At 38.4% G+C, this 72,089-nt stretch overlaps 1 protein-coding gene across 2 annotated transcripts; it reads right to left on the reverse strand.

Annotated features, from left to right (window-relative positions):
* Positions 1-8,099: 8,099 nt before the first annotated feature.
* Positions 8,100-60,511, reverse strand: STX2 (syntaxin 2). Of its 2 annotated transcripts, none has more exons than XM_007489617.3 (11): positions 60,354-60,511; positions 36,231-36,305; positions 32,690-32,789; positions 22,878-22,952; positions 21,761-21,834; positions 21,349-21,457; positions 21,013-21,086; positions 20,766-20,903; positions 18,508-18,618; positions 13,789-13,916; positions 8,100-10,379 (listed from the first exon to the last, which is right to left on the reverse strand). In XM_007489617.3, the coding sequence occupies exons 1-10, from the start codon at positions 60,381-60,383 to the stop codon at positions 13,836-13,838; spliced, it is 867 nt and encodes a 288-aa protein (XP_007489679.1). In that variant the 5' UTR covers positions 60,384-60,511; the 3' UTR covers positions 8,100-10,379; positions 13,789-13,835. The 2 variants fall into 2 exon arrangements, with proteins under 2 accessions (XP_007489679.1, XP_007489680.1); XM_007489618.3 differs by lacking the exon at positions 60,354-60,511 and adding an exon at positions 59,838-60,149.
* Positions 60,512-72,089: the final 11,578 nt, after the last annotated feature.

Below are 72,089 nucleotides of genomic sequence, written 5' to 3' on the forward strand. Positions count from 1 at the left end.
CATAATATAATATGATGTAATATAGGATAGGATGTGATGTAATATGATGTAATGTAATGTAAATGTGACAATATAACAATATACTATAACATAATATAATATAATATGATGTAATATAGGATAGGATGTGATGTAATATGATGTAATGTAATGTAAATGTGACAATATAACAATATACTATAACATAATGTAATATAATATGATGTAATATGGGATAGGATGTGATGTAATATGATGTAATGTAATGTAAAGTGACAATATAACAATATACTATAACATAATGTAATATAATATGATGTAATATAGGATAGGATGTGATGTAATATGATGTAATGTAATGTAAATGTGACAATATAACAATATACTATAACATAATGTAATATATAATATGGTGTAATATAGGATAGGATGTGATGTAATATGATGTAATGTAATGTAAATGTTACAATATGACAGTATACTATAACATAATGTAATATAATATGATGTAATATAGGATAGGATGTGATGTAATATGATGTAATGTAATGTAAATGTTACAATATAACAATATACTATAACATAATGTAATATAACACGATGTAATATAGGATAGGATGTGATGTAATATGATGTAATATAATGTAAATGTGACAATATAACAATATACTATAACATAATATAATGTAATGTAATGTGATGTAATTAGGATAGGATAGGATAGGATAGGATAGGATAGGATAGGATAAGATAGGATGTGACATAATATGATGTAATGTAAATGTGACAATATAACAATATACTATGACATAATATAATGTAATGTGACATAACATAATATAGCATAACATGTAACAATATATCATAGCATAATATGATATATTGTAATATAATGTAAATGTAACAAAATATAACAATATAATGACATAATGTAATGTAACATTAAGAATATAATATAATGTAACATAATATAGCATAACACAATATAATAAAACACCTTATCATCTCATATCACATAAATTTGTATGGATTTTTCTAAGTCAATATGAGGCCTGCAGGGAAGGAGAGTTAGTAACCCCTATTTTCACTTGAGTTTGACCCCCTTGTCCTTTACTACCAAATAATTGTCCAAATCTTTGCTTGGGGTAGACTAAATTTTGCTCTTTCATTCATTCAGGTTTAGAAGTAAGAACTTGGTGAATAGAGATAATTTCACTGATTGTCTCCGTATCCTCCGGCACACCTGGCACAGCTCCTGGCCCATAGGATCTGTTTAATAAATGCTTGTTGACTTGACACAATTGGCTGACATTGTACCACATATTTGGTATGTTTAAAGATGTGTGTTGAATTGAATGAACTTCAGTCAATCAATGAGTCACTTGGACAAGTTACTTGCCTCAAGTTGCACAAGTAGGATTTGAACCCAGATTTTAAGACTCAAGATCTAGTGTACATCCTCTTCCAAGAACATATCTGTACACATCAGGGAAACCTGTGGTAGTGTTTAGACACTTGTTGAAACTGCTTATTTGTACCAATTTCAGATTATAGATTTGGATTCTAGATTGGAAGGCAGTGCTACATTACAGAAAAGGCACAGAATCCCTCCTCTGACTTTTCAAATCCATCACCACCTCAAAATTAAATTAGAAAATGTTATTCCCTGGACAAAAGAATGAGTCATTTTATGAAAGGATCATCATAAGGATTCTTTCAGATGATTTTCCTTGGACAACAAATAATCAAATTAAAACACCGCTTTCTCAGAACTGACTCATTCTTATGGAATGGAATACATCTGTACTTTGATCAGATCAAATTAAATCCGGTCAGATCTTCCACCAATTTTGCTTTCTTTCAAGGAAAAGACTCATGTAATGAGACTGAGGGGAAGGAGAGGTTAAAGTACATCAAGTATTATTCTTTTGGGATTTATAAATCTTTACTTTCTGACTTATATTTGAAACTAAGTATCAGTTCTAAGGCAAAAGAGAGGTAAGGGCTAGGCAAATGAGATTTAAGTGACTTGCCCAGAGTCACACAACTAGGAAGTGTTTGAAATCATATTTGAACCCAAGATCTCCCACCTCCAAGTCTGGCTCTTAATCCACTGAACCACCAAACAGCCCCTATGTCGAGCACCATTCTAAATTTCATCTCCCTTTAAGCCAAAGTAACAGAACTCTGGTATGTCACATAAATTAAATTCCCTGCCAGTCTTTCTTCCTGGCCACTCCAAAAATGTCAAATCCATTTCTACAACCCCTCCTAACAGCCATGGGACAATTAGTCACCAAGTTCAGTTCAGCACCCCACTGCAAATCAACCCTTTGCTGACTGCAGAACGTGGCCCAACATATTTTTTTTTAAAAACGAGCATTTAACAAGAAGAAAACAGCTCTCTATCGAGGCCCGCTAGTACTCACCATGTCCATTTTTGTCCCTTGGAAAACCTGATCCTCTTCCCCAAAAACAAAACTAAGAATCCAAGTAGTAGCACTTGTGCTTCCCAACACGGTAGTTGAGGGCTGCCTTTTGTTTTCAGGAACTGTTATTTTTTTTCCTGCTATTTTTTTTCCTTACGTATACTTGGCTTTGGGGAGTCCAGTTTCTTCTTAGTTAAGACTCTTCTGCAGGCTCAGACTTCGCATGCTTTCCTGTGTTCTCTAAAATAGAGCCGGTGACTTCGTAGCAAAGGAACCAATCATCGTACATAGGGAAAAGAGAAAAAAAAGACCTGAGCTGCTTCCCAGGTGCAAGGATTGGCCCACTGACCCAAGTCAGAAGAACCCCCTGCATGTTTATATTTAGCCTGGCACATGAGTCACATAGAAGAATATCAGAGCACATTTAATACCAGCTCATCGCTGTTTCTGAAGCTTTTCCAGAAGTCCAAACCTTATTAAATATCCTGTGGCTATTCTTTTTATCACTCACCAGAATGATTTTCTAAAATAAGTCTGCTGAGTATATTTTTGCCCCAACGCCTTACAAAATTCCTCCCTCCCGAAACTCTCACTCCTTCTCCCCACCCCATATCATAAGATTTTTAAGCTTTAAGGAACCTTAAGAGATCAGCTCAGCCAACCCCCTCACTGTCTAGATGAGGAAAGCAAAGGCCCACACTGTGTAGTGTGTAGCCTTTTTAAATCTGCAGTTTTTAAAATTCTATAAAAGATTTGGGTTTGTAATTAATGAACATGGATTAGAAAAATAGGGATCTAAGTGATCATGGGCAAGTTGCCTAAATCTCATAGTATTGCAGGAATCTCTCTAAAGAGGGTAAGTTGGAGAAGAGTGATTGACCTGGATTGATGGAGGGGGTTTCTGCATGGGGAGTCCCCTACATGCTGCCAAGACAAACACTCCTGATTAAAATCTAATTGGGAAATATTCAACAAAATGAATAAAAAACAATAAGTTATGTTAAAATGATATTTTCCAAGTCAATATCTAGCCCGAACAATTCAGTTTTGAGTTTGATGCCACTATCCTAAACCAACAAAATTAAAGAGCCAAATTCTACCTTCCCTCACTCAAAAAAAATATATACATATAAATAAAATGTAAGAGCCATACATATATATAAATACCATATATATATATATATATATACATATATATATAACATATATAAACATAAAAGCCAGGACTAGGGATGGGTTCAAAACTAAAAAAAGATAGAGATAGAGATGGATAGATGGATGGATATAGAGAGAGAGAAAGAGAGAGAGAGGGGGATGGATAGATAGATAGATAGATAGATAGATAGATAGATAGATAGATGGATGGATAGATAGATAGATAGATAGATAGATAGAAGAAGCCAGGACCATGAACTGGCTCTGGTCCTGGATTCAAAGTTAAAATAAGATATATATATATATATATATATAAACATAAAAGCCATATACATATATAAACATAAAAGCCAGGACCAGAGATGGGAGATCCTGGGTTCAAAATTAAAATAAGAGATATAGAAACATATTATATATACATATATATAATTTTAATTTTTAAAAAAAACATGGGAACAAGAAACCTGATGATTGGGAAGTCCATATTACATTTCATACTGGAAATATTATTTCTGAGATGTTCAAAATTTTTATCCATGTAAATCACAACACTTGGCCCCGAATGGCTTTGTATCAAGATTGTTTTATTTTTCCTTCTCTTTAATATTAGTTTTGACAAAACACTCCCCATTGATGGAATTTTTTTTAATGCTTTAAAAGTATAAGGAAGAAATGTTTGAGGTGGCCATGGGACACTAAAATGACAATTGGTAACTGAGGATAAATGATCTTTTAAATTCAATATTTAATAGCTGAGTGGGTGAAATGGAGAGAGGAGAGTCAGAGCAGGCAGACCCACCATCTGGCTATCCATGTAGTTCAGGAAGGAGGCAATGAGGGCCTTCACCAGAAGGATGTAAATTCCCTGCTAAGGAGGATGGTCTTTGGACTGGAAAGGACTGAACAAAATTGCTAACAGTGGGGGCATCTAGGTGGTCAGTCAATGGATAGAGTCAGGTCTAAAGAGGGGTGGTCCTGGGTTCCAATCTGGCCTCAGACACTTCCTAGCTTCATGGCTCTGGACAAGTCACTTCACCCCCATTGTCTATCCCTTACCACTTGGAACCAATACAGAACTGATTCTAAGATAGAAGGTGAGGGTTTTAAATGGCTAACAGTGGACAGATATTCAAGCTCTGCTGAGACACAGGAGTTAGTGACCAAAACATCAAGTTGCCCTTGATAAGCTGGAGTCACCAGGCTTAGGTAAACTACATCTTTGGGTACGATGACCTCTTAGTTGCCAAATCCAATGGCCTTTTCTCCATCCTCCTTGTTGTTGACCTCCCTGTGCCTTTGATGTTGGTGATTACCCGCTCCTGGTCTTCCCCCTAATTATCTGGCTGCTCCCACTCTGTCTCCTTTGGTGAATCTCCATCCAGATCATCCCTACTCATTTTGGGTGTCCCACAGGGACCATTCCAGCCATATTCTCTTCTCCCTCTCTTCTATTTCACTTGGTGATCTCATCAGTTCCCAGGGATTCAATGATCATCTTTATTCTGTTAATTCTCCGATGTTCTCATCTAGCCCTCACCTCTCTTCTGACTTCTGCCTATTAGACATCTCAAGTTGGATTTGCCATTGACATCTCAAAGCCAATGTGTCAAAAACCGAATTTCCTAATTTCTGTGGAGGGGATCTTCATCCTCCCTGTCCCAGGCACCATTCTTTAGTCTTCTTTCCCTCTGACCCTCTCCAACCCCACATCCAAACAGAGGCCAAGCATACTGATTCCACTTTTATAACATCACCTATGTAATACCCCTTTCTGGCCAAGGTCTTTGTCATCTCCTGCCTGAGCTACACAGATGGCCAGACAGGGGGGAAGGGGGAGAAGGGGTCAGCCTGGGTGAAAGTGGAGGAGGGGTAAGCCTGCTCTGACCCTCTCTTCTCTTCAGTTCATACTCTCAGCTATTAAGGAGATTGGTGATCTTCCTAAAGCACCTATCACCCTCTCCTCTCAATAAACTCCAGTGGCTCCCTTTTACCTCCAGGATCAGGTAGAAAGCCCTATGTTTACCTTTTAAAACCCTTCAAAAGCTGGTCTTCTTTTACCTTCCCAGTCTTCTTAGATCTTTTTCTCCAATGCATTCAACAACTCAATGGCCCTGGCCCCCTGGCTGTCCCTCACATGGGATACTTCATCTCCTCGTTCCAGGCATTTTCTCTGGCTGTCCCCTTTGTCTGGAATATTCTCCCTCCTCATCTCTGGATCCTAGATTCCTTCAAGTCTCAGCTAAAATCCATCCCACCTTCTGTAAAAAGCCTTTCCCAATCCCCCTTACTATTAATGCCTTCTAAGAACAACTTGAATTTATTCTGAATGTCTCATTTGTACAGATTTTTTGTTTATTTTTTTTTGCATGATGCCTTCCACATTAGACTAAATTCTTTGAGAGCAAGGACTGTGTGACTGCTTTTCTTTGTAGTCTCAGCACTTAGGACTGTGAAGGTGCTTAATAAATGCTTGTTGAAGGACTTGGCTTGATTAAAAGAACTGGCACTTTCAATGACCAAAGCACAGGAACTTTTGAAAGATTATGGAAAATGAAGTTCTATGATATAAGAAGAAGGCAACTGTTGTCCTGATTTTTCCAAATTGGAAAGAGATCAGGATAGCTAGGTGAATCAATAGTAAAAAAACAGATAATAGCTAACAAACCAGAAAGCTAAAAGGAGAACTCCAAGTGGCGAAATGGAGTTTCCACTTAGAGAAGTCCTTAAATACCTAGCCATGGTCTCAGGGTATTCTAGCCTCCATTACTGAGAGTAAAGCGGAATCACTTTCTCTCACTGGGCCAGTCATGCAAAACACCTTGCAGACAATGTTATATAAAATCAGTATCTCTATTTATTCATAGAGAGAGTACAAACTGAGGATCGGAACAAGGTGTCCCTGACTAAAGGATCTAGCTATCCAACCCACCACAAATTATGCCCCTCACAAGAGGGAGTCTTCAGGTCTTCAAGCTAACCTACCAGCTCCCTATTTCTACCTAGGTGTCCCCCCATAAGAGCTGGCTAACCAGCATATCTATGACCCTCAGTAGTTGGTTTGGTTGAATTCAAAAGCTGTCTCCAAAGCCCATTATGACTGCTCTCAAAATGGCCAAGTCCACCCCCAGTGGGTCTGACCCCTGAGGTAAAACCTCAAAGCCAAACTGACAGGATTTTAGACAAAAACCTTCTGGAAAGTTGATAAAAAACATGGTAGATACAGTCAGATCCTTTGCTAGATGTTCTCCAGTCAAATAGAGAACCTCCAAAGAGGATTTTAGGGTTTTTCCTTCTCCACAGACAGGCTGAGGTAGCCAAGTTCTGGCAAGCCCCCCTTTCCTCCTCCCTTCAGGACAGGAAGAGAGACTTCGCTATCACAGGAAGTCACTCACTCTAACAGCTGTCCCTTCCAAAATGCCCCGTCTGCAAAAATCCTTTCACTAGAGTTACTAGCATGTGCCTTAAAGGCAATCTTCCGCTTCTCTGAAATCTTATCTGTATCTCTACCCTTTTCCCGTTACAGTAGACTGAGAACCAGGCCTCGACTGGGGAGATCCTGGGTTCAAATATGGGTTCAAATCTGGCCTCAGATAGTTCCTACCTGTGTGACCCTGCTCAAGTCACTTAGTCCCTATTGCCTATCCCTTACCACTCTTTTGCATTGGAATCGATACTCTATATTGATTTTAAATGGAAGGTGAGTCCTTTTTCTTAAAACAGGGAAGAGAACTGAATTCTAGGGAAGATTTTAGAATGGATTGTTAGCGAATACATTGAAAGAGAAGTGATATATCACAGAAAGCCCCACGTAGGTTTATCTAGAATAAGTCATGAAAAGCCAACTTTCATTTCCTTTCTTTGATAGGATTTTGAAAGTATCTTTCATACTATTTTCTGGAAAAGATGGGAGGAACTGACCTATATGACTATATGTTATGTTCATTTTGGGGGGACACATTTTGGAAAGATGCTGAAAAGCTGAGTACATCCAAAGAGGACAAGGAAGAACCTCAAGACCATAATATCATGAGCAGTGATTGGAGAGAGTTTAGCCTAGAGAAGATTTAGGAAGGGACTACACTCAAGAATGTAGAGATATATCATGTGGTCTTAAGGAGGATGAGATTATTCTGCTCCATCCTGGACAGTGCAAGATTATGTATAATCACTACTTGGGTATATGGTCGACAGGAGGCTTTTTCAGGCATGGACTGGGCTAGAGGCTAAAGACTCTAACATGGTGATTCTAGAGCAAAACCAAGAACCATAGAAGATACTTCAGTGCAATAATGATTGATGTGACCAGTGAGATTTTCAAGAACTCAAAACACAGCTAGAAGGGTCCAAAGATGCAACTAGGTCCAAATCCTTCACTGTACAACTAAGGAAACCGAGGATGAAGAAGCAACTTGCCCGTGTTGGTGCAAGTCGTCAGGAGCATCCTAGATTCAAATCCAGCTCCTGTTTCCAAACCCACAGCTCTGTCTCAGATGTTATTAACTCCCAGATATGGAATAATGGCCACAGACAAATGTATTTCTCTTTAACAGAACCATTTATTAATGCAGATGCGATAACATATTTCTCCCATATATCTTTCCAGAAATAAGAATACAAGCATAAATTTCTTGTGTGGCCCTGTGAATTTTTTTTTAACAGAAACATGCAACATTTAGGGAACAATGGAGACTACAAAAAGTCACAAAGAAATCTACAAATAAATTCTAAAATTCTAATATCAAATAAGTAAAAGTGATTTGTGTACATTAGTGTGCCATCTATGGAATGATTTATATTATCTAAAAAGAAAACAAGATTATTTCTATCAATTCAAACATAAAAACACAAAAAATCCAATACTTCAAATGTGGTCTGAGTTTATATGCCAAAACAAGAATTATTCTGAATGCAAAGTTCAAATGTGACCAGGCCCAAAGAATCAGGACTCAAAGGCACAGACAGCAGGTTGGTCAATATCACAAAGCTCTAGCATTGTACATAATTCGGACAAAGGAATGTACAAAAGCCCATATAAAACAATTTCACTCACAAGGATTCTGGTTAGAGAACCTTAGTATCAAAATATCTGAAAGGCAAAATATGTGTTAGATTACTAAACATATTCTACTTGATGCATCTGTTTAAAGATACTCATTAATTCCAAAATGTACAATCAAGTATAAAAAGCAAACAAAATGCAGTACTCCAGAATGAGGATACATTCGAGTATATATTCAGGGATGTGAATGAAATTCATAATTGTATTAAAGAAAGAAGTCTGTCTTTAGCCATTTAATGGTAACCTATTGTATACCTGTACTTTCATCTTACAGTTTGTATACAAATGCAACTAATGGCATGTTCATTGGAGCAAGCATATGGTAAAATACCCTTATCCACCATCAGACACAAGGTGCGCTCACCCATATGCAAGCTGACTCTACTACGGACATGCTTGAAACATTTACTTTGAACAGGAAACTAGTGTTAGAGATGTATAGTCAGTAGGAACACTTCACCCAGATGAAGTGGGCCCACTTCATGACACACCAGTGGTCCTTCATACTAAGAAATTCAAAAGAAACTAAGGAATAAGACTCTGGGCCTTGAAATCATCATTGAGACATGTAAACTTCAAGAAATTCAAAAAAGAAGTGGTCCACAGATCATCAGGAACACGCATACCCAGAATGAGCATTTTAAAAATGAAAATAATCAGGAAATGATCTCATTTGGAAAGTATGACTTAATAAAATGATCATTTCTTAGATTTTCATTTGTTGGGTTGTTTCACTGTACTTCCATTTCAATATGAGCACTGCAAACCAGGGAAACATGTAAACAATGAGCAAATAAAATAAAATATTATTATTACAGGGTAGTAGTAACTAATTTATTATATTGGGTAACAAAACAGGAGAGAGTTAAATACAAAAATCTAGACTTTTCTAGAGGGCACTTAAATCAGCTTTAATTTGTAAATTACTAATAACAAGATTTGCTATTAGTCAATAACAGAAGGCACTTAAATTATTATTTGGATATTTCATGTCATTGTTTTGATGCTGATGGCAACTTTTCTTTATTAACAAATTTAATTAAGGAGACTATACAAAGATAGAATAAAAATTAAATGGAGTTTTCATACAAAGGCAATATTTAACATATAAAAATAGGATAAAGAAAGGTATATTAATGTATTAAGTTAATATATTAAAATTGTCGACATTTTACAAAATAGCTGTTTAGATAATTAGAATTATTTTGCCAACAAGAAATAAACATGAATAAACATAGTAGAAAAACTTCTCTTAATAAGCACACACAAGCTGGGGGGGAAAGGGGAGAAGGAAGTCACAGAGCTGAAACCCAACTGCTTCAAAACAGCATGGACTCCTAATTAACCTTCATATTCATTTAACACTGCAATGTCAACAATTGAAGTCTTCGATCATTCCTTATTTTAAGGTCACTAAGGCAAGTTTTCCATTGTCAAATTCTTGGTGTCTGTTATTTACAATCAAAGGATATTTTTGATTAACTCACGACATCCCCTCCCGTCTCCTCTGGTCGATTTTGTGCACATCCTTTTCTGGAGTTTTCCCCCTGAAGTCACTAATCATGAATCGGCACCATGAATACCACTCATCTCAACACATGTGGTTCATTCGTGAAAAGATGGGTTTCACTGCAGATGTGCTCTGAAGCTCCAAAGATAATTAGCTCCTGCGATGCGTGCTATGACAATGTTGTTGCTAGGCTAATTCCAAGGATCACAAGCAAAACAATTACACAAATAATTATGAACATCATTTTCTGTAAGATAAAGAAAAACCTCAGTTAATTTATCAAATTGTATCAAAAATGTATTACATCAACAGGAAATAAATTACAAGCGTCATTCCCTCTGATAACATCTAGCTAGAACAGTTTGGAATACAGGCTCAGTACCAAGAGCAACAGAAAAGTAATTAAGTCAAAACAAGAGCAATCTACAAGGATATATATATTGAAAGCAGATCTTTAAAATGCTTTACTTCAGGAATATAGAAAATTGTCAGTCTGAATACTCCACCTTAGGAGATCTGAATTCATGTATTATAATACAAAATGACCATTCATATCTGAGAAGTATCTGAGTGTGTGTATCTGAGAAAAATTTGCCTATCCTAGGCTTTAATACTTAAAAACTGCCTGGCATTGATTTTATCCTATTTTGTTTATGATTCTTATTTTATTTGGAGCAACATTCTCTTAAGGTTTGCTTAGTAAATGTTTTCAATTGAGCATGACAAAGCTATCTGGAAAATGCTACTACTTAGATAAACAATGTCATTTTTTAGTGTTTTCAGAAGGTTTATATTTAATTTGGCTAAAAAAAACATTGCTAAATTTGGTTGCAAATGGGCCTGTCTGATCAGGTTTCTGGGTTAAAATCTTTTTCCTTTAAACAAAACGTGTCAAGCATGGGACCATTGATTTCCTTTCTACAGAAACATACAGCTCACAGGATGAATCCCATTCACCTCTAGATAAAGGCCTCTGAACTTCCCAAAGGATGGAGTGAAGGGGTTTTCGTGGAGCAAAACTATGGTATATTGTAGGATATTTAGCCTTAATCTTTGTACCTAGAGATTTACATCTCACTTTGTATCAAGTCTAAATAATTTTGTGAAAAAAATATATTCCTACTGTTCTTCACATACATATGTGAGAAGGCATGCAGTTGGTGTTTTTACAGTATTTTTGCTAAAATTATACTGATTCATCCATGTTTTCTTGCACGAGTAAAACATCTGGTCAGGGTTAAGAGTTTAATCTGTGAAACCTTTTTAACACAAAATGCTTAACCAACTGTGGATCATTTCATTCAAATGTGGCTCTGGAAATTTTATGCTGGTTATGTAATGCCATCTTAGTCTTCAAAATATAACACTATTCAAATAACTATTTTATGGATATAGGCCAGTGCTTATCAACTTTACAATTTTAGAAATTACTGAGGACCCCTCCCAGAGCTTTTGTTTATATGAAGTATACCTATAAATATTTAAAATATTAGAAAGTAAAATATCTTGACATTATTATAAAAATAATTTTGGCCTCTTAGACCCACAGTCTGTGACTAGAGACCACACTTTGAGAACTGCTGGTACAGACAACAATATGAGAAACTCTTTTGTGATATCACATTTTAGGAAGATTTCTCGAAAAATAACAGAACATGAATATTCATTTATTAACATGGAACTGTTTGCCCAGAGTGCTCATTGTTCATAGGGCTCACTAAAGGGACAAAAGATTAGTGGCCATCAAGCTGAACCCACTTTCACTGAATTAAGGAAACATCTGGGACCCCAAGAGATAAAGGGACGTGTCCAAGGTGACACCAGAAGCAGTCAAATGGGAGAGCTCTAATTCAAACACAGATTCTGTGGACTCCACACCTGTGCTTGGTGCCAGGAGGCCTTGAAACTGTATTGCTGAAGTGTTAAGAAATTCTGGATAATAATTGTGCTAAAAGTGTCCTTCCAAATTCCACCAAAGCTAGAAATGGGAACTGCTGACAGCATTGCATCAGCCTATTGCTGAAACAATGAGGCGGAGAGTTTTGTCACTAGAATATATGACTAAGGGCCCATCTTAAGAAAGGAAAATTACCCATTTCAGAGGTAAACCCTATGAGTAAGAGAATTCATTTTCCCTCTCACAAGAAAGTCCATTCTAATACTAAGGTTAATCTAGAAATACTGCCCTAAAACAAAAGAATGAGGTAAGATTTCCCTTGGATTCCATCATATTCTTTTTTAGTTATGAGGAAGTTGGTAAAATCTTATTAAAAACTGGTTTAAAACTGTTAAATTTGGATTTCTAAAAGAATTAAGTTGGTGAAATAGTACTATTAGAATGTCTTAGATATGTTACCTCCATTTGCCCCATTAAGCAAAATTTCATACTAACATATATATTGATATTTGTTTTATCTATATTGTTTGTATATTTGTGTGTGTATGTATGTATCCCAAGTACTTGTAATAATGGTTCCATTCCCACTAAAATTCCCTCCCAAGCAGGTGCCTTAATAAAATAGTCCTTTTAGGCCAGGTTTTACTTGCCAAAATATAACCCAAGTTCCAGTTATCAATTTTTTTTATGTTTTTATCTCAAAAATGACGACATTCAAGATGTGACCCACTGTTTGAGACTGAAGGGCCAATGTAGGGAGTTAAGAAAGCACATGTCCATGCCCATACTCACAAAGCCAGAATTAAAACATCAATAATCATTCTAAGGTGGGAGAGGGGCATTGCAAAAGGGGACATGCAAGCAAGGTGGGCAGATAGTAAAAGAGTGCTTCCAGGGGCTGATAACACAACAGAAGCTCAACAACTGCTTACTGAATATAAAGAAATTAAATTGAATTGACTAGATATAATTCCGCAAAGGTAAATTAATAGGTATAAAAGCTAAATAAAGTAATATAGTTTCTTATGACTAGGCAGATTTTTCCAGACAAACTGCCTAACTGAAATTGATTATACCCTTCTCAAAAGTTTCCCTTGGATTCCATTATGTTCCTTTTTAGCTGTAATGAAGTTAGTCAAATCTTATTTAAAGACTAGTTTGGAACTGTTACATTTGGTCTAAAAGAGTTAAAATACTGAAATAGCATTATTAGAATATCTTGGATGGATAATCTCCATTTGCCCCTATTACACAAAATTTTACATTTTTTCCTAAATATTTTTAAATAATGATTTTCTCCCAAATAGCAATGACACACATTCAGAGGTAAATGGAAGTGTTCTAGATTAAAAAGAACCTAAATATAGTTCTCAGCAAAAATGCCATTATTATCACATTGAAATGTGATAATACACACTTGGGAGCAAAACTCCAGGAAAAAATTTAAATTTAAAAAAAATGTTATATAACAAAGTGACGTTCATTAGCAAATGAATTACTGAAACCAAATTACTGAAAACCAAATACTAAAACCAAACCAAATACTCTGGGGTGGGGCACAGATTGCAGAATGATAGGTAAAACTACTACCATCAGGTGGCAGCATTGGTACTGGCTATTAGAAAAAAATAAGCAAGGTGGCAGCCAACAGCCAGGCTTTCATTACTTTTAAAGGGAAACTAAAATTGGATCATCACTGTTGTAGCAAATTAAGAAAGTTAAAAAGCAACAAAAACAAAGTTTGTTGATAGTTACTTACTGCCACAATGGCAGACAGGCAAGCAAGCTGCAGTTATCCACACGTCATCATTTGCCAACTGATAAACCAATAATTAGGGCAAGTATGGCAGCCAGCACCAGCAATACAGCAACAATTATCCACTTTTTCTGTCAAAGAAAAGTAAGCTGATTATATTATAATTAATTTCCAGCCTCAGGGTTAAAACCCCTTCTGCATTATAACAAAACCTGAAGACCTAACATAAATCAGTTCAAATTCTAGATGGTGACTCCCTTTCCCCTGTCTGACCTAGTTCTCAGTTTGGAAAAAAGTTAGCATTAATTTGGTACAGTGGACTATCTGGCACAAAAATTATCCTGCAATTAGGAATACATTGGCTCCTTTATAGTGAGCAAACGTATTAGTTTTTATTTTGTTTTGCTAAGTCTCTATTGTCCTGAGTTTTAGACTATACATCTTATAAATAATGTGAAAGTCCTCTAATATCTCATGATGTTGAGCCTTGATGGTGATCCTAGTTTTCTTAACGGCTGCATCAGTGAAATGGAAACCCAGATGGGTAGGATGGGCCCAAGCAGGAAAAGCATGGAGTCCAAGTCCAGAGCTGACACTAGGTAGGATAGGCCTGAGGTGGGAAGGCTTTGAGAGCAAGACCAGCCCTGGAATGGTCCTCCTGCCCCCAGGCACAGCAGGGCTAAGTCCACAGAGGATCCTCATCAGATGTGCCTCAGTGATACATTCTTCAGCCACAGTAATTCTTGGAGACCCTTCTAATAAGGTAGAGGGCAGCGATTCTCAAAGGGCATGTATGACACAATTGTGGGGGAGGAGGGGATGCGCCAACCTTCTTGGTGTTCTATTATTGCTAATAAAATGAAAAGTATAAATAATTGATGTGCTGATGGCTTAACCTGTATGTGCAATATGGTAAGTACAGCATCCACAAAATCCACAAAATTTGACTAATACAAAGATTCGTTGTCCTCAAAACACATCAGACCTTGGGCTTTAAAGGGGTACATGCCCTTTGATCCAACAATAGCACTATTAGGTTTGTATCCCAAAGAGATTAAAAAAAACAATGTGGATGGACCTGTTTGTACAAAAATATTCATAGCTGCACTCTTTGTGGTGGCAAAAAAAATGGAAAATGAAGGGATGTCCCTCAACTGGGGAAGGGCTGAACAAATTGTGGTATCTGATGGTGATGGAATACTATTGTGCTATAAGGAATGATGAACTGGAGGATTTCAGAGAGCTGGAAGGAGGAACTGATGTGGAGTGAGAGGAGCAGAACCAGGAGAACCTTATACACAGAGACTGATACACTGTGGCACAATCGAATATAATGGACTTCTCTACTAGCAGCAATGCAATGACCCAGGACAGTTCTGAGGGACTTATGAGAAAGATGCTATCCACATCCAGAGGAAGAACTGTGGGAGCAGAAACACAGAAAAAGAAAAAGTCATGTGATTTATCACTTGTTTATATGGGTATCAGATTTGGGTCTGGGTTTGAAAAGATGACTCTCTTACAAAAATGAATAATATGGAAATAAGTATCAAGTGATAAAACATGTATAACCCAGTGGAATTGCTTATCAACTCCAGGAGGGGGGAGGGAAGAGGGGAGGAAGATAACAAGACTCATGGAACCATGGGGGGGGGGGTTAAATAAAAATTTTAAAAAACACATCAGACCTTGTTTACAAAGAATTCAACCAATAAGAATGCTCTGGTTGAAGGGACCCTGTAGCTGCAAGCCAGAGCCTCCTGCCCCGCCCCCCCCCCCCCCACACACACACACACTGTGGCGACTCTCACGCTCAGGGTGCTGAGGATCCTCGCTAGGAGCCAGATCATGAGGGAGTTTCCACCCTGACTAAATCTCGATGGAGCAATCTAGAGCTTGATGAGAACAACATACTTATCCTTTTCATCTCTCTTCTAAACCCTAAGATTGCAGATCACCTACTCTCCATACATGGGCTAAATGCTTCAGCACCACCTGCCGTGTCACCAGGTTGAGCCAATGACACCCCTCCTGATGTGGAGCATATCAGGGGCCACCCAACACTCCATTTCAGCAATAATGTGAGCAGGACACCTGGGACAGCGAGGCTAAGGAGCTCATGGGAAAGCTGTCAGTAGCTCTAAGGCTGAGTTCTTAGGTCTGCCTGTCTCAGCTGTCAGAATCAATGCATCAGAACAGGCATCACCAGCCTGTCCCTTTTACATCCTAAGTGGTCAAGGATTCCAGTGAACTTAATGAGGTTTTGTTTACCTAACCAATTAAAAAAATGAAAATGCAGTCAATGTGCTCTTCTTCCTTGTTCTTCTTTAGTCTTTTTAGTCATGTTTGATTCTTCACAACTCCATCTGGGGGTTTCTCGGCAGATACTGGAGAGCTCTGTCATTTCCTTCTCCAATTCATTTCACAGATGAGGAAATTGAGGCAGACAGGGTGAAATGACTTCCCCAAGGCCACAAAACCAATAAGTGTTTGAAGCTGGATTTCAACTCAGGAAGTTGAATCTTCCTGACTCCAGGTATGGCACTACGCCACCTAGCCAAATAACTTTGGACTGTCTTTACTACTAATTTGCTGTTCTCCTGTGAAACATCATTTGTTAAAATCCTCATCTTGTGCTGAGTTAGCATTAGCAACAAAGCAGGGTTATACAGAAAACTTCAAATCCCTTCATTACAGAGGTTCATTGACATTTAGGGGGAAGAGAGAGAATCAAAAATAACCTGGAAAAAATTATACTAATATACTTATGCTTAATTAAAGAACCTCTAAGATTCTCCTCCTCCCAACCCAGAGGGAAAAGAGAAGATAAACCAGGGTAAAGCTGATGGATTTAGATGTTATTTTTAAAATAAGTACAAAATTGGGGCAGCTAGGTAGGTCAGTAGATAGAAAGTTAGACTTAAGAGATGGGAGATCCAGGATTCAAATCTGTCCTCAGCTACTTCCTAGCTGTGTGACTCTGGGCAAGTTACTTAAGCCCAATTGCCTAACTCTTATCACTCTTTTACCTTGGAATCAATACTTAGCATCTATTTTTAAGACAGAAGATAATGTTTTTTTTTTTTTAATCACTACAAAATCGGGGGCAGCTAGGTAGCTCAGTGGATTGAGATCTAGGCCTAAAGATGGGAGGTCCTAGGTTCAACTATGGCCTCAGACACTTCCTAGCTGTGTGACCCTAGGTAAGTCATTTCACCCCCATTGCCTAGCTCTTACTACTCTTCTGCCTTGGAAGGTAAGGGTTTTTTTTTTTTAATCAATAATCAATTAAGAACATTTCTTGCTTTTAACCTCTTTCTGTTACTATAGACTTCTCTGCTTAAATATCTGGTGACTATATCATTATTTCTATCTGTTTTCACTATGATATTACCTTTGAACTAACAGGAAAGACATTTCACATTTAAAGTTAGCTCCCCCACCCCAAGGCACAGTCTTGTGACAATGTCCTGAGATGGTAGTCTGAGAACCAGATTCATTAGGATGGTGTTTTGCACTAGTCTAAAAGGTGATGTGGTCTATCTCCAACATCATTTGGGAGAAGAGAGCTGAACAGAGGAGTAGGATGGAGAATATGACTGGCTTTCCAACTTCTTAGTCAGTTCTTTACTATTTAGTGCCAATGATTTTCTTGAAGTGTTTTGATTTCCCAAACATATCTATATTCATATATGTATATAAACATGCATTCCATAGCCAAATGCAATTTTTGCATTATCTTCAAATACTTTAGATTATTGGTACTACTGCACTCTTCTGTTACACAAATTCAATTTCCCATAATGGGTGTCCAATTATAAATTCAAAGCCAGCAAAGAAAAAATACCTTAGCTAGTGATACATTAGGGGCAGCTAGGTGGCACAATAGATAAAGCACTGGGTCTAGAGTCAGGAAGATTCTTCTGAGTTTGAATCTGGCCTCAGACAATAATTGTATGACCTTGGGAAAGTCATTTAACTCTGTTTGCTTCCATTTCCTCATCTGTAAAATGAACTGGAGAAGGATATGGAAAACCACTCTAGTATCTGCCAAGAAAACCCCTAATGGGGTCATGAAGTAAAATGACTGAACCACTGAAATATGGTATATTTGTCATAATGATCTTTTAAGCAAAGAAATTCTAAAGGGCCCTGAAGCTGTTGTTAATGGTAAAATAAGTAGATTTCAAACAGTGCAGAAACTTCTTAGGTAGAGTCTGTTCAAAATGCTTAAGTCTACTACGGTCAAATAACCCAAAAATCAAGGGAACAGCCACCAAGTAAAGTATAAAATATACTGTATAAATAAAAAAATTAGGGAGAAAATATTTTATTCCAATCTGATACTGTATTATTTTGCATCAATTCTTACAAAAAGTGGCATAATAAAAGGAAAAACTTCTTTCTACTTTAAAATAGCTGCTTCAGTCTATAATGTGAGAAGGGAAATGTTACTTATGTTTATTTATATAGGGTCTACACTTATTTTGGGTACAAAAAAATTGTGTAGATTCAGAAGAATTTATTCAATAAACTTCTTTACTTCTTAATAAAAATAATAATATCAATGCATCCAATATATGCATTATAGTTTAACCTAGAGAGGAAACGGCATGCAGCTTTATTTCTTCAATAAATTTTGTAACAAGATGGCATTAGTGTGCTATAAGTACAAACCAATATCCATAATGTATTATTAAATGTTACTTTTTAGCAGCTTACCCTTCTTGCTTTGCTCTGGTATTTAACAGCTTTTTTAGTTTCTTCTTTAGCATGTTCTACATAGTCTGAAGCATTCATTACATTCTTTTCTATGTTGTTGATCATTTCACCCTAAAAATAAAATGTTTAATTTTAGAAGAATGAACTTCCAGATGCATACCCAAAAGCAGTCACACATAACATCAATAATGATTCTGAGATGAGGATGCATTTTATGGAAGGGAAGCCTGAAGGTTCTCATTTACTTTGGAAGGAAGAAGGCAAAATCAATTCTAATCTTTGCCAAAAAGATGATTTAAAATCCCATTCCAATTTTTAAAATTAAAGACAAGTTAGATAAGGTTTCAATGTTGATAAATTAAAGACAGATGAGTTTTCCTAAACATGTAAAAAGATAAATTTTTTTAAGGATGAGCATAAAGATGTAAAGGAAGCCAGTCTTGGGTTAAATATTTTACTACATGCACAAACATATTCTAAAAGCATACATATATATATATACATACACAGACAGGGAATGTCATTTTTTTAAATGGGTTGAAAATATTCATTATTTACTCTTTAAAATATAACTATGCTAAACATAACTTACACATTGACACTAAATCAGCTGAATTAATGAGAGAACAATTGGTGAAATGTTAGAGGAAAAAATATATTACCTGGTTTCTGTCCATTCACAGACATAATCTGCAGCAGTGAATAGTAAAGTATTGGAGAATAATGCACAAGTAACTCATTCATTCACAGATAAGATTTAAATTTCCCATCACAGTTTGAACTAGATTAGGTTAATACAATACTATCCCCAAATGTGTCTGTATAAGAAAAATTATTCTAATGATTTCTAAAAGTAACTGACAAAACAAATCCCTAAGGTGCTAAGATTTTTCTAAGGGAGCCCAAGGAAAGGATTACTTTCTTTCTCATCAAAGAGTAACTCAACAAATACAAGTGTATTCTAATAATTCCCACTTGGATAACTTGTTCCCTTTGGGATAATTCAGGAATTGGGAAAGGAGTAGTATTGTCTGCTAGCCCATCCATTTCCTGTATCATTAATGGAAATAGACACTGAACAAAACAAGGAGGAAAGGAAGTAAAATTATCTCTCCCCAAAACAAACAAACACACACACACATACATACATACATACATACACACACACACATACATACATACATACATACATACACACACACACACACACACAGAGTAGTTGTTAACTTCTTCAGGCAAAAATGCTGCTAGCATATGCCAACTTCTCTCAATGAGTTTTATGGTCTGTTATTTAATATAAAAATGTCATATTGAAAAGGTCACTGAAGTGAACACAAAGTGAGCCCTTGTCATGAACCTCCTCCCCCACAACTTTCTATAAACATCAAGGAACCTAAAGGCATTGACTTTGGTAAAGTTTAGAGGAGACCCTTCTCCAGATGAGGGGAATTGTTATGAAGGTCTCTCTGCTTACCTATCTTTAATCTTAAAGAACTATGCAGGTAGGAATATAAGAACAAACAACTTACTCAAATTTTTGCCAAAAGAAAAAGTACAGATTAGAAAAGGATTGTGGTAAGAATTTATTTATTGGAGAAGAGCCCATTATATTTTGGGAGGAACATCTTGAATGGGCCCAATGGATCCACATTATGTTATATCGAGAATCTCCAATGGTCCTCAAAAATCAAAAGTAGTATTTCTTCAGGGCCACTATTATAGTCTGTCCTCTGGGGTCAGAAGCACACCCAGCCTTATATTTTGTATTTTAATAAATCATTTAGAGAACCTGAAATCCTAGTAACAAAATCTCCAAACTAGAAGAGACCTCAGAAACTACCTGGTCCCACCCACACCAGAATGAGGGGCCCCTCCTTCAACATTTCTAGACAGCCTCTGCTTGACCAAGAGAGTCAACTGAAGGGAAGCTTCCTCTTGTTCTAAAAGAATAAGAAATATAGACATAAGGGGCAACTAGATGGCTCAGTGGATTGAGAGCCAGGCCTGGAGACAATTCAAAGCTGGCTTCAAACACTTCTTAGTTGTATGACCCAAGGTAAGTCACTTAACCCCCATTGCCTAACCCTTACTGCTCTACTGCCTTGGAACCAACACACTATTGATTTTAAGACAGAAGAAATGGGATTTTTACAATGCAAGTATGCCAGAAGTCATTATTCAACCAAACATAAAATCACAAGTATGAACGATAGATTTCCTTTTAAAGAAATTGAAGTCATTCAAATCAGTTTAGTTACCTGAGTCTCAACAAACATAGCCATATCCATAAACATTTCGTGCAGCTCTCGTATACTTGACTCCAATTTCATAATATCTTTGTGACGTGACTCAATTTCATTGAGAGCTTGCCTAGTAATTTGAGAATCTGATATAATCTTTGGAATGGAGAAACAAGAAAGAAATGCTAATGAACATATGGTTGGTTTGCAATATTTTTAAAAGAACAAAATGAATATCCTATCCTAGTGACATTTGTATGCTTACATCTGAAGTGAAAATAGAAGGATTCCCACTTTCCAACATCTCTTCCAGTTCATCATCAGTGGTAGTTTTTCCAGCTAGAAAGAGATTATCATAATTTAAAATACTTCAATTAGAGGGTTGTACTTCATAAATGTCATATGCATAACAACAATAATAATGATTCATGTTTATAAAGCACTTTCTTCCAACAATCTTGTGAGGTTTGTAGTGTAAATATTATTATTCCCATTTTACAGATAAGCAAACTGAAGCTCAAAGAGGTTAAGGTTAAGGACACATTTTCATGGTCATATAGCTGATGTGATTTCAAACAAGATAACAACATTATTTACTCACTTATTTCTAGCTGACGCTGTATCCGTCCTTTGCTTCGTTCCCGAAACAAAGTCTGTGTTTCATTATACTCTGTCATAACTTCCACAAATTTCCGAGACAGTACAGAATGCTATAACAGGGATAAAATTGATCAAAATATTAATTTATTTTTTCATTTCCAAAAAGAAAATGAATTTCAGCTAGTCAGGCTATTATACTATTCCTTCAAATAGAGAAACTGATATTTTAAGTTTATGCTCCAACCCTTACCAGGCATACTCCAGTACTCTGAATAGAGTGCTAGATACTTAATAAGTGGCTAATTTAATTCTTCTAACATATTACAGCCCCTACTTTGAAAACAGAAATTCTGACATGAGAGAAGAATGGTCTCTGAGCTTTTATTTCAGTCAAATTCAGTTGATGCTCAAACCTGTGTTTTTCGTATCCGAAGATCCACTGAAGTTCGATTGGCGTTCTCATCTTGATCAAAACTTTGTTCAATAGCTGAGGACAAACAGAATCACTTTAACTTTTTTTGTTTCAAATGAAGGAATGAATGCTGAACTCAAAGTGCTCTCTTTCTTGAAGGGGATACATTTCTTTCTGCTCTCCTCTCCCAAATAAAACTAAGTTGATAAGTTTCTAGAGAAAGATTTATAAATAATTGGCTAAGAGATTACTCTAGATTAAGGAAAATTTTGGTAAAAAGAAACTTTGATTTTAAAAAGAACTATGTTCTTCCATGATCAAAAGAGAAAAAAATCTCTATTTTAACTCACCCACAAAAATCAAACACCTCAAAAACCACTGCTACCAAAGTTAAAAAGTTAAGCAATAAACACATCCCAAGTACGATCATGCTTTAATCATTTTAAAATGTCCAGCCTAGGTGGGTAGCTGGGTAGTTCAACAAATTGAGAGTCAGGTCTAGGGACAAGAAGTCTTGAATTCAAATAAGACCCCAGACACTTCCTAGATGTGTGACCCTGGGCAAGTCACTTAACCCCCATGGTCTAGCCCCTACCACTCTTCTGCCTTGGAACCAACACACTGTATTGATTTTAGAAGGTAATGGCTTAAAACAATTTTTTTAATAAAATAAAATGCCCATTCTAGGTTTATCTTTTTTTCTCTAACAAAAAGCTCCATTATCATTAATTATAATACAAATATACACGTGTGTATATACGTATTTATATGTACATATAGTAAATTATGCTGTGCCTAAAATAACAAATTTAGTGAAAATAGTTTCAAATTTTATTATGTTTTTGATTGAGAAAATAAAATATGAGCCTGAAAGATTAGTACATAGTCAAGTGCTCAAAGTAATTGGAGAGTCATAACTCAGGGATTGATATTTGTAAACAAGAGGTGGTGACTGGCCTAAATGATAAGAATACTAACATTTAGCTCCTCTCCTCCAGTACTTCACAGCTGGTACCTTAAAATACACAATAGAAAAGGACTGATAACTAAAGCAAAGATTTTCCCAAGTCAATACAAAACATTTAACTAAAAAAAAGCAGTTTAATGCTCAAACTTACTCTTTAATTTGGCTCTAATTTTATTAGCAATTTTCTTGATTTCTTTGTTCAGATCTTCTAGCTCTTCTTTTGTCCCTTTAAAAAGAAAGCTTCATCTGAGTTATAAAATTTAGAGAGACCAAAAGTGAAAATAAAAGAAATACCAACACTCCTACTTATTATTTCATAGGCTACATTTCCAGTACTCTATTGGCATTCACCCACTTAGGATAAAGGTCCTAATGATCCAAGTCAAGACCTATTCCAAAAACTAAGTAAGAGCACCATGCTTTCTTGGAGCTATTCAATTTCTACCAAATTCACTACCCACCACCCACTAAAGACATCGCCACACCTTGCTGTCATACAAAGTTATTCTGTGGGACTGGACCAACCAGTTCGTACAAGGACACTTTCCAAATAACAACCATTACTAAGTTGCTAATACATTATGATGTTTACATTTAGGTAGGTTTTTACATATATTTATTTACTCATTTAATGTTCATGACACCCCTCTGAGGTAGGTCATGAAAGCACCATTCCTCTGTAAAGATGAGGACACTGAGGGGCAAAGAGGTTAATGGCCTTGTCCAGAGCCATCCAAGACAGCACAGGTCTAGAACTCAAGAGCCCAAGACCACAAGAGTCATACTCTTCCCATTACATCAAGCTATCAATCCCTTGATTAAAATAAATCCCACTGTTTCTACCCATTCCTACATTGATTCATTCTACAAATATTTCAAGAGAACCTATTATGCTCAAAGCACTAGATTAATGATGTTGCTGCTGGCCTTTCCCTTCAGCCAACAAACCATTTCATTAGTTTCTGCCTTGCCCTTCCTTCAAACTGTTTCCTGGAAGTACTTGGTGGCTAACTTGTGTTAAAAGTAGATGACTACTTACTACACAGGTTTCTGTCTTGAATGAATCCTAAGTTAATGAAGATCACATATCCTACCTAATATAGACTCCATTATCAGTTATTTGTTGTAGACCCACTAATGAGGTAGAGTAGTCATGAACCAAGAAATATAGATAAAAAGAAAGAATATTGGTAATAAGCATATCTAAAGGATGAAACACTATAAAAATAGAATTTCAAAAGAAAATAGTTCACCTTAGAGAAAAGGGAACAAAAATTTACATTTTTAATTTTCCCTTTCCAAAATTTGAATTTTTAAAATACCAAGTAAGTAAGGCCATTAGCTGCTCTGGGCAAGATTCTGAGAGAGATTATTTTACAGAAAAGAAAAAAATCATCTAAACAATGATATCAGAATTTATTTAAATTTTATATAATGTACTATATTATATTCTATATATTCTAAACTAAAACTTAAAGAACTATTTGGTTTAGAGGTTTGAGGTTCTTTACTGATAACAGTGGATAATAAGAAGAATGTCTAATATTTATTTTATAAAATAATACTGAACATCTAGAGACTGGCTAAAGAATAGCTAAACAAACTGTGGAATATGAATATAATGAAATATTACTGTATTGTAAAAGATGATAAATATAAAGAATTCAGAGAAGCATGGAAAGACTTTTAATTGCTGCTGTACAATAACATAAACAGATCCAGGAAAACAGTAAATATAATGACTGCAAGAACATAAGTATAAAAATGGAAAATAAATAAAACAGAATGCTATGTAATTATAATGACCAAATCTGTCCCCAAGAAGAGAAAGGAAAAAGTCCTTGCACTGGAGAGATGAGGGGCTACAGGACTATAACACTGCCAGTATCTCATAATCAGTGTGTTTAGTAGTTAGTTTTAATAAAAATGATTTTATTTTTTGTTTTAAGAGATGACTTGCTGGATAGAGGTGGAGGGGAGGGAGATATCTGGAAATAAAAGTAATATAAAGACAAAAGGTATCATTAAACTTGGAATTTAAGCTAAGACATCTAAGAAATAAAACATTATTCAACAAAAATAAATGCACGTTAAAATGTGAAGTCTCATAGAATTCAGAGAAACACTGAATCTCAAAAGAAGTACAAAAGACATAAGAGACCATCAAGTTCAACCCACATCTGAAGCACAACTAAAAGAATCTCTACAACATATAAAACAGTGGGCCTCCAGACTTTGCTTCTGGTCTTCCTATGAGGAGGAACTCAATACCTCCCAAGGCAGCTCAGTCCACTTTGGGCTAGCTTTTTCATTGCTGAATTTTCCCTTAAATCAAGTTTAAATTTGCTTCTTTGCAAGTTCTACCCCTTGCTCCTAGCTTGCCCATACAAGGGCATACAGTACAAGCCCAATATCTCTGCATTAAATTACAAACTCTGGAAATACTTGTAGACAATCACATGTCCACTCATGATCTTTTCTCTTCCAAGCTAAACACTTCTGACCAATCCTAATATGATGTGATCTCAAAACCCCTTTAATAAGTCTGTGTGCCACAGATCAAAGCAGGCCACCTTTCATTTTCTTTCCTTCATGAGATTTTTAATTGTATGTGTGATATATCTTCTGTCATGGCATAAGGAATATGAAAACATATATTACATGAAAGCACTGGTATAAACTGTATTAGACTATTTACTGCCTTGGGAAGGGGAAAAGGAGGGAGGGAGAGAGAGACGCTGAATCACAAAATGTCAGAAAACAACTGATAAAAATTGTTTCTATGTGTAATTTTTTTTAATGTTTAAGTTTGTTTATTTTTTTTAAGCCCACATGCCACCTTCTACATACTGTCCAGCTCTCCTGCTTACCAATGTCCTTGCGGAAATGTAGAAGCCAGAACTAAGCACAAGACTTCAGATATGTTTTGAGCAGAGCACAGTGAGATGAATAACTCCTCTGGTCCGTGTATCTCCAAGCAGAATAAGGTCACGTGATAGCTTGAGCTTTTTTTTGGCTTCTCCACCATGGGGCTACCTCACAATGAGACCACAGTCCACTAACAGGCCCAGATCTTTTTGCATGAACAGATGTCAAGCCTCCTCCATCTTATACTTGTGAAGTTTATTTCTGGTACACCAGACTAAGAATACATTTATCCATATTAAATTTAAATTTCATCGTACTAGATTTCCCTCAATGCTTTTTTCAGTTCCTTATGCTATGATCCAAGGTGTTAGCTCTCCTTCCCAGAATTGTGCAGTCTGCAAATCTGATAAGCATACTATCTAAGCTGCCATCTAGCTCATTGATAGAAACATGTCAAACAAAGAATTCTGAGATGCTCTTAGTCAACTGACAAGCATTTACTAATATCCTACTCTGTGCCAGGCAGTGAGCTAGCAGTACAGATACCAGTAAGGAAAGCACAGTGTTTGCCCTCCAAGAGTTCACAGGCTAGAGGACAAGAAGCAGCTATAAACAAGATACAGATGAGAAAAAGTGGATCTTATCTCAGAGGGAAGGTACTGGAATCTAGAAGGGTTAAAAAAAAGGCCTTCCACAGAAGATGAATCTGACTACACCTGGAAAAAAGGAAGGGAAGCCAGGAGACAGAGGTGAGGAATGTGAATATTCTAGGCATAGGCAAGAGTTAATAAGAAGGCACAGAGTTGACAGAGAGAATATGTTATGTGACAAAGAAGCAAAATGGTCAATGTGGATCATAACAGAATTGGCCACATGGAAAAAAGAGGTACAAAACCTTACTGAAGAAATAATTTCATAAAAGGCAGAATTGGGCAAATAGACGCTAATGACTCCATGGAACATTAAGAAACAATAACACAAAGTAAAAAGTATTTTTAAAATTGATGAATATATAGAATATCACATTAGAAAAATAACTGACCTAAAAAATAGATTGAGAAGAGATAATTTAAGAGTCATTGAACTAAATTAAAACCATAACCAAAGAAGAACCTAAACATCCTACTTCAAAACACTGTCAAGGAAAATTGTCAAGACACCCTCAAAATCAGAAGGTAAAAAATAAACTAAAATAATCCACTGACCACCACCCGAAAGAAATTCCAAAAGGAAAACTCCCAGTAAAATTTTAGCCAGATTTCAAAGCTCCCAAGTCAAATAGAAAATACTTAAAGCAGACAGAAAGAAACCATTCAAATACTATGAAGCCATAGTCAGGATCACATAAGATTTAGCAGTTATAACATTAAAGGTGTATAGATCTTAGAATATCATATTCTGGGAGGCAAAAGAGCTATGATCACAACCAAAAATAAATCCAGCAAAACTATGCATAATCTTTCAAGGGGAAAAATGGATTTTTTTTGTGGGGGGCAACATTTTATTTTTTCCTTTATTTTATTCCAGTGTGATATTTACACATTTTCCAAGATTATATTATTCATGTTGTCTCTTTCCCTTCTTCCCTATCCCGTCCTGGAGTTGACAAGCAGTTCCATTGGGTTACACATGTATTATCACTCAAAAGCTGTTTCTATATTATTCATTTTTGTAATAGAGTAGTATTATAAGCCCCAAACCTCAAATCCTATACCCAAACAAACAAGTGATAAATCATGTTTTCTTCTGCATTTCTACTACAACAGTTCTTTCTCTAGACATGGATAGCATTCCTTTTCATAAGTCCCTCAGAATTTTCCTGGATCATTGTATTGCTGTTAGTAGCAAAGTCTATTACATTTGATCATCCCACAATGTTTCAGTTACTATGTGTAATGTCCTCCTGGTCCTGCTTATTCCATTCCACATCATTTCATGTAGGTCTTTCAAGTTCTTAAAGAAATCAAGCAGTTCATCATTCCTTATAGCACAATAATATTCCATCACCATCATATACCACAATTTGTTCAGCCATTTCCTAATCGAAGAACAACCCCTCAGTTTCCAATTTTTCACCACACAAAAATAGTAGCTATAAATATTTTTGTACAAACAGGCTCATCCCATTTTTTTTATCTCTCTGGGATACAAACCTAGTAGTGTTTTAAAGCCCTTTGTGCATAATTCCAAATTGCCTTCCAGAATGGTTGGATCAATTCACAACTCCACTAGCAATGCATTAGTGTCCCAATTGTTCCACATCCCCTCCAACATTTATTATTTTCTTTTACTGTCATATTGGCCAATCTGTTGTGTGTTAGATTATTTTGATTTTGATTTCCCTAATCAGGAGAGATTTAGAACATTTTTTCATATGATTATTGATAGCTTTGATTTCTTCCTCTGAAAACTGCCTATTCATATCCCTTGCCCATTTGTCAACTGGGGAATGACTTGGTTTCTTATAAATTTGACTTAGTCCTTCACATATTTGAGAAATTAGATCTTTATCAAAGAAATTGTGATAAAACTTTTCCCAGTTTGTTGCTTCCCTGCTAATCTTTGTTGCATTGGGGTTTTTTTGGACAAAATTTTTTAAATTTGCTATAATCAAAATTATTCATTTTATATCTTATAATGTTCTCTAGCTCTTGTTTTGTCTTAAATTCTTCCCTTTTCCATAAATCTGACAGGTAAGCTATTCTATTTTCACCGAATTTGCTTATAATGCCACTCTTAATATATTAAGTCATATACCCATTTTAAACTTATCTTTGTATAGGGTATGACATATTGATCTAAGCCTAATTTTTGCTAAACTCTTTTCCAATTTTCCCAGCAGTTTTTCTCAAATAGTAAGTTCCTATCCCTAAAGCTGGGATCTTTGGGTTTATCAAACACTAAATTGCTGCGGTCACTTGTTCCTAATTTATTCCATTGATCTCCCATTATAGCTATCTATTAGTAAGTACCAGATTGTTTTGATGATCACTGCTTTATAGTACAGTTTAAGATCTTGTACTTCTAGGCCACCATCCATCACATTTTTCTCATTAGTTCCCTTAATATTCTTGATCTTTTGTTCTTCCAGATGAATTTTGTTATTATTTTTTTCTGGAAAAACGGATATTAAATAAAATAGAGGACTTTCAAGCATTCCTGATAAGAAGAGGACTGAATAAAAAATTTGACTCTCAAGAGAATCATAAAAAGGCAGATGAAAAGAAATTATAAGGTTCTCAATAAGGCTAAACTGTTTACCTTTCAATATGGGAAAATGATAAATACAGCTTCTAATAACTTTGACAATTAGATTCTACATGGGAAGAAGGTACAGCAAATTTCTCTAATAAAGGTCTCATTTTTCAAATATATAGAGAACTGAGTCAAATTTATAAGAATTCAAATCATTCCCCAATTAACAAATGGTCAAAGGATATAAATAGGCAGTTTTCAGATGAATTCAAAGCTATCTCTAGTCATATGAAAAAAATATTCTAAATCACTCAACTAGAAAAATGAAAATTAAAAACTCTGAAGTACAACTGTAGATTGGCTTAATATGACAATAAAGGGAAATGACAAATATTGGAGGAAATGTGGCAAAATCGTAACACAAAATACACTGGTAGAGTTGTGAATTGATCTAATCATTCTGAAGGGCAGTTTGGAATTATGCCCAAAGGGCTATAAAACTGTCTGTACCCTTTGATCCAGTAATACCACTACTAGGTCTGTATCCCAAAGAGATTTTTTTTAAAAAAAGGACAGAAAAGGACTTATTTGTACATAAATACTTATAGCAGTTTTTTGTGGTGGCAAAAAATTTGAAATTATGGGGATGTCCACAAAATGGCTGAACAAAATGTGATATATGATCGTGATGGAATACTATTGCACTATGAGAAATGATGACCAGGATGATTTCAGAAAAACCTGGAAAGACCTACATGAAACTGAGCAGAACCAGGGAAATATCGTACACAGTAACAGCAATATTATGCAATGATTAATGGTGAAAGACTTAGCTATTCTCCACAATACAATGATCCAAGACATTTCTGAAGGATTTGTGACAAAAAAAAATGCTATCCACCTCCTGAGAAAGAACTGATGGAGTTTGAGTTCAGATCAAAACACACTTTTTCACTTAAGAAAAAAAAAAGAGTTGTTTGCATGTTGTCTGCTCCATTAGACTGTGAGCTACCTGGGTACAGAGGCTATTTTTTTTCCCTTTCTTTGTCACACAGCCAAGCATAGAGTAGGCAATAATTTTGTTGATTTGATCAAAAGATACAGTTTTGAGCAATTTTTTCCCTCACCCCTTGTTGGTTCTATTTACTTCTCAATGATTTAGAGAATGTGCTTGTATTTGGCAATATCCACTACATATACTCTTTCCAATCCATAGTTCATTTAGAGAACAGATCATCAAGCATATCAGAATAAGTTCTAAAGCAAGAAAAAGTCAGCTCCTCGTAAAGACCTCACACCTCATCTAGGAATTGTGTATACAAGTATAGAGCAAGGATTCTGAAATAGCCATTTGGGCATCTCAGAGTTCATGCTTCCTTATTCATTCATGGCTAGGGAACTGAGGTAATTTCTAGATAAATCAGGTATTGCTTTAATGTTGCATGTTACTCTGGGGCCTAGGATGAATTTTATCTCCCCATCACTAGTCTTTTTTTTCTTAGAGTTTAAGATTTCTCTGCTTAAGGCTTCAAAAGACTGTTAAGGAGGTCTTCTATAGAAGGCCATTCTTCCATTTCATATAACAACACAAACAACATCAGGGAATTCTGACATTTATGATCCTTAAAGTCACAAGAGAAGAGGGATAAGTTGACTCAACTTCCTTTCACTGCAATATTTAACAAAACTCTAAGCCAAGAAATCTTCTTTCTACTTAAGCCTATGCTTTAACTTAAGACTTTTTTTAAAGTACACATTCTGTCTTCACTAGAGCTTACTAGAGTAAGTCAGCACCATCTATATAAAAGACTTTTTTACAAAAATTTATTCTCCTACGCTGAAAAGGCCCAGTTCCTATAGCTTGTTCTAATCTCTCATCTTCTAATTCTTAAAACTATTTTAATTACTTTCTAAGAATTTAAATTTAAACTAAAGTAAGGCCTCATATCTGTGGAGTTACAATCCCAGGCCTACTGTGAACATCTGCTGGCTTATGTGTTTTCTCTCTATTCAAGCCCTTCAGATAGACCACACACACACACTCTCACACACACACACAAATATACACACACACGCATGCACACATGCACGCACTCACACACTCACGCGTGCCCCCCTGTACTCTAGTTGGCTATCATTAAGGAACTGCATTTTGTATTCTGTATTAGTTTTGGACACACTGCTCCACAAAAAGGTCTGAATCCCCATAATTCATCAGTCTAAGCCAGCATACACAGACTATGGAGTAGGAAAATGATGAACGTGGGAGTCCAAAGACCTGGGTGCCACATCAGTTCTACCTTTAAGAAACAGGACCAGGCAAGGCTTTCTATTAGCTTTCATCTTAAAGCTTAGCTTTATCATCTATAAAATCTAAATGTTAAGATTTCTAATCTAATCTACCTCAAAGAATGGCAGGGAAAATCAGATCGAATAATGACTATGATGTGTCTTATAGCTACTAAGTACTGTATCAATGAAGTTATTATTGTTGTTATTATAATTAGTCCACTAGAGTTGTAGCGAGCCAGCACAGCAGAGCATCTGGAAAGCCAGCTTCAGTGGCAGGGAGCCTGGCTTACCACAAACCAGCTGTGTAACTGTCCATGGGCATCCCTTAAGATGAGTGGTGTCACTAAAGCACACGTGAGGTCTCTGTGGACCCACAATGACTTAGAAAACCACCTATCAACATTATCTAAGTTCTATTTTATTTGTTTATTGTGTTAAGTAATTCCCAATTGTGTTTTAATCTGATTCAGCATCTGACATTGTAAACCTCAATTTCCTTAGACTTATAAATGTTGGAAATTTCACCATTGGGATATTTCATACTTGGAAAATTTCTTACTGATAGTCTATTGGAATGGGAACCCCATTGGCATGGGAGGTTCCTTCTCTTCCCTTCTTAAGATTACTTTAGGACAGAAACCCTTTGCTGAACAATGGAAAGGACTTTGACCTATGCTTAAGCATAGAACAGGAATTTCTTTGAGTCTTGATTGATTTTAGAATTGATACAATGGAGATACTTGGAATAAATCTCCACCCTATTCAGTCCTAATAGGATTGAGTAAGGGCTGCAGCCTAGATCAAAATTTAATCATTCCAATCTCTACCATACTCAAGTTAACAGGATTTAGAAAGGGCTGTAGCAAAGGAGTAAAGATTTAATCATTTGAAAATATGACCTTCAACAGACATGTGCAAAAGCCAGAAACCTCTGGGCGGTCCTGGGTTAAGCTAGAGCCTCCATTGACAGGGAAATTGATGAACAGGGATTGGTAGATGTGAGGACTGAGGGGAGGCAACTTGGAGGGTTTCCTTAAAGATAGGGGGTCTGAAGGCTCTGGAGGGGGTTGAGGTTTTGGTCGGTGTGGTTCCTGGGCTCTGAGAAGGCTTGCTCTGAAGGAAGTTGAAGGTGGGGGCCTCTGAGACTGTTTCTCCATTTTGGACACGTGAGTAATAGGGACTGATCTCTTTTCTTTGCCCCAGCTATCTAAGGGCTTGGGCCTTTTGGCCCAGCCTAAACAGAAGGGGTATTTAAGCCCTATTCTCTTCTCTCCCTTTTTCTCTCTCTCTATCTCTAATTCCTTTCTTACTCCTATTGTAATTAAACTCCAAAAAGGCTGACGGCTGACTTGAGTTTTTCATTTAGGAATTACATAGCTGATTCCTTGGCGACCTTAAATTAATATATATCAGTCTTTTAAAGTGATTCCCTTGTTACAACATTTGTCTTACAGGGTGCAGAACAGGTTGCTATCTGCATTAGTAGAAAAAGTTTCCTCACTGGGACTTCCCTAAATCAATGAAATCAGAGGTTCATTCCAAAAAGTCACTAATCCTATGTGTTTTTTTTTTCCAGAAGATTATCATTTGTAAAATACAGTCACTTACTCGCATCTGGATTTGGTGCTGAGAGGATGATGCTGTGATTTTTCTTTACTTCTTCAACGTTTTGTGCTATTTTGGATATATTATTTCTAATCTCTTCAACCTGGAAAAAGAAATGATATTAAGTTAAAATTTCCTATGAATTTTTACTTGAAGTATTGCAGAAAATAAATTTCAGTAAATTCAGTAAAGCTAAGAAATATAAGGCTAATAGGAGCCCCTTTCTCATGATCTTTATTGATATTCTTTTATTTAAAAGGACAAGAAAAATGTCAGCACATTTAAGCTTTTCTCTTTTGGCTAAGGCAACCTGAGGGACAAACACAAATGAATTGTGGCATTTCACAACAGTGAAGGATCAAATAATGATAAAATAGTAGGTAAAACTTACACAGCACCTTCTATGTGCCAGGAATTATGCTAGGTGTTTTACAGAAAATTATCTCATTTGATCCTCACAATAACTCTGGGAGGTAGGTGCTATTACTATCCCCACTTTACAGATGGAGAAATCAAGGCAAACAGAGGTTAAGTGACATGCCCATTTAATAAAATGTCTCAGGCCAGATTAAAACCCCAAACTCAGTGCTCCATCCACTGTTGTCACCTAGCTGCCCATGCACAGTAAGAAGGAAACTACTATCACTGGCCCTCACAATTCAAGGATAATATCAATCATTTCAATCAAATAAATATTAAGTACTATGCCTAATAGTATCAGGGAGTAGATGAAGTGTACATGTTTACTAAGCATTCCCTTAGAGGCCCAAATTAGTCTCAATGTTTCCAAATTAATTATTCATTACCAAGTTTGGGCCAAATGTATTGAGCACAGTCAATCATTACTGTATCGCTGACAAAGCACTTTTCCGTTTTCACTGCTTCCCAACATTAGGGTCTTTACAATGGACAATAGTACCCTTTTCATAAGAATCACTTGAGCAAATTCTTTACAGTAATATTCACGTAGCTTGGTTTCTAGTCTGGAACTGTAGCAAAAATCAGCTTGTTCCAGTCAATGCATTTGCTCAGGAGCTTCCTCTGTTTAAAGGAAGAATCAGTTTCACTTCCAAACTCATGGGATAAAGAGTATTCAAATGTGAAGTTCTGCTTCTTTTAGATGGCAATAATTTCCTACACCAGAGTTCTACTTCAGAGCTTTATCTTGGTATACCGGGAACCTGGGATCTGGGAAATTATATCAGCAGGGAGAAAGCTGAAGCCAACACCAACAATATGAATGCTTTGAGGAGAAGTCTAATAATAAATGACATGTTTTTTATCTCAAGATTAGTCCAACTACATTCAAACAGGCTCATTACCAGAAATCTGGTGTCTAACTAATGAATTTAAGCCATAAGAACTCAAGATCATTTTCTAAGGTCACAGGATCATATATTTAAAACTGGAAGGGATCCACCACTAAGTTCATAAGAAAACTAAAGCCTGGAGAGACAAAGTGAGTTGCCTACAGTCATATGGTTTAAGATTCAAGAGTGAGAACTGATGAGGGCCACAAGGGTCATATATGTGTACCCTGACAAGTTGGTTTCTAGGCAGGAAACATCCATTCCATCACAGGGCCAATACTGGAAACCTTTTGAGGCTGTTAGCCTCTCCAAGAGCTCCACTGGAACCCATGGTTAAGAAGAGCTACAAGATCAGCACAAAAGGACTTTGATATCCATTGGTAGAGAAAGCGGCCATGTGGATGAAATCACAAATCTTTGGACCTTGATAATATTTCTACTGGGCAAATAGGTGGCAACAGGGGATAGAGTGCTAGGCCTGAAGTCAAGAAGACCTGAGTTCAAATTTGACTTTAGACACTTAGTAGCTCTTCAATCCTGGAAGTCACCTACTGACTTCCAGTCAGTCTGACTCAGTTCCTCATTTGTAAAATGAGCTAGAGAAGGCAATGGCAAGCTGCTCTACTCTCTGCCAAGAAAACCTCAAATGGGATCATGAAGAGTTGGAAATGACTGAATAATGACTAACCAACAATATTTCTAATGTTATACATAGTTTGCATCATTTCTATACTTCATTTGCTAATAGTATATAGTATATAATAGTTTTAAAAGTTCATTTAAAATCAAATTAAATACCAAGAAATACCTCGCAAAAGTTTGCTATTTTAGAACAAAGGTTTCTATATAAAATTAGTTTTTAGTTATTCTGTACACAAGCAACTATTGATATTGCCATCCTCAACAAGTCATACTCAGCCCAGATTTTAATGACCCCAATTATCCTACCCTTTCAAAAGGAAATGCAATTGTAGGCTTGCGTCAAGGGAAGCATTAACAAAATTTTCTATTACCTCTTTCAGAGTTCTGAAATATCTGTCACCACCTTATGCAGCAATAAGGAGTTTACAGGCCTAAGGAGTCTGTATCCTTAGAATGACTGTAGTGCAACTAGATCCCATTTACTCACAGTCATTATTAATAAGAGACAGATTCTCTTTCCCATTCTCATTACAAATTATATTCACTAAAACTGGATTTCCTTCAAATTAAAACTTTATTTTCTACAGTGTATGATACTGTTTTTAAAATATAAATAACATTTTCACAAAATGGACATCTACCATTGCAAATATCTCCTCTACATTAATCTCCGTGATGATTTTTTTAAAAAGAGCAGTCATTCCAGTCTGGTCTCAGATTCTTCTTATCTGTATGACCCTGGACAAGTCACTTAACCCCACTGCCTAGACCTTACCACTCTTTTGCCTTGGAACCAATACTTAGTATTGTCTCTAAGATGGAAGGTGAGGGTTAAATTAAAAAAAAAGAGTGAAATCAGGAAATCAGATACTATCTAGTCCATTTTAATTTCTAATTAATTCATCTTTATTTTGATATTTTTAAATTCTTAATTCCATGTTCTCTTTATTATGCAAAAATAGCAATGAAAATGGCTGGCACTGAAATTGTATTATAAATTTAATATGAAATTATTTAATTATATAGTAATGAATTTAATATGAAATTAAATTCACATATACCAGGAAATGTATATGTTATGGAAAACCAGTCCCTCTGGAAATAGTTACACGGTTAATAATGTATCTGGAATGCCTGTATATATAAAAATATAGTGATCAGAATAACCATAATTCATTGAGTTCCAATGTAGTGTGATTCTTTCAAATAAGAAATGAAATTAGTGTTCATATATGATAATTAAAACTAGCATTTAAAAGAATAAAATTTTCAGGAAAATGAAAAATCAAGGTGTCACATCTCTCCTTGATATTCAGTGAAGTGCCATTATTAGCTTAATGGTCTAATTTCAAAAGATGGAAATCATATAATATTTCAGGTTGAAGTACTTAAAAACCACAAAATCCTGTTTTCTCCCTATGTTAATTAGCATTATAACACTACTTCTGATTACAGAAGTTTTTTCTTCAAACAGAAACTTGCCAAAATACTATCTTCTCTGGATACTATCATTTTTATCTGAGGACTGCGCGCTTGCAAAAGCATATCAATATAAACATGTGCACAAGCTGTCTGTTCCTTTAGCATCTTACTTGGTGGAAGAAATCATCCATGAAATGGTCCTTTTCAACAACAACAGTTGCTTCTCCATCTTCATTGCTCTTACACTAAAAGAAAGAAAAAAGTTTTAAAAGGTCAGGCACATAGTAGGAGATGCATAAGCTCAGGAAACAAAAGCACTGCTCATTTAATTTACTAGAATCCTGAAATGTAACCAACTAGCAGCTACTTAGAGAGGAAGCAGTTAAAGTAGATGGATAGGGCTTAGGTCTAGGTGTCAGGAAGCCCTGGGCTGGGATCAAAGCTGGCTTCAGACACTTCTAAGCTATATAACCTCCACAAATTACCTCTCTAGGCTTCAGTTTGCTCATCAGTAACATAAAGGAGTTTGACTCTTGAGGCCTCTTAGGTCTTCTCTTTTAGATTCCTACATTGGATCTCTTACAATTTAATTCTGTAGCCCTTTCATCTCCATATCACAGCTGCCTGGGGCAAGAGAGCATGTGATTGGAGAGTAGGGGAGAAGGAGTGGGGGAATTCAAGTGAACACTACAGCTTGAAAGCATTAATTTTTCTATGTAATCCAGTATATGCTTGTACTCCTTTTATTTTCAGGTGTCCAAAAAGACATAAAATTCTGTTTCATCTTCTCTCTAGAAATATCTAGAGGTATCAACAATGATACATAAAATCAGCTAACTTTTTTATAAAAGATCAATTTTTTTAAAAACCACTTTTTCAAACAGACAATTAAAATTGAGAAAATCTTTCTCCTGTGAAGATGGGATTAACTCTCCCCTGCCCATTTTTAGATTTAATCACCAGAAGTGTATACACCCCATTTACACCTGAGTGGGGGAGGTCAGTGACCCACTGTGCGAAAGCAGGTGATGAATCAGAAATCATTGATTGCTCCTTGGACAGTCCTAAGCAAAATTATAGACTATAATTTGTCCATGAAAAAAGTAGAGGAAGGCACAGGAAGTGATGCAAAGAAGTGTCTTTAAAAGGAGTTACAACTTCCTCTGAGGCAGCTCTTTGAATTCGGAATTCTGAGTTTGAGTTGGAGGCTGGTGAAGAATCTGCTTACTGGACCTGAGACCTTGGACTCGGTAAGACTGTTCTTAAATCTCTCCCTTTGAACTACCACGTGGGTGAGTGAAAAAGGTTGACTCCTTTCCTAGATTTTCTGAAGGGACTAGACTCAGGAGAGGCCTCCCCTCTTGAGAAAGGCTTTATGACCAGAGCTCTTACTTTATTCATCCCTGAGCAGCTCAAGGCTGAGGCCCCTCCAGCTGAGAACTAATTAGCCCTGCCTGGATTGAGTTGGGAGCGGAGCAAAATACTTAATGTGTAAACTATTCTCTCTGATTTTACTTTCATTCTTTCTATATTTTATTAATTAAATTGCTAAAAAATCATTTGGGATTGATTAAATTCCTGGCAACTATACTCTTAAATAATTTAGTCCAACCCCTTACATTCCTCACACTAAAAATTTAAATCATGCCTTTGGTGATAAACAACAAAACTAAGCTATTGGGAAGCAAACTTAAGCAAATAATAATGAATTTCTAGATATGAGCCAGAAAACAAACTTTAAGCACTGATTTTTTTTAATTTTATTTTATTTTAAAACCCTTACCTTCTGTCTTGGAATCAATACTGTGTATTGGCTCCAAGGCAGAAGAATGGTAAGGGCTAGGCAATGGGGGTCAAGTGACTTGCCCAGGGTCCCACAGCTGGGAAGTGTCTGAGGCCAGATTTGAACCTAGGACCTCTTATCTCTGGGCCTGACTCTCCATCCACTGAGCTACCCAGCTGCCCCCAAGCACTGATATTTTTAAAGGAATATGGGAAAACTTTTCATTACAACCAACATTTCTTTAAACTTTTATATTTTAACTTTAAACTCTTATATTTTGCAAAATACTGTGCTAAAAGGACAAAAAGACCTAATATACTCAAAACTCATTTTCTTTCCTCTAAATACTCTCCCCCTCTGACCTCTCCTAATGCTATCAAGGGCATCACCACCTTCCCAGTTCCTCAGACTAAAAGTCCTCAATATCTCACACCCCAAGGCCTGAGGATTTTGCTTTTGCAACATCTCTCCCACACATCTCCTTCCTTCTGTGACATTGCCATCGCCCTGGTGCAAGCCCTCATCACCACATCTGAGCTGTTGCAATAGCCAGTTGGTGGATCTGCCTGCCTCAAGCCTCTTCCCACACTAGTCTATCCTCCATTCAGTCACAAAATTGATTGCTCCTATAGCATAGATCTGACCATATGACCCTCTTATTCAGTAAAATCTAAGGGCTCCCCATTTCCTCCAAAAGCAAATACAAAAGATCTATTTGGCATGCAAAGCCCTTCATGACTCAGCTCTGTCCAACCTTTCCAGTCTTCTTACATCTTTCTCCCTGATATGTTCTCTTCCATCCAGTGACACTGACCTCCTCTCTATTCCATGAACAAGACTTTACATATATCAGCTCTGGGCACTTTCTCCAGCTGTCTCCCATGCCTGAAATGCACTCTCCCATTAGATTATGAGCTTTGAAGGCAGGAACTGTCTTTTGTCTCTTTTTGTATCCCCAGCACTTGGTTGGAATTTAATAAATACTTAATGACTGATTGCAGTCTTGTCCTACAAGAAATCAGAGGATCTCAAAGTTGGAAGAGAATTCAGAGTCCAACCAAAGTGAAACTCCTGTTCCTGCTACAACAGAGTTGGAGCAATCATTCAATCTTTGCTTGACAATGTGAAGATATAATTCAATCCAACAAGAATTTATTGACTGGGGAGGAAGGGAGTGAGGAAAGACTGGCTTTCTGTGAGGGGGCCCCACTGGAGCTTCACACTGAAGAAAGCTGGGGAGTCTACAAGGCACAGGAAAGGCAGGAACAGGTTCCAAACATTGGAGCCTGACCTATGCAGAGGTATGGAGTCGGGAGCTGGAAGGCAATTTCTGGGTCACGAGAAGATGACCAGCACATCTGGAACTTAAAGGACAACAGGCAATAAAGCACAGAAAGGCAGGACCACAGTTTTAAAGCTGGAGTAGGAGTGTGCATGATTGCCACCTTCCATCCCTCAGCAGCCTCTCCTTTGAAGTTCTCTCTGTAAAACTCTCCCTCCCTCTCCCAATTGCAGTAGCTGTTGGACACCAGCACCAGGGTCATTTTCCTTCCTTTCTCAAGGAGCTCATTACCTGACTCAGCATCTTATTCTTCCTCCCCAACTCCGATCCTTATCCTACAGGGCCTGTGGCATTCAGGCCAATGTTCCTTTAAGCTCCCTAACTTCTCAACCTCCTTAATCCCCAAATCTCATGATCTGCTCTTTGCCTTCAGCTGCACACAGAGATGGGCACACCTCGCCACAAACCCACTACTACCTATGAGTTTCTTCTCCTCCAACAAAATCTTTAATATCCCTCTATTCCAGTTCTCCTTATTTGTCCCTCCCCCAAAACCTACTCTTGGCCCTCATCACAACCTCCAATGCCTCCATCAATCGGCACTTTCTAAGGACACTACCCAAGCTCTAACCTCACTTCCCCCCCACCTAATCTCAAGCCTATACTGTCCTCTTTTATCAAATCCTTCGACCTCTTTTCTCATTGCCACTTCTTCCTTGCCAGCTTCAACCTAAATGACTCCCACCATCTACCTACACTGCTCCTCCTCCGTCCAAACTCTCCTCTCTTCCAAACTTCTCTATTTCTGCCAAGAGCACTTTCTTATCCCCCAAGTTTATATTCCCAGCTTTGTCTTCAATTTCTCATTCTCCCTCAATCTTATTTGATTAACCATCCATTGCCCAATCTTGTCCTTTTTCAATCTCCACAACTTCTTTTGCATCCAGCACCCTGGTCTCTACTCACACAATCACCATCTTAATTAAGGAACTCATCATGGCTCATCTAGACTGCTGTAACTGCAGCAGCCTCCTAAGAGCCTCCCAGCCTCAAGTATCTAGTTGGTCACTCCAGTACCTTCTACATAAAGCTGTCACAATTGTTCTCCTTAAGCACAGGTCTGACCATGTAACTTTTCGACTCAATCAACTCCAGTGGCTCTTGATTGCCTCAGGATCAAATATAAATTCCTCTCTTTACCCTTTGAAGCTTTTCACATCCCAGCCCCACCCTATCTTTCTGTCTCATTCTAAGTCCAGCCTTTCCCATACTTCATGCGGGCCCAATTCCACTGGTCTTGTCTGTCCATCACACATAGCACCCCATCTCCCTCCTCTGAGGCTTTGCACTGACTGGGCACCTCAGGGAATCCTTTCTTCAAGGCACATTTCCAGTACCACTAGCCTGGGGGAAGCCTTTACAGTTCCCCCCAGCTGCTACTGCCCTGCTCCCTATCTGCTTTGTTTTGAGAGGTCATCCAATCCAACCACCTCAATTACCAAAAAAGGAAACCAATAAAGATGAAATCTTTTCCCCAGTCTCACAGGCAGTAAGTAAGGGACAGTGACTAACCCTAGATCCTCTCATTCCAAAGCACCTGTTTTTTCATACTGGTCAACTCTACTAGCTGACAAGAAAAGTTTTAAAGGCCAAACTGAGAAGTTTTTATTTATTCTTAGAGGCAAGGAGCCAGTGGAGCAGGGGTCCCCAGACTGTGGCCCCTTGAAGCCATTTATCCAGCCCCCACCACACTTCCAGAAGGCGTACCTCTTTCATTGGTGGTCAGTGAGAGGAGCACAGGATGATCCACCTGTGCTCCTGGAATACTGTATGTAGTGGCATGGCGCCTTGTTCTGAGAGTAACTGAATGAGAATGAGGCACCATGCAAAAGATTACGTGGCTGCACAATGGAAGACTTCAGCATGGTGAGTGGCGATCTAGGGGAGGGGATTCCACACTATGTATACTGCTGCCCGGTATAGTGGTGGCTGTGATGGGCCTGTGCAAGGTGTGACAGGCCCATCACAGCCAGCGCTGCAGCTTCTGATATCCCAGACAGTGTTGTACAGTGTTACAGGCCCAGCACCGGCTCCAGTACTGTATACAGGCATCTGGCCTGTGACATCAGCAGTGGGTCTCTACTGTGAGAAGCCCTCCACTGCCACTGGGTGTTTTATAAGACACCCACCGTTTTGGGGGGATCAAATTAATATAAGACAGTATCTTATTTTTGGGGAAACATAATAGTTCAATGGCCCCCATACTGCCCCAGATGCACAACAAAATGGCCCTATGTTGTGCATCTGGGGGAGTATGGTTGCCATTGTACTCTGTGGGAGAAGTGAGGCATGTGTTTTTCATATTACGATCTATAATTACAGATCCATAAATATGGACCGCAAGAGGACACAGACTAGTATCGTGCCTTCTTTTTTCCTGCCGTGGAATCTGATTGTATGGGTCTTACCAGAAAAGGCAGACTTATTTTGTACAGTTAGTCTTTCAGGTTCTACAATTACATACAGGACTGAAGAAATGGGAGGCAATTTGCATCAGCATTTGCAAAGCTCCACAAGAAAACTTTCCTATTTTTCCTTGGAATTTGGCAAGAGCAATGATGTTCATGATTCTGCACAACTTCTAATTTTTATTCGTGGAATGAATGACAATTTCAAAATCACAGAAGAACTTGCTGCACTACAGAGCATCAAAGGAACAACTACAGGAGAGCATATCTATGAAAATGTTTCCCAAAATTTCCCACACTGTAAAGGATTGGGAGCTGGACTGGGCTAAACTAGCCAGTGTGACAACTGATGGTGCTCCTAGCATGGTGGGGGTCTAAGAAAGGAGTAATTGCTCACCTTAACCAAAAGATAGACAAATGTAACCATTCTCATCCGATAGCCATACACTGCCTCATCCACCAACAAGCACTGCTGTGTAGTAAATCACTGAAGTGGGACTCTTATGAAAATTGTGGTATCTTGTGTTAACTTCATTAGAGCGAATGCACTAAACAGACAATCTCAGGAATTTCTGTCTGGGCTAAATGTTGCGTATGAAGATGTTCTGTACCACACAGAAGTCTGTTGGCTGAGTCGAGGGAGAGTTTTGAGATATTTCTATGACTTACTTCTACAGATTACAGCTTTTATGCTTTCAAAAAACAAAGAAGTACCAGAGCTCAATGATGCAGAATGGAAATGGTACCTCGTCTTTCTGACAGATGTAACAGAGCTACTCAACAGTTTCAATGTGTAACTTCAAGGAAAAGGGAAGCTCATCTGTGATATGCAATCACATGTGAAAGCATCTGAAGTAAAATAAGGCCTCCTTATCAAACAAGTAAAGGAGGAAAATTTCTGCCATCTCCCCTTAACTCAAAATCTGTTAGCAGAAAAACCCTTGATTGCATTCCCAAAAAAAACATGTGTGGATTCACTGGAAAAGTTGCAAAAGGAGTTCCAATTCAGATTTAAAAAGCTTCATCTCCATGAACAGGACATACAGCTTTTCCGTAAACCATTTTCTATTGACATTGGAAATGTGGATACAATTTACCAAATGGAACTGGTTGAACTGTAGAATTGTGACTCACTGAAAGATGCATTCAAGTCAAGCAGCTTGCCTAATTTCTATGCATCTCTCCCCTCTGAGACATATCCTAATCTCAGGAACCATGCACTCAAAATGGCAACCATCTTTGACAGCACTTATGTCTGTGAATAGACTTTTTCCAGAATGAAACATCTGAAATCTCCAACCAGATCTAGACTAACTGATGCACACTTGCACCATTTGTTACAGCTATCAGTGACTATATGGAACTGGACATTTATGCACCATCTCATTAGCCAAAAGCAAGCCCATAGTTCCCATTGAAATACTGATCAGTTTGTTGATTTACATTTACTTGTTCTTTATTTTAAATATTTGTTATTTTAACAGTATTTGTTATTTTAAAGTATTTGTTTCTGTTTTGTTTTTTTATTTTAAAATAAGATATGTGCAGTGTGCATAGGGATTTGTTCATAGTTTGTTTTTATTTTTATAGTCCATCCCTCCAATGGTCTGAGGAACAGTGAACTGGTCTCTGTGTAAAAAGTTTGGGGACCCCTGCAGTAGAGTCTATTAAGCCAGGGAGTCCCATGGTTAAATCTGTACTTTAGCAATATTAATTAGGCAGATATGTGGAAAATAAGAGATAAACATCCAAGGCAGCCAAAAAGTAATGAGGTACATGGAAGAGAAATATATAGCAAGCACAGAATTACAGCATAACAAGATAGAAGAAAAAAATCAGGTCCTAAACAAAAATTACACTCTGTTGGACTATTTCAAGTCATGTTTTAAAAAAAAACAACCTCGAGCTTCCACCTTAGAATCAATACTATGTATTGGTTCTAAGACAGAAGAGTGGTTAGGGCTAGGCAGCCGGGGTTAAGTGACTTTTCCAGGGTCACACAGCTAGAAGTGTCTGAGGCCAGATTTCCAGATTTGAACCTAGACCTCCCATCTCTAGGCCAGGCTTCCAATCCACTGAGTTAGCCAGCTGCCCGCAATCTAAAGTCACATGATTTTAAAAATTCATGCCAATGTCCAATGGTTGAAACATTAAAATTGGAGAACAGAAAATGAAGCAATTGGGAAAGAGATGATATAGGGAAAGCTTAAGTTGCAACATGTTCTAAAATTTCCAACATCACTTTTTGTAGAATCCAAAGGAAGAAGGGCCTAAAATGACCTTGGCTGGAATGGGCAGAGCCCCGTTCACTGATTAATTTAATTGGGCAAAATTTGGAAATAAACCTTGATTTCACCATTAACTATATATATCAAAGGTATATAATAAAGAACTGCTTCATCCATCCTTTTCCCAAACTTGAGCTATAGTCAATTTGACCATGTTACCTTCTTGTTTTCAAATACTCTACTTTTTTAGCCTAGAGAAACCATACTTGAGTAAATTTGCTCAGCTTCTTAAAGGAAAAGTTAAAGAAACTGAGCTTCTTTAGCTGAACCAATTTTTAGAAAGATAATCTGAGAAGATATTTCTAATAGTAATAAATAGAATGCTCTGGCAATGACTAGAGAGATATTAGGGGAAACCTCAGGGCGCCTTGTTGTAATGGGGATAGAGATACTTCTGAGAGATAGATACTACTAGAGGGGATACTCTGGGGTTTCCTACTGATCACTACTGATGGCTAATAGATCAAGATATTTCCTACCCTCCACCCTTCACCACCCAGTTTTACACCCATGCCCTCCTGACTCCCTTCCCTTTCCTCCCTTCCCTTTCCCCCCCCTTCCCCCCCCCCCCCCAGTTAGTCAGCCACCTTTCTATGTAACTCAAAGGCAAACTGTGAGATTTAGAGAAGATCCTTTTTCCCTCTTTCTCAGGTAAGGAGGTTTCTTGGGAAAACCAGGACAAGGATGGAAATTGAGGTAAGAGGGATAGGGTTGTCCCTAGTCTATAAGAAGGGTTAGGAGGATTTTGGAAAATGTCAGTCCTGTCACAAATTTGACACAAATCTGTCAAGGAGATGGGAGGACAACTGTTTAATCTTCTTTCTTCTTCCTTCAAACTCAAATCTCAATATACAATCAGTTCTTCACACTCTAAGCCACCAACAAAAGTTAATTTCTTCTCAGCCTTGCTCCAGAAGCCCCCCCAAGGGTCCTTCAGCCTAGGACAGAAGCTAACAGGGGATCAGTCCCCAACTTCTTCCCTCTTCAGCCTGGCTTGACTCTCCAACTGACTTTCCTGGGAACATTATATTTGGAATGTTCTTTCTTGATTGACAGCTGAGGTCCTTTACTCTCTGTCTTGCATACATGAAATTCTCTCTTCCTTCACACCTCTTCCACACCAAGAAAAAAATAGTGGTACCTTGAATGTTCTGTCTTTTAGTAAATGAAGGATGTTTTACTAATACTGATCAACAATTCAAGAACAGCTTTTTCATTAAGATGACGAAATCTTGGCAAGGAGAACCACAGGAGACCACCTGGATCTCTCCTTCACTCTTATTTGTACAAGTCATTTCCCTCCTATTACATAGGACCTCCCTGATAGGAATGGTCTGCTTCTCATGTTTTTATTAGCACTGAGCACCCTGAGAATACACAGCAGGAGCTTAAGAATCATTTGGTGAGCTAAAGGGAAATGGGATGGTTTCTTTCCATCCATGTCAATGTTCAACAAGAGACTAAATAATTCCATGTACCTTATTGTTTCAATGCCTAAAAGTAGGGCCTAGAATGAGGGACCTTTGCAAGGTCTCCTGGAGCTTTCTGAGTCTACACATACCAGAATGACCCTCTACTGGGTTGAATGCATGTGGCTCCTCTTCATTAATTCTATGTTCCAGTCAAACCAAGCTCCTTGCATTCCTTGTTTCATTTCAACCATATCCCTTCTCAGTAGCTTTGCTTGAGCCTTCCTACATGCCTGGCACAAACTCCACTCCTCTGGATTCCAAGCTTCCCTCAATCTTCTTCCCAAGTGTCACATCCTCATGAGGCAGATCCTAATTCCCCTCAGTTGCCAATATCTAACCCCCACCTTCACTAATATTACTTAGTATATAGGTTTTATATCACATCTACATAAGGGTGGGAATACTTAGGGACATGCGGTTCCCTCTGCCTCTAAACAGACTAAAAACCCCTGGAGAAGCCAGGCATTTCTGTCTCCCTGTCCTCAGAGCCAAGCAAAATATCTGACATATTTTTTTGGTCAAGATTTATGACTTTAATGGTAAAGGTCACTCCCTCTGATGAAATTCCCTCTATCAGTACAGATGAGCACCTGTTCTACAATTTGCAGTTTGGGAAAGTTGCCTGGTGTCCTGAGGGGGTAAGTCCCTGTCCAGGTTCATACAGATGAATTCAGTCTTCCTGACTTCCTGACATCCTATACAGATGCCTTCCTGGTTCCTTAATAAAAACTAGTGTAAAGTACCAGACAGAATTCTGAAGAGAGGATTCTGGTTCAGATTCTAACCTTACTTTTGTGAACTGGCCAAGTCTATTACTGTCACGTAATGTTATCAAATTGTTATGGGTGAAGTCCTCGCTAGGCCGGGTCTTCACACTTAAGAAAGACATTGGCAAAATGGGACAAGAGTATTCAAAAAGATGCTCAAAGGAAATGAACAGGCAGTTCTCAGATAAAGAAATTACAACCATCAATAGTCATATTTTAAAATACTCAAAATCATAACTGAAATGCAAATTAAAAACAACTCTGATATGCCACCCCACACTTATCAAATTTGCTAATATGACAAAAAAAAAGGAAAACGATAAATGCTGGAGGAAATATAGGAAAATTGGTAACTAATACGCTATTGGAGAAATATCAAATTGATATAACCATTCTGGAAAACAATATGGAGCTATACCCAAAGGTCTAAAAAACTGTCCCATATCCTTTGACCTAGTAATACTATATACTAGTTCTATATCCCAAAGAGATCACAGAGAAGGGAAAAGGATCTACACGTGCAAAAACATTTCTAGCTGCTCTTTTTGTGTTGGCAAAGAATTAGAAGCTATGGGGATGTCCATCAATTAGGGAATGGCAGAACAAATTGTGCCCCATGACTGTCGAGGAATACTACTATGCCATAAAAAACAATGAGTAGGATTATTTCAGAAAATTCTGGAAACACATTTGAACTTATGGAAAGTGAAGTGAGTAACCAAGAGAACATTGTATACAGTAAAGAAATACTATATGCTGATCAACTGTGAAGGACTAAACTATTATCCGCAAAGCATGTTCCTGAGATAGCCACAAGGGACTCATGATGAAAAATGCTATCCACAGCCATGGAAGGAACTGTCAGAGCATGAATGCAGGTTGAACCATACCATTTCTTGCCTTACTTCCTTCATTAATTTCTTCTTACATATACAATATATGTCTTGTTTCATGACATGAGGAAGAAGGAAATGTGTACTGCATGACAATGCTGGAATAATCTATGGATTGTTTACCACCTGGAGGGAGGAGGGGAGGGAAGAAGGAAAGAATTTGGATTGCAAAAGATCTGAACACAATTGTAAAAAAATTATTTCTACATGTAATTAAAAAATTAGAGGAATAAAGTGAAGGGTGGGAGTATTCAGAAGGCAATAATAAAGAAAAGGAAGGACCTTAACACAGATCAGATAAGGCTCAAGTGAAAGGACTGAGGATTTTTAACCTAGAGGAAAAGATGATTTAGGGGGTACTAGAAGTGTGAGACAATGGAATGATCACTGACCCTGGAGTCAGAGGCCCTAAATTCAATCTATTTCTGATATATACTACCTGTGTGATCCTGAACAAGTCACTTAACCTGAATTCTTTCATCTGAAAAATACAATATTTACCTCAATAAATGATAATGAGAAAGGGCCTTTGCTTTTCCCTCCATCCCCAAAATTCTCTTCCTCATCATCACCTCCTGACTTCCCTTACCTTCCAGTTAAAATCCCACCTTCTGTGAGAAGCCTTTCCCAGGCCTAATCTTTGTTCCTTCCCTGTATCTCCAGCTTGATTGTCCATAGTTTTTTGTATGTTGCCTCCCTGTGGAAACTGTGAGCTCCTTGAATGTTAAGCCTATCTTCTGCTCTTCTTTGTATCCCTAAGGTTTGGCAGAGTACATGATATACAGGAAGCAATTAATAAATGTTTATTCACTATTATAATCCATTCATCCCACTCCAGATAAAACTGTCCATAAATTAAGCAAAACAAAAAGCTATTGATTCTATTCCTAAATAGCCATGCTCATTCCAGGGTTCCACCTTCCCTTCCTCTCTTGTTAATCCTCTTGGCTTTCAGGGTTCAGGGCAAATTCAAACTATTCCATTAAGCTTTACCTGGCTTTTCTAGGCAGTTCTAATATCCGTCTTCTGGGAATTCCTGGAGCACTTACTGGGCATCCCACTCCTTTTTGCCCTAACTAGCCTGGGCAGCAGATATGAATGACTCTCCCAATTCTCCACTGGGCAGAGACTGGGACTTCTGTAATTGAGTGTGTGCTCATTGCTTGCTATAAACTCTGCACATACCTTTTGGTGGAATGTGTCTTTTTTTCTTTTTTAAAACCCTTAATGCTAAGTATTGCTTCTAAGGCAGAAGAGTGGTAAGGGCTAGGCAATAGGGGTTGAGTGACTTGCCTAGTTGCCCAGCTAAAAAGTGTCTGGCTTCTTCTGGCCTTTGAAATTTGTATCATTATTTCATGTGCTCCTTCAATGATTCATCCCAGAATGGAGGAGAATCTAAGTTCTCCAAGGCTATGCCAGCTGAGCAGAGTTTTTACAAAGCTTAGAGCTCTTTTACAAAGGCTCAACAATGGGAAGACTACCCACAAGATGTTTTATTTTGTTACAGCAAATCCTGAAACCATTTGTTAATGCTGACAGGAGCTGTGATCTGCAGGGGTCAAAGACCTGCCTACCTCAATGAAATGTCAGGGTTTTTATGTATCTACAAGTATTTTATGATAAATCACTAGTTAAGTAAATAAACTGGGGATAGATCGAGAATTGCTATTTCTCCAGTTATACACAATGAAAAGCCACAAGACTAGGGAATATGTCAATCAAGTGACAAGTACTTATCCTCTACTTAGTATGTACCAGACACTGTACTAGGTTGTTCTGGAGATAACCAAAAAAAGAAGAAAGAAACTGTTCTTCTCTTCAGGACGGCCTAGTGGATAGAGTGCTGGACATCTAGTAAAGAAGACATTAATATGAATCCTTGACTCCTAACTTACTGGCTGTGTGACCTGGCCAAGTCCCTTAATGCCTCAGCTTTCCCAACTAAAAAATGGAAGAGTGGGAATTAAATGAGATAAATCCATGAGGTGCTTCATAAACCTTAAAGTGATTATTATTGCATTCAATAAGGGATTAAACATGTATGGACATAAGCATATATAAAACATACATGAATAAAAGACATATATTCAATGTTCAGAATGTTCCAGACACTGTGCTAAGTACTAGGGATAAAAATACAAAAAATCAGAGAGCCTCTCTCTGCCTTTCAGGGACTCCGATTCCAAAGTTTAACAGGGAACAATCCCACGCAGAGGGAAGTGGCAGTCAGAGAGAGGGCTGGGAGTGGAGTCCTGGGCGACTGACTGAGATGGAGCTGCCAGTCATGGTGGTGGCCCAATCCCAGCACTAGAGATGAAAAGCAGGGGCTGGGATAGAAGTATTTGTTTTGGGGAGGCACAGTATGAAAGTGGCCAAAGAGCATCCAGACAGGACTGGGTCAAGCCTGATATAAGGGATTCTTATCAGCTAGAAGCAAGCCCACAGCCCCAAGGCAGAGCTGGGGGGAGGTTTGGGCCCAGCAGCACAGTAAAGGCGGCCAATAAATCCATAAAGACAATATCATCTGGGGGAGGAAGGAGGGATGAGGAAAGGCTTGATGTAGAAGGCAAGACCAGCTGATCCGGGAAGGAAATGAGGGCTTCTAAGAGGTCGAAGTGAGCCATTAATCTCCATCCAGGCCTGAGCCACAGCCTGTACCCTGGAGACAGGGGATGGGAGGCTTGTTTCCAAAGAACAGCGCGTTCCTGCAGTGTGGCAGGAAAGGGAGGAATGGCTAATAAGTCTGGAGCCAGAGTGTGGAAAAGAGACGCCTGGAGGCCAAGGCATGGAAGCTGGGGGCAGCCCGAAGAGAGAGGGGAGAAGGGCCAGGTGAGAGAGGGAGAGGAGGAGGCTGTGGAGGCAGAATCAGCAGATCAGAGCATGGCTCCGGAGCTCTGGATGGAGGGTCGGAAGGGAGGAAAAAACCGCCTGTGGGAGGACATTCAGTCCAAAACCTCAGACAGAAGTCGGTGCACTGCTGAGAGCCCTTTGAGAGTTTTCCATTCCATTCTCTTCCCAGCCCCCCCAATCCCAGGCACAATGAGGAATGAGGCAGTGGATGCAGAGATAATGACAACAGTAATAAAACAAATAACTGCCACTTCCAGGCTGGGCTATGGTTAGCAAAGTGCTTTACTGGTTATCCCACTAGAGCTTCACAACAAGCCCCAGAGACAGGGTGACTGAGGTAAGGCTGAGGGCTAACCAGCATCTGACTGGGACTCTGGGGCAGTGCCCCAGCCAGCAGGGTCAACCCCTCCCTCTCACAGAGCTGGCCAGGAGGCCCCTGGGGCTGGCCTTCTCCCCTCCCCAACCCTCCCATCCTCCAGGGACCACTTCCCTCAGAGGGCAGCCTAAGATCTGTTTTCATATTTATAAATAAAGTTTTGTTGTCTTCAAAAATATACCAACTGCTCTGCTCGTGGCCCTCTCAAAGGCAGGCAATCAATCTGCAGAGTCTGGGGCTAGACTGTGTGTTTCTATCTCCAGCACTTGGCACACTCTTGGCCTTCAGTAAATTCTAGCTCAGTAGCAACTGGAGAGAGGCTGGACTTGAAGACAAAAAGATCTACATTAAAATCTGGTCTCCTACAGTGACTCTGTCTTCCCTGGTTTCCTCATCTGTAAAATGGGGATAATAATGGCACCTACCTCTCAAGGTTGATATAAGGATTGTAAACTACTTGGCACAATGCCTGGCATAAAATAAGCACCACATAAGTGTTGGGGACAACTAGATGGTTCAGTGGATAGAGCATGGAGCCTAGAGTTGGAAAGTTCAAATCTGGCTTCAGATATTTCCTAGCTGTGTGACTTTGGACAAGTCATTTGACCCCTATTGGCAGAGAAGGCAGCTGAGTGGCTCAGTGGATGGAGTGCCAAGCCTGGAGTGAGTAAGACCTGAGTTCAAATCCAGCCTCAGGCACTAGCTGTATGGTACTGGGCAAGTCACTTAATCTCTCTGCCTTAATTCACTTGACAAGGAAATGACAAATCATTCTAGTATCTCAGTCAAGAAAACCCCATGGAAAGAATGGTCCATGGAGTCACAAAGAACTGGGCATTACTGAATGACAATAACAAAAGGGTTGGCTATTTTTACTATTATTAAATCTGGCTTCACCATTTACTAACTGTGCTTCAGTTTCCTCATCTGTAAATTGGAGATAAAAGCACATCCTCAGGACTGAGGATTGTTGTCAAGTTTGAATGAAGTCCTATTTGTAAAACTCTTAGCACAGTGTCACAGAGTAGGTACTTAATAATTTTTTTTAAATAAATGCATTTCACTGATTCTTTCCCATACACTCCTCTCTAATCTGTAAGCCTCCATTGTAAAATGAGGATAGCAGCATCCCACTCCAGGGCTGCTGGAAGACTCCAAAGAGATCAGGCACATAAAGTACTTTTGCAAAGTACCTCACTGCACTACATAAATGTGAACTAGCTTCATTAATCTCATCATTTTCCCATGCAGAAGATAAGAGGGGAGATAATGCACAAAAACAAATCTCCCTTAAAGAAAGCTTCACTTTTTACTTCGACTGCATTTAGTCAGAGGACAAGCAGCCTTTATCCTCCCCATTCGGGAGAGGATCCCCACTAGCAGCACAAATCCATTCGCCAGATAATTCCTTTTCTACTTTCTTGGCTTCGTGCCCAAACTATGCCCTCTCTGTCCTCAACAAATCCCTATCTCTTATGTTGAAATTGCAGGCTTTTATAAAATGGCAGTCTAGGTACAACATGGTAAAATACAAGCGATTTGGGCAGATCCGTTCACAACATATGTGGAATAGATCCATTTTCATCACTGAAGTTCAAATACTGAAGCACAATCAATGTGTCATCAACTGGGGATGAAGGGTTTGGGCCTAGATCTGTGATTTCAATGATATGGGGAACTTCCAGTGTGGTATCTCCTTTCACCAATTCAAATTAGCAACTACTCTGTGCGACTTACTGTCAGAAAAGAGTTAGGGACCAGACGCATCCCAGGGAACATAGCCAGGACTGGGGAGAGGACACGTTTGAATGGATGCTGCTGGCTGTTGTTTGCAGAGCTTTATTTCCTGGGGAGCCATTTGGGAGCTTCCTCATTTTACAGAAGACCTTGAGGCCCAGAGGGGAGGCAGCAATTATTAGCATTCCCTGCTGCTGCTAGGGGCTGTGCTGAACACTGGGAATATTCAGGAATAAAGGGCAAAAGGCAGTGCCTGCCCTCCAAGATCTCCCGGTTCAAGCAAGCAAACAGGGACAAATAAGCTATGTTGTTGTCTGGCCTTTTCAGTTATGTCCAATTGACCGCATTTGGGGTTTTCTAGAGTAGTTGGCCATTTCTTTCTCCAGCTTATTTTAGAGATGACGAAACGGAGGCAAAAAGGGTGAAGTGACTTGTCCAGGGTCACCCAGCTAGTAAGTATCTTCGGCCAGATTTGAACCCATGAAGATGAGAAGAGTCTTCCTGACTCTAGGCTTGGCACACCAATCCCTATGCCCCAAACAAACTATATACAAGATAAAATGGAGATAACTGACAAAGGGAAAACATTAGAATTAAGCATGATTTAGTCACAGAGCTAAAAGGCAACTGAACCAGGCAGAATTTGAAGTTCTAAGTCTAGAGTTTTTTTCTGCGGCCAAGATACATGTACATTAATTTGTCAAAATTGAAGAAAAAGAAATCCTTGCAACTTCATTAAATGCAGTCAAGAGTATTTTTTTAACTACTACTAAATCACAAGCCTAAATACATTTCTTTCCAATATTTTCTCTTTGTTTTTGAACACTGTAATGGAAATTTCTGAGTATGATGTATGAAACAACTATCTCCTAAGAATTAAAAACAAGTATTACATAGAGAGTAATGGAGAATTACAAAGTGGGTGTGAGCACAGCCAGAGAGAAACTCCAAAGAAGGGCAGTGAAGACAGATTGCATAAGAATAAGATAAGATTGCATAAGAATAAGAAAAATGGGTCAATTTTGAGATAAGAGCAAGGGAGTAGCACACTGGCTAGAGTGCCAGGTCTAAAGTCAGGGGACCTGAGTTCAAATCTGCACTCAGATGGTGACTAGCTATGGGACCTGGGCAAGTCACTTAACCCTGATTAGTCCTTTGCTCTTATTTCTAGGACAGAAAGTAAGGGGAGGGGGGGGCAAGGGAAGAGAGGCAGATGCCCACTAGGGCTCCCCTTCACTTGGTGCTACCATGATATCAGGGGAAAGTAAGGGAGGCCTCCAAAGCATTCATTCAGTAGACCTCTAGTAGGGATCTTTAAGGGAATGAATGAGCTATGATCTCTTATGCTGGGTAGTCTTCTTAATGGATTCTCTCCATATAAATATTGAACATGTAAGCATGATGGACTTAAAAGGGAAATAAAGAATATAATAATACTTTAGGAAGTTAAATGAGATTCCATTGATATTAGAACATTACCTGGCACAGGCACTCCCAAATTGGAGCTAAATGCTGATGGATTTTTTTTTATACATAAAGTCTCTTAATTCTTTGATTCTCTAAGTACCTGCATCTCACAGAACAGGCATTAGGTTTTAAAACAATAGGATTACCAAGTGGAAATTTATTTCCCAGAGGTTAAGTTCTAGGCCTTTCTTTTTAAAGAAAGGAAGAAATAAAGGAAGACAAACAGGCCAGGACATGTTTATGAATGCTAAAGGGTACCTGTGTTACAGTCAACAAGAAGGAAAAACTCCTGTGCAGACCCCTTTGGGATTCCCTCATTCAATGGTAAACAAAACTCTGCGAAGGTAGAATTAGGTAACCTTGAAAGAAATTTGAAACATGCCTTTAAAGCTTATTCTTTCCAAGTAAAATAAGTAAAATAACACATTAAGAAAAAATATGGTATTTTAAAAAATTTCCAAAAAAATGTTCAGAATGTTTCTAAATCTTAATATCGTTAACTTCATTTGAAAGCTGGACTTTTACTGGGAGTTGTTTTTTTTTCCCTTTGCTTTGAATTGTATCTCTATTAGTCTGGCTCATTCAGCTAGTTACAGACCTGTACTTTCATGTTACAAATGAAAATACCTATTTCACCATTTCCTGGGGCTTTCAGGAGTAGTGAGCACCATGGATTTACTAAACAAGGTCATATGATTGGATCTTTTGAAACAAGAAAAGCAAATACTTTGGAAATAATTATCATCTAGATGAAAAGCTTAAGATTTACATCGTCATTAAAATTTGTTTCACTATCTTTCCAATATCACTCTTACTATTTCTTATTCCTTTTTTTTTAACCCTTACTTTCCATCTTATAATCAATACTGTGTTGGTTCCAAGGCAGAAGAGCAGTAAGAGTTAGGCATTTGGGGTTAAGTGACTTGCCCAGAGTCACACAGCTAGGAAGGGTCTGAAGCCAGATTTTAATTTAAGACCTGCTGGCTCTCTATCCACTGTGCCATCTAGGTGGCCCCATATTTCTTATTTCTTAATCTTATTCTATATGTCTGCTTGATCCAAAGATTTAAAAAAAATTAAGAGACTTTTAAAGAAGATACTTAAGATACAGATATATATGTGCATATATGCATCATACATGTATATGTAAATATATATAAAACATATCAACTTTAAAAACGGCATTTCGTTCTTGTCTCCTCTTTTTCATCCATCATAAGAGCTATGAGTGCAACAATCTGAAAGATCCCTCCAACAACATTTCTCCTAGAATTATCCATCAAAGATATTAGTCAAATCCTCAGATATCCATCATATTCCTCATAGGCAACTAACTCCCCATTAGTCAATGTGGAAAGGATTTCATCCATATGGATATGTCCCCTATACTCTAGCAAATCATAATCCCCCCTCTAGTGTGACAAGTTTTTCAAGAGATGCTGTGGCCCCAAAATCATCCCTCAGAAGCCAATCTGCAAGTAATCGTTGACAAACATCCAGGCTGTTCTTCTGGTGGAAAAAAAAATTAATTTTTTTGCAAACGATCAAACGGGGTAATGTAAAAAATAGACTCGAATACAGGACTACAATCCCCATGAGCCTTTGCTCCACTTCCCCAGAATGCCTTGTAATCTCACCTGGGCCGAGATCAAGAAGGTATTTAAGCTGATTCAAAGGCTTTTGAGGCTCTCTTGGCTCTTTTGGACTTCCGTTTTGGAGCAGAGGCGTCTCTTCCGTGATGTGAGGTTATTTTGTCTAGGCCTTTGGCCTAGGCATGTGTTTTTTCTTATCCTGTATTTTCTTTAATCTTTAACCTTTAATAAACCTCTTAAAAAAATATAATACTCCTTGCAGAGAGAAACTAATTTCTACCTGCCTCAGTCTCCCCATATTCCCTAAATTTTAATCTTTACACTGGCAACAAACATACAAACCATTGCCAGGTCTGTCCTCAAAAGGTTTGGTATAACCTTCAATAGCTGGAACTCCCCATATATACTGCAGAAACCTAGAATTACCTTTGTGAAGCAATGAAGGTGGACTTTGGTGAAGAATGAATACGGCATTCTCCACATTCAACTGTCCATAGTATCACCAAAATATGTTTTCTATTCTACAACAGCCACTTATTCATACAAAGGCGTAAGTAATGATATCTTAAAATATTTGGTCTTAATGACAATACAAATTCAAGATACTTAGTGGTACTTAGTGATAAAGATTAACTTTTCTAACTGGAACATGGTTTATGAGAATGTAAGGATATAAAAAACTGCATGGAGTAAAGGTGTGAAGCTCCTTGATGGATGCCGTCAAATGAAAAATTTCATTAAACTTCTAGAGTTAAATACATAAGCCCAGAGGAAATGAAAACCTTTCAAATCCAGCAATCACAGTACAGTACTGATGTCAGGGTTGTGTTTTGCTTTTCACATTAACAAAGAAACATCTAACACCTTAAAACTCTCAAAAGGCTATTTGAAGACAAATCGAATCTCCACTTATGGCATCACAATTATACACCCAGAAAAGCAAACTAATTCTTATGCTCCTTTAGAATAGTTTAACAGGCAACTTTTTCTCAGCAGAATCATTAAAATGTTACAGTGCTAACAACTAAATGAAAGGAAGCATAGTAGTAGATCAAGCTAGTCTGAATCTGGGAGAAAGGAGTCCAAGCTTCCCCTCAGACACCTATTATCTGTATGACCTTGGTAGTAAAGTCACTTTACTTATCAATGTCTCTATCCCCCAAGTTCCCCAACATTCTAAACTGCAGAGCAGCTACCATTGGCACTGGCAGGAGTCCTCTACAGGAGTCCCCTGTACTAATAAAATCACAAATATGTTCCCAAAACAATCACAAAATTCACTAATGCTAAAACCTCAAGTTTGCAGGTTTCTTTTTATGTAATCCCATGCATTTTGTTATTACTGATGGCAGTCACAAAGACATATTTAGTGGCCCAAATTTGTTCTTAAACTTTGCCTAAGGGAGAGCACCAATTGGCATTCTTCAGAAGGACAGAAAAGCCATCTTCCCCTGCCATCCAGAAGGAAGTATACAGCATTTAGCACAGTCTGCATGTATATCTATCTGGAAGCAAACAGATATTCGTATGTACATATATAGTTCTGCAGAGATCCATGCCTTCATCCAACTATATACACTGGAATCAACTCTCAGAGAAAGTACTTAAAAGCAAAAGAAACACAAGGACTGGACTGCTCTAAAAGTTAACCCCTCAATGGCAGGTGACTTAGTGAATTAAAAGCCAGGCCCAGAAAAGGGAGGTCCTGGGTTCAAATAGGACCTTGGACACTTCCTAGCTACCTGGCTCTTGGCACTTTTCTGCCTTGAAACCAAAACATAGTACTGATTCTTAGATGGAAGGTAAGGGTTTGTTTTTTAAATAAATAAAATTTAAAGGTTACCTCTCATTATTCTATCAAGATTTATTTTCCTTTATGCCTTACAATGGATTAAGATGTGTCTTTTGCCACAATAACCATTTCACTTTTTCTGCATCAATGAAAAGTGCTTTCTTTCATAAGTTAATGAAACCCAACTGATAACTAGTCACCAAGGCTAACAGATATAAATAAACAATATGTCATAAATGTTAATTGGCTGACTATGGGGAATGTCAAGATGGTTTATAATTGAGAAATGGAAAAAGAAAAGATGATGTCCTCATCAAAGCATTCAATCTAGCATGGGGAATATGTGTTTCCTAAACTTTTTTACAGTATGTACATAATTCTTATGTATGACTGACCTACAGTCTTCTAGAAACAAATCACAAAAGAAATTCTCCTCTCTTTAGTTTAATGTAAGTTTATATACTTACTAATATTCTCTGTATTATCAAAGGAAAACAAAAAGAGGAATAACAAAAAGGACAGTTTTAGAGAATCCTAAAAACACTTGTATGAACTGACACAGAGTAAAGTGAGCAAAATCAGGAAGATAACACTAAAAACAATTTTGAAAGACTTAAGAACTGTGATCAATGAAATTATCAACCATAACTACAAGAGCTTTAGACATAGCTAATACAGAACTCTGTTTTGCTTGCCTATACCTAATTGTTAAAATGGTTTAGGTTGGTTTTGCTTTTGCTTTTTCAGTAGGATTGAAGTGGTAGAGAGCACAAAAAAAAAAATGCTTGTTAACTAAAAAATTAAATTTAACTTAAAAATAAAAGTAAAAATAAAAATGGCTAACACTTGGAAAGTCCTTTAAAAACAGAAATACTAGGGGGCAGCTGGGTAGCTCAGTGGATTGAGAGCCAGGCCTGGAGATGGGAGGTCCTAGGTTCAAATCTGGCCTCAGCCACTTCCCAGCTGTGTGACCCGGGGCAAGTCACTTGACCCCCATTGCCTAGCCCTTACCACTCTTCTGCCTTGGAGCCAATATACAGTGTTGACTCCAAGACGGAAGGTAAGGGTTAAAAAAAAAAAAAACAGAAATACTGTGCTAATGTTTATTATTTAATTTTTACAAAAAGAATGTGATCACCAAACATTTTTCTCATTGACCTAAAAAACTGACATTTTAGTACAGTTTTTCAAACCATTATTCCTATTTTAAACTTAACCAATTTTCACTCACATAGACATGCACATGCACACATGCTGTATCAATGTGATATACTGAATTCCTGTTAAATACAGAATACTATACTGGTTGCTATGTGAGGATAATGACCAGCTGTCAAGAAGCAGGCATATCTATAGTATACATCATTAAATTCTAGTACTTTTGCCAAACAAGTTATCAACAAGGGCACAGTAATTTTGAACAGCTAAATATATCTATGCCTAGGAGTGCATAAAGGACAGGGGCAGTTAGGTGGCTAAGAGGAAAACTGGCCAGACCTGGAATCAGGAGGTTCTGGGTTCAAATGTGGCCTCTGACAGGTCCCCTTGATGTGAGATCCTGGGCAAGTCACTTAACCCTGTTTGCCTAGCCCTTGCCCTTCTGTTTTAGAGTTGCTACTACCACAGAAAGTAAGGGTTAAAAAAAAAGTATATAGAGACAGTGAAGAAGGGCGGGCTCAAGTCCTAGCTCTTTGATGAAACCTTCCATTATGCCAGCTCCCTTCTCTGAATTTACATTATGGATTTTAACGGCTCCCTATACCTATCTGTCTTGTTTCTCCAACTACACTGCTGGCTGAGAGCAAAGACCCTGAAAGATTTTTATTGTGGTTTGGAAAAGGAAATGTATGAGGGTTCAGGAGCCCTGTTTTCCAGACACCAGGGTACAATTAATTTATATCCCAAACCTGTCTACAGATTCACAAAATACCAAGCTACTTACTGTGGGTCTAAATACATTTTAAATTTATAGAGTTAAAGTTTGGAAGATGCCTTAGGGATAATCTAGTCCAACCCTCTCACCTGATGAGGGAGGAAGCTGAGGTTCATAAAGAAGTGACACACTCAAAGTCACAAGCAGTAATTCATGTTCTTTAATTGAAAATCTAGGGTATCAATTTGGGTTTTTAAAGTGGAACATATAACCATAAAAAAAATTTTTTTAAGTGCGATATACCTCAAAAGAGTCACCTATAGAATTTAAAGGGACTCTCTCAGCCAGTATAATCATATTATAACTAGAATCTAATTATCTTGGCTGGAAAAATATCCCTGCTATCTAGTCCCTCCCAAAAGTGACCCAAAATTCCCTAGGCAGCATCAGCCAAAAGTGATGCCTTCATTTAAAGACTTCCAGTGGAGCAGAACTCACAAGGCAATCCAATTTACTTTTGAGTGGTTTTAATTACACACTTATAACAGATTTAGACAGAACTATTAGGATCTCAGAGTTCAAGTCTAACTTTTTCAGAGGAGGAAATTGAGGTCCAAGGAACGGAGATCACACTAGTTGTAAGCATCAGACTTTCAATCTTTGTCTTGTGACTCTATTCAGTTAACAAGCATGTATTGAACACCAATTATGTGTCAGAGGCTGTTCTAGGACCTGGGGACAGCACACACAACAAAACTCTCAAGGAGCTCCCAGTTTAATTTGGAGACTATACATTATTATGGCCATACCAAACCTGCAAAGCAGAAGTCGAGTCAGGTCAGAGAGAGGGAAGAGGGCAAAGGGGCTCGCTCACTCTCCAATGGAGGTGGGGGATGGAAGCATCTAAGAAAACTGGGTCCACATGGGCACCACAGAGTGGGTGGAGGGTCTTGTCGGAGGGAAGGGGATGGGCAAAGGGGCTCACTCTCCAGTGAGGGGGGAGGAACTAGGTCCATTTAGGACCTGCAGAATAGATGGTCATCTCAAAGGGCAGCACCTAAGTGACACGGTCCACCCAAGCCCCACAGAGTGGGTGGAGGGTCATCTCAGAGGAAAGGGGCGGGAAGAGGGACTTACTCTCCAATGAGGATAAAAGGGGGGCAGCATCCGAGTGGCTCGGTCCGTCCAGGCCCTATAGAACGCATAGAGGGCGATGGCAGAGGGGCGGGCATTCGCTGGGAGGTCATAGGGACCTGGGAGGCCTCTCGCAGCGGGGTCCTCAACATCTCCGTTGCACTCCTGGAGGGGCCCGGTCCGGAGGCCGACCCCGCTCCTCTAACGGACCGGGGAGGACGCGAGCCCGCCCAAGGCAGCCTCCTGCGCCCGCTTGCCGCTGCCCTCCGCGGGACTCTCCCTTTGCTTATCGGGACTAGCAGAATGGGGCGCCGGGCTCCAGATGTGCGGGGTCGGCCGGCCGGGGCGTCAGAGCCCCGCGCGCCCTCCACCGGAGGACCCCACCGAGCCGCTCCTTCGGAGGGGCGGGGAGTGCAGCCGCTCCGCGGGGGATCCTTCCCCTCCTCCCCTCCGACGCCCCTCCCCCTCCTCAGCCAAGACGAAGTCGAGCCCTCCCCCGCCAGACCCCCGCCCGCTCACCGCTTTCAGGTCTGGCAGCCGGTCCCTCATCCCGCCCCGGCCGGCTCAGCGCCCCCTGACGCCCCGGGCCGCTCTCCCGGGGCCGCCGCGCTACGCTCCGCTTGGCTCCTCCGCTCCCTCCCTGCCGCCAGCCACCCGCAGCCCCCGCCCCGGCCCGATGCCACGGCAACCACCGCCAGCCCCCGGTCTGCGCATGCCCGACCGCCCCGCCGGCTGTCCCCACCCCAAACAAACCGCAGCGGAGCCTGCCTAAGGGCTGCAAGCTGAGGGGCGGGGGCGGGGCTGGGCTGATGTTCCCCCCGCGGGCTTGCCTGGGGGGAGCTGGGCGCCCCCTGAAGGGAAATGCCGCTTCTTTATCGTCTTTGAGAAAAAATTCGGGGGCGGGGCGGGACTTTGGGGAACCTAGCGCTGTATAATTAATGCATAGGGACAGCGACTGTGACTGGCCCTTGGATGCCTATTGTATAGGGAACTCCTTTACTATCGGCTTCTTGAGGGACGGTTCCCTATCACTTTCACCTTCCTTTCCTTTTTTTCTTGAAAAGATTGTAGTAGATCTTGATAGAAAATACTCAGCCTGGCTCAAACACCATAAACTTACATCATAGTGGCTTAGCGAGAAAATAAAGCATGATTAACAATGGCTCAGGCGAATGCCCAAACAAACGATGTGTTCAACTTGATCTTAAATATCAAAATCCCTTTCTAATAAACAATTATTACCAAAACTAAAACTAAAAACCTTAATTATATAGGAAGTAATAAACCTTTACGACATGAATCTTTGACAACGTGCCAACATTAAATTACACACATAACAGATAGATGACAGATAAAGCAAAATGCGAACAGAATGTTGATCATGCTCCTTTGATTTAAACACTCCGCGTCCGCCGGATGAAATCACCACGTGGGAAATTCACAACACCCTGTTGAGCTGCATCCCTTCTTTGAAAGCCATCCTTTTGCCTTCCCTACTCTTATTGGGAAAGAGGAAAGGAAGATCACAAACATTTAAAATGTCTCCTATGTGCCAGGCACTGCACTCTGTGCTTTTCAAAATATTCCTTTGGTCCTCACAACGCCCCAGTGAAGGAGATGCTATTGGGATGCCCATTTTTCAGACTAAGAGGAGCAAACAAGGTAAGGGACTTACCCAGGGTCACACAGCTAGGAAAAGTCTGAGGTCAAATTTGCTCTTAGTTCATCCTAATTCCAGCCACTTCCAAGAGCTGCCATGGGGTTGCCCCCCTAGACAGGTTAAATCAGGAGTCCAGCTTTACACAACCAGTATGTATCAAAGGTGGACCTTGAACCCAAGTCTTTCCGACTCTGTGACTGGCTATCTGTGCACTTCACTATGCCATATATAAATAATTACATATATGTGTGTGTATGTATAGACACAGACACAGAGCTATGCTATAGAAAATAGGAGAGCTGGTCATGAGTTTGGAGGCAGCTAGGTGGCTCAGACCTGAGTTCAAATCTAGCCTCAGACACCTACTAGCTATGGGACTCTGGGCAAGTCATTTAACCTCTGCTTGCCTTAATCCACTGGAAAAGGACATGGCAGACTATTCCTGTATCTTTGCCAAGAAAATCCAACTGAACAACAATGAGCAGATGAATTCAACTTCAGCTTCTGACAGATGGTGTCTAGGGGACCCAAGGCAGTCATTTAACCAGTCTAAGCATCTCACTAGGACTATAAGTTGTCAAAGTGGTTGAAAAGATTTTTCTCATCTAAAAGTTCCTGAAGTCACACCTGATAGAAGAGGAGGAAGATGGTAAATGAGGATGATTATAGACAACTATATATAATATATAATATAGTATACTATATTATAGATGTGTATGTATATACATTATATATGTTGCAAGTGGTATACATATTATATATAATAACCACTCAAAATCGAAGTTTAAAAGCCCTCACTTATGTAGTTATATTTAATCAGACTATGTTAACTCAAAACAAAAGACATTTAAGCAAATAGTATATAAAATAAAGTTAATGATTTGAGAATCCTCCTTCACGATTTTTTTTTAAGTCCTTACCTTCCATCTTGGAGTCAATACTGTGTATTGGCTCCAAGGCAGAAGATGGGTCAGGGCTAGGAAATGGGGGTTAAGTGACTCGCCCAGGGTCACACAGCTGGGAAGTGTCTGAGGCCAGATTTGAACCCAGGACCTCCCATCTCTAGGCCTGACTCTCAATCCACTGAGCCACCCAGCTGATTTTTATATGAACCTTCAGGAACTGATGCAGAGTGAAATGAGCAGAACCAAGAGAACATTGTACACAGAAAGTGAAATATTGTGTAACAATCCAATATAATGGGCTTTGAAAGATCTCTATTCACATCAAAAGTAAAAACTGTGGGAGTAGAAACACAGAAGAAAAACATATGACATCATTTGTTTATGCGGGTATATGACGAGATTTTGGTCTTAAAAGATTGCTTTTTTGCCCTTTTCTGCAATAATTAAATCTTAGAAAGTTGCTCAGAGCCCTTCATGGTTAAATAACTTGCCCAGGGTTGGATAGCCAGGGCAAGTCAGAGGCAGAACTTGAACCCAGGGGCTGAGGCTTCAGATGAAATTTAATAGGTATACAAGGAAGGGCCTATATTTGTGTTGTTTTTTTTAATCAACTTTACAATAGAAGATGGGGGAGGGATAGTTTGTTAACAGTTTGTCAGAAAAGTATCTAGACATCCTAGTGCAAGCATCAACAACATGGAAATAGGTTCTGATCAAGGTCACAGGTAATACCCAGTGAAATTGCAGGTCAGCTGTGGTAAGAGTGGGGGAGGGGAGGGAGGGAAATAATGCGATTATTGTAACCAAGGAATAATGTTCTAAATTGACTAAATAAATTAATTAATTCAAATTAAATTCAAAATAAATAAATTAATTCAAATTAAAAAAAGATTGCTTTATTGCCAAAATGAAGAATATGGAACTAGGTATGTGATAGCATTTGTATAACATCCAAGGACTTATTGGCTTGGGTAGAGAGAAAGGAGGGAAAGAAAATGAATCATGGAAACATGGGAAAATATTTAAAAATTAACATTTTAAACATTTTAAAAAATAAAATAAATAATTTAAATTTAAAAAAAAAAGGAAAAAGACAATGTTCACTCCAACAATAAAAAAAAGACTCCTCCTACAAAAAAACACTTTTGTTCCCACCTCAACAATAGGGGAACAAATATTTTCTTATGTATGTATGTATGTATGTTTCTATAAAAGCACTATGTCATTTTTGTCTGAAGACCTACCTGGGCTTGACTCTTCCTTCCTATATGGTTGTAGGCAAGTCATGGGGCCTCAGTTTCCTCATCCATCAAACAAAAGAGTGATATTAAATGATTGCGAATGTTCCTTCCAGCCCTAAATCCTATAAAAGGACTTGGTAAACCTTGAAAGGGCAGGGAAGGGGAAGGCAATATTACTCATCCTACCAGACTGTAAATTTCACGAGAACAGGCACTGCATTTTATCTAAACACGTTCTGTCTCCTAGGCAGCGTGCTGGAGTGAATCAAGACCTCGGACATATCCTGGCCATAAGTCACTCAGCCATTCAGGGTTAAAGAAAGCTAATTCAGTTCAATTTATTAAATATTTGTTGAGCACCTACTATGTCACAGAAAGGAGGCTGACCAAAGAGTTTCCTCACTCTCAGAGTTCCCTACATCAATGAAGGGAGAAAGGATGGAAGGAAGGGAGGGAGGAAGGAAGGAATTTTGCTGTGAAACTCCATCGTTCTTTGTCTATATCTCTTTTGTTACATTTCTCATCCTACCTTGAAGTGTTCCTATTTGTATATTTATCAAGGCGAAGACCACAATTTTCTTATCCATATATTTTCCATACTTGCCAAGCTGGAGACAGTATAACACAGTGGACAGAAGCCAAGCTTTGGAATTAGGAAAGGCCTGGGTTCAAGTCATTTTTCTAATACATTTTGGCTGTTTCGCCCTGGGTAAGTCACCTACTTAATCTCTCAGTGGCCTTGGCCATCTCTTTCAACTCTAAATTGCAGAGTTTGGACTGATTTGCTTAGAGAAGAAATTCCTCAATCAATACTTCTATATCTATGAAATCACAGATCCGATTTTTTTATGTTGCAAAGTAGTTTCTGAAACTCTGAAGCTGGTGTTGGAAATAGTATTGTTCCCATTTTACAGTTAAGGAAACTGAGGTTCTGCAGTGAGTCAACTCACCTACAGGCACTAACACAAAGCTCCTATGTATAGACTAGTCATGCTATCCACTATACTATACTACTTTTCATTTGCTGACACCAATTTCTGTGTTGTCTATTGAGGAATTTGAATTCAGAAGTTATTAAATCAAATAACATGGAAATGTAGCCAAAGATGAGCAGCTAGATTTCTCGAGTTCACATGCAACCCTAGATGCTTACAACAGAACAACAACAAAAATCAAAGGCCTTGTGTGACTGGTGTCCAATTACCTTCTTATGCTATACTTTCTAATAATATTGAATACTTTAAATGATTATTTACTATTTGTAACTCATAAAACTCAAAAGTTAGGGGGCAGCTGGGTAGCTCAGTGGATTGAGAGCCAAGCCTAGAGATGGGAGGTCCTGGGTCCAAATCTGGGCTCAGACACTTCCCAGCTGTATGACCCTGGGCAAGTCACTTAACCCCCATTGCCTAGCCCTTATCACTCTTCTGCCTTAGAACCAATACACAGTATTGATTCCAAGATGAAAGGTGAGGGTTTTTTTTTTTTTAATGAATGAATCAAGGAAAATTGAGATAAGCAAGAGAACTTATAATTGAGAACTAGGAGTTTTCACAAAAGAAGTGTCTGAATTGATCTTGAAGACAAGAATCCTGAGAGGTGGAGACAAGAGGGAAAGAGTGCCAGGCATAAGGAATGATTTCTGTGAATGGTCTAGTATGATTTGGCCAGAATTTAAAGTTAATGAGGACAGTTAGATGAAATAAGGCTGAAAAAGTAGATGGGAAGTAAATTGTGGAGTGTCCTAAATGACAAGCTAACGAGTTGATCTTTTGTTCTACAAGCTCTAGGGAGTCACTAAAGTCAAAGTCAACAAATATTTGTGTTCGCTGTGTGTCAGGCATTATGCTAAACGCTGAAGATAAATGAAAAGTCAAAAATAGTCCCTGTCCTCAAGTGTCTCACATTCTAAAGGGGAATGCACCATGCAAATAATGCTGTGCATATCAAGATAGATTCAGGGGAGACTGGAAATAAACTCACAAAGAAGGACCTAACATTGAAGAAGATGAGGAAAGGCTTCTTGCAGAAAGTAGGATTTGAGCTGAGACTTTAGAGAAAGTCAGGAAAGCCAAGAGAAGACTTCAGATATACGGACAGGCAGTAAAAAGGCACAAAGTTAGGAGAAAGATTAAATGCTGTTTGCAAAGGACCACAAAAAAAGCCAATGATGCTAGATTATAGAATAAATGGAAGAGGAGTACATTATAACATGGCACAGCTAGGTGGCACAGTGGATGGAGCCCCAGACTTGGAGTCAGAAAGACTCATCTTCCTGAGTTCAAATCTGATCTCAGACACTTCCTAATTGTGTGTCCCTGGTCAAGTCATTTAATCCTGTTTGCCTCAGTTTTCTCATCTGTAAAATGAGCTAGAGAAGGAAATGGCAAACCAGCTGTGTGACCCTGGGCAAGTCATTTAATCCTGTTTGCCTCAGTTTTCTCATCTGTAAAATGAGCTAGAGAAGGAAATGGCAAACCAGCTGTGTGACCCTGGGCAAGTCATTTAATCCTGTTTGCCTCAGTTTTCTAATCTGTAAAATGAGCTGGAGAAGGAAATGGTAAATCACTCCAGTATCTTTTGCCAAGAAACCCCCAAATGGGGTCCCAAAGAGTAGAACACAACTGAAAAAATGATTGAAGAACAAAGTATAAGAAGACTGGAAATGTAAGAGGGGTTCAGATTTTAAAGGGTTTTAAAAGGAGGGGGGATTTTATATTTTATGTTGGAGGCAATAAGGAGCAATAGGAATTTATTGAAAAAGAGATTAAATTTGTCAGACCTCCCTTTAGAAAAACCACTTTCCCAGATGAGGAAAGCCATGGACTAGAGTGGAGATAGACTTGTAGCAAGGATACTAGCCAACAGGCTACTGGTTGCTGATGTGATCACTAAGGGAGATATATTAGAAGAGGAGGAGAAGTGGGCCCAGGATAGATGCTTGAGGGGAATCCCCACTGAGGGGCTAACCTGGATGTCATTTCTAACAAGGGAGACTGAGAAAGGAAGGAATACAAGCTGAAAAGAGCAATAAAGAGAGGATTTAGGAGAAGAGGGTTGTCAGCGATGTCAAAGGCTGCCAAGAGAACAAGAAGAATGAGAACTGAGAAAAGACTATCCAGTTTGGCCATGGAGAGAACATTGGTAACTTTGGAGAGAGTAGTTTCAATTGTATGATGAGATAAGAAGCCAAAGAGCAGAATTAAAAAGGGGCAGCTGGGTAGCTCAGTGGATTGAGAGCCATGCCTATAGACCAGAGGTCTTGGGTTCAAATGTGACCTCAGACACTTCCCAGCTGTGTGACCCTGGGCAAGTCACTTAATCCCCATTGCCTAGCCCTTACCAGTCTTCTGCCTTGGAGCCAATACCCAGTATCAACTCCAAGAGGAAGGGTAAGAGTTAAAAAAAAAAAAGATCCTGGAGGGAGTGTATCCTGCATTTTCTGTAACAGTGTCAGTGTTCAGTAGAGTGCTATTCCCCATATGTGATAATTAATAACTATTTGTTCAATGATTGTCAAATAACAAATTCTGAGAAGTCAGAGGCTGCATAGAATTAAAGCTGAATTTCTACCATGATTTCTGCAACCTGATAATATATAGCTTTGATAGTTAGTTCTCTTGTGGTCTTCTGCATAGTCTGTCCCTACTGCTAGATTGTTAACTTGAGGAGAGAGATAATGTATCACGAAAGAGCTTCAGAAAGCATAAAGTCCTGCTCTAATGTACGATGCTGTGTTATTTCACTGGCTTCTTTTGTATTCCTCATAATGTGTGCCTAGCACAGTATTGACTCAAGTGCTTGTTGAATGAATGGATGAATGAACAGTTTGTGTTTCTGAGTAACGGTTCATAGGAACTAGGATAGATTTCCTCCCTCCTCTTAAACACTTCAACCCTTATAAAGAATGAGATTGTCTTTTTAAAAGATTCTTTTAAAAGCCAGGAGGGCAATGAAAAATCTTCTTGATGCACTAAAAAAGCACTAATAAACTCTTTACTGCTCCCTAGAGGAAATCTGAAAAAAGGTTGAAAAAATTCAAACATCTTTTCTGTTTTTGTTTAAGAAAATAGTCCATTTTAAACCACCTTACATCTATGAGCTTGACTAATATGACCAAAAAAATAAAAAAAAGGAAACGACAATTGCTGAAGATGATGTTGGAAAATGGGGAAATGGGGACACTATTATACTATTGGTGGAACTGTGAACTGATCCAAACATTCTAGAAAATAATTTGGAACCATGCCCAAAGGGCCCTAAAATTGTGCCTATCCTTTGACCCAGCAATAGCACTACAAGGTCTGTAACCCAAAGAGATCAAAGGAAAGGGGAAAGGACTCATACAAAAATATTTATGGCAGCTTTTTTGGGTGGTGGCAAAGAATTGGACACTGAGGGGATGTTCGTCAATTGGGGAAATTATGGTATGCTATTGTAATGGAATACTACTATACCATAAGAAATGACAGACAGGAGGATTTCAGAAAAACCTGGAAAGATTTGTATAAACTGATGCAGAGGGAAGTGAGCAGAACCAAGAGAACATTGTACATAGTAATATCAATATTGTACAATGATCAGTTGTGAATGACTTAACCACTATCAGCAATGCAATGGAGACTCATAGAAACATGATGAAAAATACCATCTAACACCATAAAAGGAACTGATAGAGTCTAAATGCAGATTGAAATATACCACTTTTCACTTTATTTAGTTCATGAATATTTTCTTTGTATGTGTGATTTCTCTTCTTTCACAATATGATGAAGGAGAGAAAAAAGAAGAAACTAGTCAATTCAATTCAAGTCAATAAACTTTATTGAATGCATGCAAAACACTAAAAGAGATGTTGGCAAAAATTAAATGGTGCCTGCCTTCAAGCAGCTTGCAGTTTATTGGTTTAAAATATAATTTACTGGGACCAGCTGGGTAGTTCAGTGGATGGAGAGCCAGGTCTAGAGATGGTGGGGTCCAAGGTTCAAATCTGACCTCAGACACTTCCTAGTTGTTTGATCCTGGGCAAGTCACTTAAACCCCATTGCCTAGCTCTTACCACTCTTCTGCCTTGGAACCAATATGCAGTATTGATTCTAAGATGAAAGGTAAGAGTTTAAGAAAAATACATGGCTGACCCATCTTTTTTTATTATATAAGACAGAAGGTAAGGTTTAAAAAAAAAAGGTGGAATTCAGCCTAGCAATTTTTTTATTTCCCACCTGACTGTACTCCTCTGGACTTTTCTTTTACAATGTAGGTTCCCTCCCTCCAATTCTTTTTAAATTCATTTTGTTTATTGTTTTCCTTCACTTTTATTTAAGCTCCTTGAGGGCTGGGACTGCCTTCTTTTTTTGCATTTTCATTCCCAGTGCTTAGCATAGTGCTGGACATATTTGTTGCTGTTCAATGTTTCAGTCCTGTCTGATTCTATTTGGGGCTTTCTTGGCAGATACTTGAGTGGTTTGCAATTTCCTTTTCCAGTTCATTACACAGATGAGGAAATTGAGGCAAACAGGGTTAAGTGACTTGCATAGAGTCACACAGCTAGAATGTGTCTGAGATTGTATCTGAACTCAGGAAGATGAGTCTTCCTGACACCAGGTCCTGCACTCTCTCCACTACTCCACCCAGCCACCTACCTGACATATAGTAAATGCTTAATAAATGCCTGTCAGTTTTGTTGTTGACTCAAAAGAAACTGATTTAGCAATTGTTTTAGCAAGAAACAACGTAAATGAAGGATGTACATTGACCATATTATGCAGCTAAATAATGAGTTATTACAACATGATGCCCATCCTGATCAGTTAGTATATCCAGGTTCCTCATTCTCTGATTCTTACCTTTGTCTTCCTACAAGTTTACCAGACCAATCAATCCAATATGCTGGGGGCTTTTCTTGTGATCTGATACTGTGTGTATACCAGTGTAGCATCCACATTGTTCATCAGTTAGATTTTGTTGTTGTTGTTTTATAACATATTGGGGGCAGCTAAGTGTCTCAATGGATTGACAGATGGAAGGTCCAGGGTTCAAATGTGGCCTCAGACACTTCCCAGCTGTATGACCCTGGGCAAGTCACTTAACCCCCATTGCCTAGTCCTTACTGCTCTTCTATCTTGGAACCAATACACAGTACTGATTCTAAGATGGAAGGTAAAGGTTTAAAAAAGTCATTGTACTCTAGGGGCCGCTAGTTGGATCAGTGAATAGACTACCAAGCCTAGAGATGGGAGGTCCTGGGTTCAAATCTGGCCTCAGATATTTTCTAGTTTCGTGGTTCTGGACAAGTCACTTAACACCCATTGCCTAGCCCTGACCACTCTTCTGCCTTGGAATATGCAGTATTGATTCTAAGATGAAAGGTAAGAGTTTAAGAAAAATACATGGCTGACCCATCTTTTTTTATTATATATATATTTGGGGGCATAGTCTTTACTCTCATTTATGTCATATAGCTAAACAATTAACAAATTTTGTGACTTCTACCTCCATAATTCTTGCATCTATACCCCTCTCTTCACTCACATAGTTGCCACCTTTCTTTGGACCTTTATCATCTCTTGCCTATGATATTACTAATTGGTTTTCCTCTCTTAAGTCTCATACATTCTCCCTAAAGCTGCCAAAGTGATTTTTCTAAAGACTGTATCACTACTCTACTACTTAAAGCCCACTGGCTCCTTATTTCCTGTAGAATCAAATATCACCACTCCTCTTTGGCATTCACATCTCCTTACAGTCTGGCTCCAATTTACCTTTCAGCCTTATGATAGATGACTTCCTTTTACCCATACAATGGTCCAACCAAAATGATCTTCCTACAGTTTCCCATTGACCTACATACTGTCTCTCACATTTTCTGTTCTCTCTTTCATTCGATTACATCTGCTATGTCATACTCGACCAAATATTGTTGCAGAATCCTGCCTCTTCCGTTCTGAATTCAGTGATGCCTTTCTTGCCTGTGCAGATGACACTCTCCCTCCAATAGAAATATGTTGCCCCGTCCTCCACCATCCTTTGAGTCTTCTCTCTCCTTACCTGGAATCTTGGAATCCTTAGTTTCTTTTAAAACTCAGCTCAAATACTGTTTTCTTCAAAAAGCCTTTCTTGATCTTCCTGGCTGTTTATGCCCCCATCAAATCACATTGTAGCTCTTTTATATAGACCTACATATATATATGTTGTTTCTTAGAGAATGTAAGCTCCTCTAATACAAATAGTAATAATGTGGAAATAGATTTTAAACAATGATGTAAAATCGTTGTTTAAAATCGTTTTAAACATGTAAAATCCAGTGGAATTGCTCATTGGATCTGGAAGGGAGAAGTGAGAAGGGGAGGGAGAGAACATGAATCATGTAACCATGGAAAAATATTCTTAATTAATTAATTAATTATTTTTAAAACAAAAGGAAATTTTTAAAAAGAAAAAAGAAAACTGAGCCACACACATGCAGAACAAAGAATGTACACTCCTTTAGGGCAGGAATTATTCCAATTTGGTCTTTGTATTGTATAAATGGAGATTTTGAACCCTAGACTTCATTCCCCAGAAGTCCTTGGTATTTCCCAGAATTCCCTAAAATCTCTCCTGCGTCTCCACATTGAGGAGATCACGTTTTTGGTATTTAGCTGGCAGTAACGCTTCCCACACTCTCTCTTCCTTTGCAATGATGCAGCAAGATAGTGGTAAGCTAAGCACAGGAATTTTAAATGGGCTAATCAGCCACGGGCATGTGGTTTTTATTTTGTCTCCACCACCTCGAATCAGGAAAGTGGATCTTTTGGAGAAGATACTATAAGGATACCTATAGAAATCACACATTACATCAAAAGATCCAGAGTGAACTTTGGCCTATAATGAACTGAACTGAAGGGGGATTAAACCTATCATTCATTTCTTTTGAATGTAGACTCTCATGCCAAAGGGGAGTGCCCTCAGATTGGCTTTTTGTCATTGCATCATAACAACCATTTTTTTGTTTTATTTCTCATTTCTTTTTTTCCCTCTTATTCCCCAAAATGTTGTAATTCCCTCTATGTAAGGTATAATATTTTATATACCTCTAGTAAGAGAATCTTTAGATATATGAGCTACATGTGTGGAATGATTCATTGGGGAGACCTGTCATGTTAATCTCCTAGAAACCCCAAGTGAAATTTAACATGTTGGTTTCCCAAAGAATCAAATAGGGTTTGAATTTTAAAACTACTCCACCCTACTCAGACGGTACTTTAGAAGATCTGATTTAGCTATCTCCTGATTAGTAACAATGGAGATACTTGGTTTAACAGAATCAAGTCTTAGGAAGTCTATATTGCTCCACCCTACTTAGTTTAACAAGGTCAGGAATGTCTGCACCATACTCAAGGATTAAGTATTTGAGAAAATGGCTTTCAACAGACATGTGCAGAAACAGCAGATAGACCTCTGGGCTGTC

Source organism: Monodelphis domestica, chromosome 3 (assembly GCF_027887165.1).
Source record: "Monodelphis domestica isolate mMonDom1 chromosome 3, mMonDom1.pri, whole genome shotgun sequence".
NCBI classification, from domain to species: domain Eukaryota; kingdom Metazoa; phylum Chordata; class Mammalia; order Didelphimorphia; family Didelphidae; genus Monodelphis; species Monodelphis domestica.

What these genes read in the sequence shown, in the direction of transcription:
- STX2 (XM_007489617.3), bottom strand. Translation starts at nt 60,383, where the DNA reads ATGAGGGACCGGCTGCCAGACCTGAAAGCG. An exon ending in TGGATGATTTCTTCCACCAA is followed by an intron (nt 32,790 to 36,230) that starts GTAAGATGCTAA and finishes TTCTTTTTCCAG; the next exon opens with GTTGAAGAGATTAGAAATAA. An exon ending in AGCACCAAATCCAGATGCGA is followed by an intron (nt 22,953 to 32,689) that starts GTAAGTGACTGT and finishes TTCTTTTTAAAG; the next exon opens with GGACAAAAGAAGAGCTAGAA.